We start from the raw sequence: 72089 nt of genomic DNA, 5'->3' as shown, positions 1-72089 counted from the left end.
TGGATTGATTAATCCCATTTAATAAGTCCCAAGGACAAATAATATATAGAACAGTGACATTGAACAGTGGAGTGGGAGGATTTAACTTTAAATTGCATCAAACAGAAAGCCCAAGAGAGGCTATGCCCTGGATCAGCTTATGGTGTCCCTGAGGGCCAAGAAGTAGAATGCTCAAGGGATAGGAACTGTAAAACAGAAAGCAGTGCCAGGAAAATCGAGCATCCATACAATGCTAGGGTGTGGGAGTACTAACATCCCCCTTAATAGAGAGACAAAGAAGAGGGAAGGAGGGTTGAACATGTGGAAAAATCATCAGGGAAAACATAGTGATTCTTTGCTCACAAAGAGCTAAATAATTGATGGTAAGGCATAAGTGAACTATTGATGAATCAAGAAGAAAAAAACTTATGGAATGTGTCAATGAGGTCAGTGACAGGGGATGAAGGGACTTTATAATCAGCTCAGATCCTCATGGACACTGACGGCAGGAGTAAGAGTTTAGGAATCACACAGAGTGCAATTACGTGTGATACTAACGGAAAGGGAAAAAGCAATCTTTTGGGGGTGATTCACACAGTGAGTAATTGACTCTGGGTTTAGATTGTAATTGCAGCAATGGCACCTCTGGACAAAATGATGAGGCTGTGGGGGCTGTAATCAGGCAGGTCTAGATCCAGTAACTTCCTGGGGGACCTAGTGGAGTTAAAAGGGAGAAACCATGTCTTGTCCTTCCTTATTTGCCCTCGTGAATCTGGAGCCTGTGAGCTGAACTCCTTGACACAGCTTCCCAAAGGCAGTGAAAGACAAGAATGGCAAAGATGAGGACCCCATAATGGGATCAGTCTGGGCAGTCCTAGCAGCAACTTAAGCAGACACAGGCGCCTCGTGTTTCCATAATCTCTGCTTCTAGATGACTGTGCTAGTAGTTCCCTTTGGCAAGCCACTTAGCCCTTGTTCTGACATCATTCTTCTAAATCTAAAGTGACCCTGCATCTCCCAACATCCTTCTCCAAGGTTAAACAGAGCCTCCATTCCTTCAGTAATCCTTTTCCAATTTGTCCAGCCTACAGAGCCCCCATTTCTCTGTGGCTTAGTCTGTGGGTCCAGTAAAGAGTGGTGATGCCATTGATCATAGTGTGAGTCTTATCACTCTTAAAGATCACATAAGCTTCTTGAAAGGCAAACCTGTATCCACAAGAATAGCCAGCACAGGCCAGAGGCATTAATTGCCTAGTGAATACATATTGATCAATTGATTATTTAACTCACTTAACACTTGCATTTCTTGGCTTAGGTCCCTGGTGGTTAGGGGAAAAAAATTCAGTGGAATTCAAACAGATTTAATTCTAATTAATAAGAAGTGGAGATAAGATAAATGAATTATCTGGAGCAATAAAAATAAACTTGAGAATTAAATGAGCAATTGCCTAAATTATACTGAGCTTTGCTGATAACCAAGAAAACATATCTCAAAACAACAGTGTACTATCTGTGTTATACATTGAATTTGAAAATGAAAATGATAACTTTGGTGTAAAAAGTTAGAAACTATGTACATTCTAACCTTTGGAGGGATACAAACTGAATCGTTGAATAATTCAATGTAATTGTTCCTCTCAGAAATCATACTTTTGCTGACCTGTCCTACCACCAAAGGTATATGTTGTCAAAAATTGTAAGTACTGAGATGTTTAGATAATATCTGTTATAAGAAAGCAATTATAAACTTCCATGTGACTCAGTATTATACAGTTTAGATAAATCCAGAGGCCACCTTCTTACTAGGCATCCTAATAAAAAAAGAGTGAAGGAAACTAAGAAGCCATCACCAGAATGGCATATGTGCACAACAGATGCGAAGCCCATGAGAATCGCATGCAGATGTTCTTCAGTGCGTGATGGTCCCTCCAAAATTTGAAAATATTCTAAGTTGAACACACATGCAACAAGTATCTCCATCAACATGATGTCTACTCAAGGCGCCTAACCAAAGCAAAAATCTTAGCTCAGAGTCTGGATTTTCTGTCTTTGCTATCTGGTGAACTGGAAATTGTCACTCACAGATGCTGGACATCACAAGAGCATACTGAATCACATATCATTAGCAAGGAAAGGGGTGAAAAATCTATGTAGAGTTTCTACTAAGCGTACATCAAATTTGCACCACTATAAAGTCATGGAATCATAGGTCAAGGCATCACAAATCAGGTCACCCATATGTATACAAATGATATCATTTATGTTGCAAATACGCACGAGTGAATGTATCTGCATGAATGTATCTGATCTGCTCATATAAATGCATAAGAAGAGACCTTGAAAGGCATTAACCAAAATGTCCCTAGCTAATAATCCATGTCTTCTCGAGGAATGTAATGGAGAGGGGGATGAAGAGTTACTCAGTGTGTTCAGCGTAAAACAGAGTTAAACATGAAGCAGAAGATCAAACACGGGGACTTCAGCTCACTCTCAGCTCTGCAGGTGCAATGGGCCTACACACACATTCAGAACTCGGGGAGCCATCAGCACAGGCACTCACAGAGGTCATTCAGAAAGGATGAATTTGCAACCTGTGGGGAACACCCTTGCCTTTCCTCCTTGACAAGGGATGTGTCTTCCCTCTCACATTTTAGCACTATTCTTCCAGCCTCTTTGTGCTTCTCAGTCTGCACTGATCTCTCCCTCTCAAAACTCCCCTTCCATGGCCTCATCAATCAATTGATAATTAATTATGAATGATTTTGTGACTCTGGAGGGGGTAATGTTCAAATGAGCTGGCAAGCATTTCTTCTGTTGTAATGTTTACATTTTACTTTGACTCTTTAACAAGTGGGAGAATGACAGAAGTCCATCCCTTCCTTTTTTGCTCCTCTTTGCAAGCATGCTTTTCTTAGCTCCTCTCTTTCTCCCTGTCCATGATCTACGAATGCTCCATTGACAATAAAAATCCAAAGTGCTAATCTAGGCATAGAGCATGGATCTTTCTCCCGCTCAGCTTGCTGCACCTCAGTTTCCATCAAAGTACAAAGGGAATACGTCGCTTTAATTATCATAAAGGCCTTTTTCTCTGATGTACCTCATGGCAACTGAGTAACTAAACACCTGCCCATGGCAAAATGACCTGGCCAAATTAGAGAGCCTAAAATCACATAGTCAAACTCAACTAGAGTTATGTAACCATATGAAAAACAAGCACTGTAATAACAGGAATCCCATTTCAAATGTTGGTTCTGTGTATTGGGTTCTGTGTTTAAAAGCTGGGGAAACAATTCTTAAGTATTAGTCAAGCAGTTTGCATCCATTACTTGGCTTCCACTCAAAGGAGGTCAGAATAACAATTGGTCCCAGGACAGAGTGGCCTCTGTTTAGTGTAACTGGTCCCCAGGGCTGCTGATTGTTCTGCTCTTAGAAGAGAAAGGAGCTGCTAAAAATTCCCAGAGTCCTCAGGGTCATCTCTGTTTTCCTACCCTCCCAGCTTTTACTCAGCTGTCTCCACTCTCCCAATTTCCCAACTCCTAGAATTTCATAATAGATGCACAATACATTTTTAATGAATTAAATTAACATTTTTAGCAACATCACAGAAATAAAAGCTTTGCCTCTGGCTGGATGTAAAATAGAGTTGCTACCTAAAATTAAAGAGAGAGGTGGGAGAGAAAAAAAGAAATGAGACAGAAAGAACAAAGGAATGAGAGAAAGATTTGAATTTATCAACCATATAGTGGTGGCAGAAGAAGGAATGCCAGGGTAGATATGGAAAAGTCATAAAGGCTTATATACACACAATCTTAAAAATCTGGCTGTAACATCAAAGAGTTGTAACATACAAAGAAGGATTTTAAATTAGGAAAGCACTATGACCAAAGAATGACTTTAGAAAGCTTACTTCGTAGAGATAACAGGCAGGTGGCCAAAGCCTTTCCAAAAGAGTTAAAAGGAGACAGAGGCAGTGACGTCTGTGGGACAGTGTGCGGTAAAGGCCCAGAAGCTGCAGCAATAGGTGATCAGAGCGGGGGTGGGTAGAATTGTGGGGTCTGGAGCTCAGAGGCAACAGTGACTCAGAGATGGACTTCTAATGTCGGGGTGGACGTCAGTGTGGTGTGTAGAGAAAGAAAATGCAAGGGTTTGTTTGGCTCTCAGAGAAACTCAGATCTATTTACGACACCACAATTCTGAGGGGCAGCTTCAGGAAAACATGGGGTGTGGGCAAGAAGCCATTGAAAACAGGTGCTCAGAGCTCCAGAAGAGACTCAAGAATGTTAGTTACTAGTTATGGTATGGGACTAAAGCACAAGGACACTGGGGAGTTAAATAAAAGGTATAGGTTGCAAACCCCTAAACTTTCAGTTTTACATTTGATGAAGAAAATACAGAATTGCATTTAACTTCTCATTTCCAAAACCCTTATCAAAGTATCATAGCTGTCCTGGGTTTTGGCTTCTAGGATGAGTTAGCTAACTTTTCAAGTGGCCATGCCCACCTCACACAGAAGCACTTTTCAGTTCTGCACAGTCACACCTTGTCACAGTTATTTTCTGGTATGCATGAAGTCCCTTTGCACGTTTCCCAGCTTCCTCTGGAGATGTTCTTATGCTCAATGTGGGGCTGGGGGTTTTGGAAGCTTCAGAGGCTACAATGGAAACCAGAAACAGTTAAGAAACCTGTGTATGTGAATCTGCTTCTATCATATTTAGATAGTTTTAGAAGCAATAGTCATTTCTTTAGCAGTTATACAGGTGCTGCCATTCTTAATTCAAAGGTTGTTCACCCTAGAAGTAGAAGCCTCAAATGTTTCAAATGTGGTAGATGTTTTAACATGACTTCAACACAGTCCTTAAGAAATAAATGATAATCTGTGTGAATCTATAATACTATAAATAAAAATATTAAGAAAATAAGACAACATAATATTTTGATGTGATTTTTTTGTTTCATATTATCAAAAGACACCCAGAAATAAAATGACCTAATCAAAATGTATCTTAGATAGAGCCAGGTATACAACACAAAACTCAATCAGGTGCAGTATCAAAACTGTTCTTGCTAACTTCTATCCTCATAAGCACTCCATCCATCTCTCTGCTTCTCCAGATGAGAACAGATACCTTTATGTCTGGCATGGCTAGTTTCAGTTCTCAACTTGACATACCTGGGAAAAGATAATCTCAACTAAGGAGTTGTCATTATCAGATTAGCCTGGACCAGTTTTACAAGTCAATTTGTTAACTGCTAATTTGATATAGGAGGCCCCATCACATGTGAGGTAATACCATCCCTGAGAAGGTGGACCTGGACTGTATAAGAAAGCTGAATTAGCAAGGCAGAAGAGATTATCCATTAAACAATGTTCCTCTATGATCTCTGTTTTATTTCCTACCTTCAAGTTCCTGTTTGAGTCCTTGACCTGACTTGACTCATTGATGTACTGGGATGTGGAAGTATAAGCCAAATAAACTTTTTTCATCCCTCAAGTTTCTCTGGGTCATGGTATTTATTATTGCAATAGAAACAAAGCTAGAACATTGTCTTACCTCCACCAGAAAGCAGAATGTATCTACATGTACCATTCTGGACAACTTTACCCTCAGGTAGCCAAGGAAGTAGAAAGGGTTTGATCGTAAGTTCCAAGTAGAGCCGACAATGTTTGGCTGGCAGGAAGAAAACCAGAAATGCTACAACAAAGGAAGAGAGAGCAAGAGTGGAATAGCTGGGGATTGAGACACATGATGCTTAGAAAAGAAAGAGAAAGCCAGTGAGACAAGCAGATGTCTGAGAGGATGATTCAGGAGAACACTCAGAAATAATCTGGGTTTAGTAATAGGACAGAAAGATAAGCTTGTGAGGATTCAAAGAGGAGGTGGCAGGCAAATGCTCAGAAAGTATGAAGCATTCAGCATTGCAAAAGGAAGGGGAAAGGAAGCCTGTGTGAGATGGCGTCCACTCTGAGCCACCGGGAGAACTCATCCAAGGGCTGTCTCTCCTCAGTGGCCTCTTTGCTACTTGGAGTCACCTGTCAATCACAGCGCTGAGGGAGCACAGTAGTATGAACAGGATCTTCCCAAGACACTCCTTCCATTATCCTCGCTAAACCTTCTTCCGCCGTGGGGATGCACGCAGATTGTTCACATTAGGAAGCAAATTGATTGTGAGCTGAGTTTTGTCTACCAACAATTTTTAATATGTAATCTTGTCATGAGTGAACGAAAGTCATTAATAATACAGTAAGCAAAATGTGCTACAGTTAACCTTAAATTATAACTTACAAAGAGCATTCTTGCAGTTTCTTCTTTGATTTATGAGCTCAGTTTATTCTATGCAAATTCATGCACAGTTTCTAATAAGAGGGAGGAGGAAAGATAAAGGAGCTTTGAATATTTTATAAGCTTTTTCCACTTACCTTAATTTAGAATTATGAGGTTGAATATGTAAGTAGAGAATAATTACCTATTACCAGTCTCCTACATAGTCTATCTATTTCAGCACTGAGCATCCTGAGTGATGCAAAACATAGCTGTTTTACTACCTGTACCCCTGTGAATATGATAATTAGGCCTCCTTCGGTGTTACTTGTTGCTGACACATGAGAAGATAGGCCCTGTAATGTAATCAGTCAGTCCTGCAGTGTTGTTTAATGTCCCTTTAAAGAATAATATACCCATTGTTCAATATTTCACTCATTGCATGGGGTTAAAGCAAACTTATTAACAAGTCTCATACACTGAAAATTTCCCTTGCCTTTCTTCTTCCATTGTATTTAAGTAAAGGGGATGCTATTGAAACAAGTAAGACTGATGATCTAGAAAAGGGGGTATTCATCACAGAAACAGTGTGAAAGCCCACATCTTCACACTCGGCCATGCCTTCTCACCTCCCAATAGCATGTCTCCACACCTTATCCCCAGTGAAGACATTATGGCTTTAGACCACATCAATACCAATGTAGAGCAGATAAGGAGAAACAGAATAAATACACATGTGTAGAAGACCTGCAGAAGAACAGCTCAAATGGATGAGTGGAGTAAAGGATGTCTTGGGTTACAAAGATCCTCTCAGGATCTGGCGGTCTCAACTGGGTGACAAGAAATATTTGGTGATAATTTGAAGCCTCCACAGGCAGGTGATGTCTTAGAAGGCAGTGATTCCTAAAGAAGGGCTTGGCAAACGTCCTTGAGTGCAAGCTCAGGAGCCATAGCCTAGACCAGGAGGCCATTAGCACTCCCTCCCCGCTTCCCCCATTTCTCTCATCTCTAATAATGGTAACTTTGTTTCTAAGAACCCAGGTAAAATATTGAAACTGACCACCTCATTTAGTTTAGGAAACAGGCTAGAACGGATGGGCAAGTGTGCAGTGCTACACACTCCGCCAGCTCCGGAGCTAAGAGACAAGCAGAATAAGGCTCTGGCCTCTGCCCACTCTTCACGGGACTCAGCCAGACTCCCCACTGCAAAAGACAGAGCGCCTTAGATCTGTTTTGTCTCTTTAGATTAAGAACAGAAACTCTTAAGCACCCAATGATGTGCTGAATTATCTGAAAAATAACATGGATTGAGAGTGAATTGTTCTTTGCATTTGTTAGGGCTCAAGGCAAATGTGGAGCTGTGGTCTCCTCACCCATCACAGTAAATGCTGATCAAACTTAACAGTGGAGCGGGCAGCTTCCAATAAAGGGAGGAAAAGGTTTTCCTCTCCTGGTAAATTGTATCATTGGGTTTCATGATAATTAGCACTTCATATTGTATTATAGTGATGGTGTCAGACCAACAGCCAAACAGAACTAATGAGTTAAATATCTGTCAGCAGGAGGCTTCAGGCCTGATTAAGGCCACTGCAGGTATATCAGCCTATTTCTCTCCTCTTATATTTTTCTATGATGGTCAGTATATTGAATTGTCAGAAACCATCAACTATTAACATAAACTACAAATGAATCAAGAAAATATAATCCACTCTCTACATCCTAAGAATACTTTAGAAATGCTAATAATTGATATACTAAGCAGGGAAGGCACACAAAAATGAAAATTTACAACTCCTTTCCTAGTGCCTGGCTTAAAAGAATAAAAGAACAAAACATGTCTCAAATCATACATTCTTGTCCAGCTGCTGAATCAAAACAACCGAAGAGCTTTGTGATATAAGTCTATTTTAGTGAGGTGGTCCTGGAGAATATGACCTCACAAAGATTTACCAGATATCAAATGTGTCACCCTGCTTCTTGGATGTGTTGTTTACATAAACTGTGTGTTGGTCCTATGATGGGCTTTAGTTATTCTAATTTCTGGTGAGGAAACTCAACATCCAATGGAACTCCCCAGCCAATATTTTAACAAGTAATAGTTATTAAATCCCTTCTCTCAGTATAATTGTATGCTGAGCACAGATTAAAGAAGAATAAAACAAAGGGTGGGGGGCAATCTGTCCCAGCCATAAAAGACATTTGAGCGAAGTTACAGTTATCAAGCCAAATGTGACGGGAAATAGATAAAAAACTAAAAACAGAAGAGGGAAATAACGATATGGCACAATGTAATATCAGAACTGTCACAATGCATTATATACTTGATTGTCAAATGAGTGGCAGAGAAAGAAACTGCTATTAGTTTAGAAAGGGAAGAGAAAATTTGGGGCTAAAGCGTTCCAAGAAGATGGAAGGCGAAATGGGGAGCTGACCTTGATCCTGAAGCATGCCTGCTGCCTAGACACCATGAGTACATCAAGAGGTCAAAACGGAGCATTTTAGATGGACCATGCAGGAAAGAAGTCTAAAGAAACCAGCTCTATTTGGTTGGCAAAGACAAGCAAATTATTCAGGTGGGAGATAGCAGATCATTTGGATAGATAATACATGGGGAAATAAAAGGAGTCAGGCAGCAGGGCATTGACATGAAGAGACAAGAATTTTGGATAGCGTTCTTCAACAAAAATTGAAATGTATCACTTGGTTAGGTATTTTTGGCACCTGCTTGCACAAAGTGATTAATTTGGTTACTAGCCTTGTATTCTGCCCGAGAGAGAGCATTTTATATTCCATGGAATACTTCAAAAGCAACACAGCATGTGTCATACAACACTTTACATACCTTCAGCTTCAAACCCAGTGTCTTTCAGCATTTTTGGACACACACACACACACTCACACACGCGTACATGCACAAACACACTGTGCTTACTTTCTTCCTTTTTATGTAGGGACTTCAAGCTCAATTTTGATAGACATACAAATACATACTATAAATAATATGGTACATTTGTAATAAAAATGTGCATTAGATATAAATTTTAGAAATAAAAGCAATAAAATCAGCAAAATTTACAATTTTATTTTGTTGGGTAGTTATAATTTTATGTGAATCTTTTTGAAGAAATTGAAATTATTTATAATAATAATATTTTCAGTGACCTTAGTGAGGCCATGTCTGCTTCACATTTCAGAAAGACTTGGTCTGGCATCTCATGATAGAATAATTTCTAAACCTCATTGGTATCCATACCTTCCATGACTGAACAAGGTGGGAAAGTTCCCTATAAAGATTACTGCCGAGGGATGATTGCATACTCTGCGCAGCTGTCTAGCTGCTCACTCATGGTTCAGTCTCCATATAACAATCATCTCTGGAAATTTTGCTAGCAAGTTTCTAGTTGTTTCAGCATCTGGCAGATTAGAATATGCTTCCTTGTATTTTCTACATTCAAATATGATATCTCTATCATCATTTTTTTTTGCTACAGTATCTCAGTGGCTTTGAAACTTCTCTTGTAGTTATCCACTCTCAAAACTGAGTTCAATTTTCCTGTTCATTGACATATTGTGGTTTGTCCCATATACTGACTTGTTTGAACATCTGGCCTCTAGTTGGTGTTGCTATTTTGAGAGGTCATGGAACCTTTGGGACATGGAACCAAGCTGGTGGGCTAGAATTCCTAAAGTGAGCTTTGATATCTATGGAATATAACTGCTTTGGGTCTCATCTTTGCCTCTAGGTTTATACCATACAAAGGAGTGACCCAGACATTCTTAAAAGTATAAATGTTCCAATCAGTACACTTTCCCCACCAAGACAGACTGTACAGTCTGAGATTTCCCCATCATTATGTTGTTTCTGTTGTATGGTTTGTTACAACAAAGATGAAAGTAATAAATGCATTGACAGAGGACAGACACGTCTTTATTTAGCTTTTATTTTACTTGGCAATGAGTTTGAGAGAGGGAAGTGTTGGCTCCACCATAACAAAGCAATGCCCACATTATTATTGGTTTCAGCCTGCAGTTTCCTTCTGAAATCCTTTTACATCTCCACATACAAAACCAAATGAAAATAAACCATCTACGCTGCCCTCAACAAACTCCCTTCACTAGAGAATCCTCATCCACAAAAAGTTTCAAGTCCCCTGTACACAGTGACCATGTGACAAAGCAATGAGTGGGATCCATGACAAATTGTTACTTTAGTATTAGATATTTACCAATTCACTAACTACTAGAAGTCTTGATATTTCTTATTATATCTCATGTCACCTTCTGGTGTAAAGCATTACTTTAGAAACAATAGTTGTGTCTGTGTTGGGGAATCCTTTACTAGCCTGGAGCCAAACCACCTGGGTTTTGAATGTGCCTGGACCTTACAGGCCTTATAGGGATAACAGGAAAAAAGCGGCTGCGGCTCAAAAGAATAACTGCTTTGTGTGTGTGTGTGTGTGTGTGTGTGTGTGTGTGTGTGTGTGTGTGTGTGTGTGAAACACACACACACACACACACAGAGAGAGAGAGAGAGAGAGAGAGAGAGAGAGAGAGAGAGAGAGAGAGAGAGAGAGAGAGAGAGAGAGAGAGTCTCACTGGATCAGGATCAACCCTGTGCATGCCAGTGTGCCATACACTCGCAGAGGCCATTTCTCCCAGAGATGTCTTTCCTGCCTGTTTCAGATGGAAATACCCTTCTGGAAGTGTCAGCTCTGTCAACTGAATTTTCATATCTCCCCATTAAATAATCAGGATGTGATTGGGATGTTACATTTATGAGGTAGTTTCAAAAACCTCTTTGAAGATAATTGTCAGTTACTGCAGTAAAAAAAAAAAAAATGTGCCCTTCATGCGACTTTCCTCCCAAAGTTCTCCAACTTCACAATCTGGTGAGCTCACAATTCTTATTTCTATCATTGCTTCCCATAAAAACTAAAGCAGAGGGTGATTTTAATGGGCTCAGTGGTGGGCAGAAAATAAGCACACAGTTTTAGGTGCTATTTAGCACTATAGGGTTAAAGACAATGAAGTTATTGGCCCACCCCTATACATACGCAGCCATTCTCGTTCTGAAATTTCCTCTAGGTCCGTTCAGTGCTTTCAGCTGTAATCTAGTCTCCTCTGCAAAGCAGAGCTGTCTCAGAAGTCACCATTCCTATCACACTGGTAAGCTAGAATTTCTCCACATACACAACTCTCGGTCACCCTCTCCTCAACTTTGAAAATGCTCCACCCGGCTTCTGTCTTTCACCCACTATGACAAAACACGTAGCATCACACATTCTCAAGACATTCTGTGTGTCTTATATCTTGATCCTTCAGAAAATCAAGTGCGTGTGGTCAATGAACCTAGGGAAAACTGCCTCCACATGTCCAGGGGAAAGAATTTCAATTCACTATAACATAAACCAATAATAAGACCCTCTCTCTCTCAAATTCTTTTGCCCTTGCATTTTGAATTTATTTATCCATCCACCCCACGGCATACAAATCTCCATGACAAAAATCCCCAGAGGTCCACGTAGACTTCTTAACCATCTCTGATGCACACAGATCCATCTCTTTAGTCTTTGTCTCGTCTCCCCAGCACTGCATATTCTACACCGCATTCATTGTAGGTATATACACAAATTCTCCCTCTATCTGATTTGTAGTTCTCTTGTTTAAAGTACACCAGTTATGATACATTGAAAACTCCTGCAACTATCTGTACCCAAAAGATCACAATAGCGTGAATTTCTAGGCATATTCTGTGATTAAATCAAACTTTTGATATCAGGAAGAGTAAGTTTGCTTTTCCATGTGAGAAAGTCATGATCCACTGTTATAAATCTTCCACATTCCCATCCTTCTATACTTCCATTCCGTATTAATATTTATATTTAGCAAGTAACTTTGTTCCAGCAGTAAAACATTGTAAATGTGACTCAAATAGGATGTGGAATAGAGTAGACGAAGCTTTACATTCTTACGACACATTCAGTATCATGTTAAAAACCCCAGGACAATTTTTTGAAGTTATACAACCTACATGGCAACAAAAAACATCCGAGCAGTTGCAAAAGGCCATCTAAGACTACCCAATGCTCACCATTTGACAGAAGGACACAGCACAGCCACTATGGGAAAGCAGATGAAACACACACACACACACACACACACACACACACACACACAAATCCAGCCGAGCTCACCAAACAATCTTAGCAGTCAAATAAAATGGTTGATACTTGAATAACTATCTTTGGAATGGTCTATTTTACAACAATGATAAAAATTCGGTTGCTCACCTTCCTGGACCTGGGGGGAGTTGGGAGGACCTTGGACTCAACATAGTGTAGAGAACCCTGATGGCTGTTTGGCCTCAAGAGGGAGGGAGTGGGGGTGTGGGTGGAGGGGAGGGGAGGGAAGGGGGAGGAGGAGGGGAGGAGATGGCAATTTTTAATAAAAAATAAATAAACTGGAAAAAAAATTTGCACTTCTTTTTAAGCTTACAGTTGGCATGATTTAAGTTATTCTATTTTCTTTTGGTTTTTCAAGACAGAGTTTCTCTGTAAAACTTTGGTGCCTATCCTGAAACTTGCTCTGGAGACCAGGCTGGCTTCAAACTCATAAAGATCCTACTGCCTCTGCCTCCTGAGTGTTGGAATTAAAGGCGTGTGCCACCACCACCCAGTTTAAATTATTAAAAGGTATCTCCGGCTATTATGGAGGGAATGTGATTACAGAAAGATGAGGATGGACGGAGAAATATTTCCTCATTGAAGAGCAACAACCATGATGCAAATTGAGAATGTCTAGTGGACGTTCTACTATAGTCATCATGGGTTCCGCAGTGTAAACCAGTTGTAATAAACATTTGCCAATATAGAACACAGACTTGGCAGTAAGTAAACTCTAAAGTAATACGTTTGTGATCATTGAAAATAAAAATAGTTAATTGACTAAAAATTAATACAAGGAGTGGGAAGAGTTTTAGAATAAAGTTTAATAATACAAAGCACTAAAATTTTAACAAAATTATTTTGACCAAGACTTGGAACATAGAAAATGTTCTTAATGAATTTGTTGGTCTAAGAAAGCCTCTGGCTATACTGTGGAAATGTAGAATAAATATTTCTAACTATGCATTATAAAATAAAGTATATATAAAACAGAATTTTGTTGATCAGCAAATTTTAAATACAGGTGGAGAGATATGTATGTTGGAATACCAAGCAAAACACTGACTCCCCACCTCTGCAGCTGAAAGAACATTGTGTGTTAGAATTCTGAATATGTTCTGAATATGTGTATGTTCTTTGTGTGCTGGGTATATTTGTGTGTGCTTTCTCTGTGTGTTGTGCATGGTTTTTATGTTGTGTATGTGTGTATACACATTGTGTATGTGTATGCTATACATGTTTCTGTGTATTATGTAAGTTTTGTGTACCTATGTTCTATATCTTTGTGTGTGTGACTATGTGTGTTATGTATGTGTGAATAACTGTGGATATCTGTTCCATTTATATTTTCATTTATGTGTGTGTATGTGTGCATGTGTGTGTCTATGTTTGTGTATCACTGAAATTACATGAACACAACACAACTTATTAAAACTTCAAAGACAATAGTAATACACAAGAGATATCCCCTTGCAGTAGAACACATGTATTCAGGAAACTAGTATCTCAGGCAGTATAACATACCCCAAATACAGAGCTACCACAAACGGAAATAAAGGCATGAGATTTTTCTTTTCTAACAACATACGGTCAATTTTACACCTAAGAATCACACAATTTTTTTCAAACATTTTGTTTTATTTTTGCTTTATAAATAATACCATTTAAAATTTCCACTTCCTACCCTCCTCCCATTTCCTTTCCACTCTCCCACTTACTCTCCCCCTCACCCTCCAGTCCTAAGAGAGTCCAGGGCCCTCCTGCCTCCATCCAGGCCTAGAAAGGTGTGCATCCAAACAGACTAGGATCCTAACATACAGTAGAATCACACAATTTTTAACTCAAGAATTTTTATAGTTTTAATGACACAAATCAGAGACCTGTTGAAAATTTAAATAACACCTGATTTCTCACTGTAAACTTGAAGGAAACAGAAAGGCCTGGTCATTTATAAAATAGGCAATTTTTTACATGAAAGTAATTAACAGGTGAACCCACAGCCAAGAAAGAAAAGATAAAACATTAGAAGAAAAAACTTGCAAGGAAATTATTCCCAGGCACCGAATCTATCTGCATGAGGACTATCTCTGGCTCAGTGTGAGGACCCAAGCAGCATGAGGCTGGCATCCCTTCAGAATCACAGTCAGCTAAGTATTCGGGAAAGTTGCAGCTCAAACACCGGGAAATTGAAATCAGCTGTGGGAGGAGGACTAACACAACAACATCAGCCTATGCTACAAATTAGACAAGTTCACTTGGCTTCAGAAACCCACTGGTCAGCACAGTGTGGTAGCCGTGAGAAGCCCCATGTTGTTTACCAGGACCTCAGGTAAACAACGCTTAGAGATGAATGACTTAAGACAAGGACCACAAAGACCATCAGGGTACCAAATATAAGATGTAGAACAAATATCGGGTGCATGGCTTTTGTTCTCCTGTTAATGTAGACTTTTATACAGTGATGAAAGTGACCACAGTTGCCATGGCTTGCTCCTAAATTTGTACTGTCATTCACTTGCCTAACATGCCACCAGACACTAACTATCCTGCTTGCCACTCCCTTCAGCTGAATCTCATCTGCTTGGTTTACACTGGCTTCTTACAGAAAATCATGTAATCTCATAAATTTTTGTATTTCTGGTTATTTTTTCTTAGAATACTCTTCCTCCATAACCTTCCTCCCCTCAGACATCCACAAAGATCTTTCTTTGTATATAACTTAATATCAAATTAACAAAAAGAGATCTTGTGTTCTGTGAAAGAAATTGTTTTTTTTCTCATTTTTTTATTAAAAATTTCCATTTCCTCTCCTCCTCCTCCCCCTTCCCTCCCCTCCCTTCCACCCATACCCCCACTCCACCCCTCTCCAAGCCAAAGAGCCATCAGGGTTCCCTTCACTATGTTAAGTCCAAGGTCCTCCCAGCTCCCCCTAAGTCCAGGAAGGTGAGCAACCAAACTGACAAGGCTCACAGTGAGCCCGTCCATGCTGTAGAGTTCATGCTCATCACCGTTGTCCTTGGTTTCTCAGTCCTCCTCCACCGTCAGCCACATTCAGAGAGTCCGGTTTGGTCCCCTGTTCCATCCGTCCCATTCCAACTGGACTTGGTGGTCTCCCATTAGATCTGTCCCACCGTCTCAATGGGTAAACGCACTCCTCACGGTCCTGACTTCCTTGATCATGATCTCCCTCCTTTTGCTCCTCATCAGGACCTTGGGAGCTCAATCCGGTGCTTCTATGTGGGGCTCTGTCATTTTCTCCATCCAATGCCAGGTGAAGGTTCTATGGTGATATGCAAGATATTCATGAGTATGGCAATAGGATCTGGACATTTCTGGCACCCTCTCCTCAGCTGCCCAAGGAACTAGCTGGGGGCGTCTTCCTGGACACCTGGGAACCCCTCTAGAGTCAAGTCTCTGCCAACCCTAGAATGGCTCCCTTAATTAAGATATATAATTCCTTGTTCCCATATCCACCCTTCCTATATCCCAACCATAAGTGAACTTTAAAACCTATAAGAAAAAGTCAAAGCAAGGCCCAACTTAGAGTTTCTTATCAGAAGGGCCTGCTCTAACTACGCTTTGGGAAAAAAAACCCTTGGCTTCATTTCTCACCTTTGTATTCTACTCTACATAATATATGAGTGCTTGTACCATTATATGTTATATATTCTCATATACTGTGTATGCATTGGCTAATCAATACAATACTGCAGTAATCTACATGGCTTTGTGTATCATATAACATACCATTAAATGTAATACACTTTATGGTATATATTGTTATATTTATTTATCACTTACCTTCCACCAATAAAATGCAAATTTCTTAGTGTAACAAAGGCGCATTTCTTCCTTTGCTCTCTTTTGGTCCTTATGACAATCTTTATAACTTGAAAATACTTAATAAACATTTTTTAATAAATTATTTTCATAGAATGAATTTGTTATGTATTAGAAACTTTTGTGATCCTACCATGCTCTTGCAAGGGAAGATAGAGAAAAGGTAATAATTCAAGACATGCTTTGATAATAATGATAATAATGATAATCGCCAACACACATACGCAGTGCTTCTTCGCTCCTCTCACTGACCTATTGTGCCTTCCATGTATCAACCCTAATCTTTTATATTGATTCTTTGGGAATTTCACATCATGCACCCCAATGCCACTAATCTTGCAGTCACTCTGTATCTGCCCTTCCATATAATAACCCCAAAAGATAGCTAAAAACAGAATAAAAATAAGATGAAAATTAGCAATAGAGCCGGGCGGTGGTGGCGCACGCCTTTAATCCCAGCACTCGGGAGGCAGAGGCAGGAGGATCTCTGAGTTCGAGGCCAGCCTGGTCTACAAGAGCTAGTTCCAGGACAGACTCTAGAAACTACAGGGAAACCCTGTCTCGAAAAACCAAAAAAAAAAAAAATAGCAATAGTAAGATACTTCATTCCTCCGTCTTTCATGTCTATGCATTGTCTGTTCATTCATCGCAGTGGCCTTAGAAACTGCTGTGTACCATAAACACACCCTTTGTCTGAATGTTATTGTGTAATGAGTTGTTGGTAAGGTTCAAAGTCTCTAGCTTTAATACACTGCATCAATACTGGACCCATAACGGCCATCCTCTCTGATATTCCTGGTGTTGCCCTAGTCATGGAGATCCTGTGGCTATGGTTCAACAGGATCAGTCTTTTCACACTCTCCAGCAGGTCATATATGGGGTAGATGTTGGGATCTGTTTACTCCAAACCCTGGATATATGCCTGACTGGAAGCAGAGTTTGGTCATTCCAGGCTGCTGGAAAACTCCTCTCAGGCAAGGGATGGAGCTAGCTCACCTATGCCCATGGAGACACATTTAATCTCCACTGATTTCTGTGATGTGATTTCTTCCAGTGTCCCCATTTTACAGATGAAGAAAGTGAGTCTTGGAGGAGCTACAAACTTTCCCATCTTCCCCAAACTGATGAGCCTTCATCAGATTCTGGCCCAGGGTACAGTGAATCATTTCATCACAACTTTTGTATCTCTCAATTAATTTTGGCTTAGCGTAACAAATCTGCTTTTCTTAAAAGACAAAGCATGTAAGTTCTGAAACATGAAGCTTTATGTCCACAGAGGACTTTACAGATGGCAGGTTTGGGATGACCTTGGGAGCCAGTTATGAGAGGTGGAAGCTCTGGCTGTGTTAGTACAGCCATGGGCAAACCATCCCAGGAAGTCCAGGAGACCTTGTTGATGATAGTGAAGAGCTGACTTATACTGATGGTTTCAAACCCTACTAAGGATTTTAGAGGAATGTAAGGGACCCTAAAGGAAAGATCAAGCAGAAGAAAAGTGGATGAGCATACAGTGGAAAGATCCATCTCCTGGTTGTTAAATCCCCATCTAAAACGATTGTCCAGTGACTAGGATAGACCCTTCTGGTGCTTGAGGGCAAGTGAAGCTATGTGAAATACAATCTGCAGTTTAATAAAATGCATCTGAATGAGAGAGCAAAGCATGAATGAATGAATGCAAAGACCTCTGCAGAAGGCAGCTGCACAGGGAAGCTATGTGTTACTCTACAGGCTTTGGAACATTGGAAAGGTAAGATTCCTTTCTGGAAAGGGGGATTTGGATGCATAATGTCAGGCTTGAGTCTTTATAGGGTAGCTGGATTTGTGGGGCAGTGACTTGAGAGAAGAAAGATTCTAAGTAGGAAAATAAGAAGAAGGAATGTACATTTGTGTTATTTTAGCATAGGTGGCAAAATGGGCTTGAAAGACAATAAGAAGATGGAGTTTAAAAATAAATAGTTTCTTTTAAGAAACTGTGTTCCTGAAAATACTAGATTCTTGGACCATTAAAAAGGAGCTGAAAACAAAAGGCATCATATCTTCCTATTGTATGTGTGTAGCTATATATGTTGGATACACAGGTACTTTGTTGCATGTTGCATACCTATGTTTGTTGAGGAAAAACCCTAAGCCTATCATAAAAGCAAAATAGAAGATGATTAGTTCACAAATGCCTGCAGTGATAAGTTGTGAACAGATTGTAAAGTCCTTGCAAAGACTAAAGTTAGAGGACATAAAAATAGCAGCCTGCAAAGATCCACCTGGGTCTGAAAGACTAAGGAAAACTAAGCTGCTATTTAAAATACTAGCTCAGAAGCAACAAAGGCTTCTTTTCCTAAATAAGTCTTACCTACCATAGTGATGCAAAGAAGTCTGCTTATGTTTTAATTCATTTTATCTCTGTTCTCTTTCCCTTGTAAATGAATATATTGCATGGTATAGATTGGTGTCTCAAATTCTCATTGCACAGATTCTATTCTCTGAGAACTCAGAATTCTGTAAGGTATGAAACATGAGAGATAACCTATAGATCTACTGCTCAGAAAGATGGCTTGTTTCTGCTCCGATGGTTTGGGCTCTCAGGTCCGAATAACAGAAATGATGTTCATGGCACCTGGACACAAACCTACAGAACATCTTGTTCTTTTGACTTCTCATTCTCAGCTCTTTCTCAGGATGATCTCATTTTGCTCTCTGAGCCATTAGTGCTATCACCCTGAATTCCGGTTAAAGGGCATCCCTTGCATGCCTTGGCATGCTTCCCAGATACGTGTTTCATCTGAAATATAGAGACCAAATTACCAATAAGGAAATTATGAGTGACTGCCCCTGCTCTGTCTCTGTCATCCTCCTCCACAGTTGAATACTCTTCATTGTTAGAGACTCGGTTTTTTTCCTGCAATTCAGCTTAAATTTTCCTTCACTTGGCTTCTTCGCATCACTCCTAATTATAGTCTAATAAAGCGCTTGGATTACTGTGAGCTATTTCCATCCCTTCCTGCTCCCACCTCAGTACTTCTTAAGCGGTTTCCAAGGTCCAGCACCAGATTGTGCAAAATGGTGAACAGTTCTTAAAAGTTTATTCCACAGGCTAAGATTCAGGGGTATGAGACCCCGTTCTCAAGAGCTTCTCTCACATCCAACCATGTGCCTTATCCTAGATTAAGAAAATGGATTGTAAAAGAATCTGAGATGAAGGGCTGTTGTAACAAAGTGGAAGTCGTGGATATCGGTCTGTAGACTATGCCTCCAAAACATATTCCAACACAGGAAATTCGTCGGAAAGCCGTAGCTTGTCGGCCTACACATCTAGTTGTTGAGGTTTCTGGCTCCAGATTGAGGAATTTAGTCAACAGTGCATCCTCAAGCCAGTCGTTACCCCACTGCAATTCACAGCTGTAATGAGATCTCTTCCCCTCAGGAACAAATTGCCCTTCTCCACTGGAATAAAATAACAAGGGAGAAGTGAGGGGCAATCATAGGTTGTTAATTGTGTGATCTTGGGGAAAATGCTGGTCCATGTATTTTTATTTTGAAGTTTCAAGAAAATATTTAATAACTCATTAAAATGTGATATGGTGAAGTGTGCTTGTGTCCTCAATCCATATTTTGTTAATATTCACTGGGGCAGCAGTTTTAAAAAGAAGAGCTAAAGACTAGAATATCAGTTGGGAGCTTCCTGAGATGAGAATTGATTTAGAATGGACTTCCAATGAGAGGCAGAACTTAGGTGCAGACTCTGATAGTGGATGGCCAAGTTGATAAACACTTAAATAAGGCTAAGAGTTTCTAAAAATAAAGGCTTTATTTGCACTGCCTGTGTTCTCTGTGTATCAAACATCAAGATGTGAGTTCCAACGTTAAAGACCCAAGGTCTTGTGGGTAACTCCAAATAGCTTGGCTGTGAAGTTATATTTTTACGTTTCTTATTTATACCTCAGCATCATAGTTGAGTCCCCTCCTCCCATCCCTCTGCCACTGCACCCGTCATGTTCTGCCACTCTACCTCCCTTATCCCACTCATCCATAAATCATGAAGACCTTAAGTAGCACTTTGTAGAATGGATAACTAGAGACAAATAAAGTTAGTTTTATTAATGACCTCAGGTTAGGGACAATGACATGAGCTTTCCAGTGTTGTGGGAATCAATCAGGACAGCCTGACTCTAGGGACATTTCAACTGGCTTGCAGACACCTCCAATGACAGGGGAGGAGAGGTGGTAGCCTTCCCATTGGATACTTCTGGCTTGCAAATCAAACATGATTTATCTACATTAGCATGCTTCTTCTTTGTCTTATTATCCCAGCCACAGCTTGTGACCCAGGCTGGCTCTCCTGCCTTTTAATAAACAGATTTAATAGGACTGATAGTTTGGCAATTTGTAGCTTAAATTAGATTTAATTTGGCCTGAATGCCACTGATTTCTCATATTGTTCAAAACAATCTTATCCAGGAAGGCATGTCACCCCAACACATTATCTTTAGTGCTGTTAGAAACACCCAACTGCCAGATCTACATACGAGGATGTTCTCCAGCAAGACTGCACTCTCGTCCTTGTTTCCTGTGACTTAAACCATAGGAATATGGATTGGGTGGAGTGTCGATCTCATAATGAAGATGAAGCAAATGGCAGCTCCGTTGCATCTTCTCTATTTCTGTCTTTTCAGAATAAAGAACTGAAGACACCGTTTCTACTCACAGAAAACATCAATGTTGCAGGATTTGACATAAAATAATTCTAAAATATGATATATACGTCAGAGCATTCTCAAAGAATGCATAATTTTACTGATTGGGCTGACTGAAGCCCAGATTACTATATTGTGCCAAGAAGCCATGAATGGTTCAGGACTATGGATCTGACCATCTGCCCCTAAACTAAATAGTCCCAGTCTTGCATTTAGAATGCTATAGCATCCACTGTCTTTTTTTTTTCCATAAAAAGCTATTATTCCACAGTGTTGGGGGTGGGAATTCTACCTTCCTTTACCTCTGAAGTTTTTATTTTAATTACAGTGTTCTGACTCTGGTTCCTTTGAACTTCCTATGCCCACGATGGGTCGTGAAAAGTTTAAGCCCCCATAAGGCTACTTCTCTTCCATCATATCAGGCCATAGTACAAATCAGCATCTTCTGCCATCAAGGATACTGAGACAGAGTCCCCAGTCAACCCATAATAATATCAGGGAGGAAGAAAATATGAATTAATAAGGACTCTGGTTATTTGTGAGTACTGTGTAGCTCAAACTACCTTGGAGAGATTCCACTCGCCATCATGAAATTTGAACAATATGATAGTTCACAAACCTGAACATAAAAAATAGTAAGTTATTTATCACCTGTTTATAATTCCAAGTAACCTGTCAGAGGCTCTTATCTATAGACCAAGTACATTAAAATGTGTCAAATGAATGGCGTCTGTAGTTGATGTTTAGAATTTATCTTTTGAGTCTCTATGTGTCATACATGGGTAATCCTTACAGGCAGTGCTTTCTGCAGTAAAAACAATGAACTATCTTTTCCACTGTGGAAACATGCCAATGCAATCAACCTGCCTCCGGGTAGCTGGCTGCTCACTCTGGGGAATGATGCCATGCCAGAGTTGGCCTCTGCTGTGAGCAGATTGGGTACTCAGCAGTGACTCCAGCCAGGTCAGCTTTGTGAGTTGAAGCACATGTCGCCGTGCCTATGTATTCTCTGCATCCCTGCCACTATGGCCATTTTACTGATGAACATATTAAACAATGACAGGAGTGGCTGGGGAAATAAGTCAGCTAGTATCTACAGAACAGATCTTTTTAAACACATAGTTACAACAATTCCACCTTTCTGGGATCATCCTCTGCTGATCATTTCTATAAGTCACAAATATTTCCCACTGGATACCCATTCAGATGCCTTTACATACTTGTCTTTTTCCCTTAACTGTGTTGTAATAACTTTCTATTCACACTCATTTCAGATCTGACACCATCATGATAAGTTATTTGTATTCTATAATTGGTGTATATCATGTAACTCTTGCCATAACTCTTTCTGGATACCACTCGACTTACAGGAGTTAAGCAGATTTGCATTAATTATGGTCTCTCGGAGTCATCCAAAATGGGGCTATCATGCCATACACTTACATTCTATAGTGGTGCCTGACTATCACACAGAATCATATGTAGGACACAAAGCCATGATTTCATTTGGAGCTAATGAGTAAGAGAAAATTTCCTAAGAGTCAATAAGTTGACAGGAAATAACATGTTAACAGTAGAACCCATGAATATCTGACTTCCTCATGTAACACACATGAGTCCAATGTCATGACTCGGTGGGGCAGAGTGCTAATTTATGTTGGGAAACCTGGGCTGAATAATAACTTGTTGATCTGAGGACAAGCATCAGACTCTCTGAAATCTCACATATAAGTCAAAATTTATACATCAGTGGGAGACTAATTAGAGAGCAAATATGATTTGATTCTAAAGTCTTAAGGAAAAAATTTGCAACGAAATCGACACAACAACCCTACCTCCCACCAAACTGGGATCTCAAGGTCAAAACAGGAGCACTGTTTATAGCAACTTAGACCTTTGGCAAATACACCAGCTTTTTTCTTAGCTCCAACTCTGAATTATTAACTGCCTGTGTCACTCAGTAAATGGCCAGAGAAGAACAATTATTGGTTGTCTTTAAATGCAACCGTGTCTACCACAGCGCCACCCCTTGGAGTGTTGAAGAGTTTGTTTTCCACTGTCTAGCATTAAGCATTTTACTGTGTATCCATAGAAGGGGTTACTTCCTAATTGCTGACTCTGATAATCCATACAGTCGACCCCTGTGAGCTTGTATGTAGAAATAAAATAATCAAAGAATTTGGATGAAGGGCAAGAAGTGTAATATAAGATTCAGACTATGAGTGTAAAACCATCATGCGAGTTCTTACTGCCTTTGACCTTGAAAGAATCCTGAAGAAGGCAGGATCTTTCATATCTGAACTAAGCATACACACCTAATCAAGGATTTAGAAGAGTAACATTTCCAGACCTCCCATAAGGTTCTCTTTAATAACGTATCCAAACCAAAAGCATACAGGAATTAAATTCAATCTTGCTGAACTCTCCTATTATAAAGCCACTCCAGCCTATCACCAGTTATTACTGCTGAACTTTTCTTCTTCTCATGAGTTCAGTAGAAAAGTTGCATGATCAGGCACACTCATGTTATCTAGGAAGGCAGCATCATTTCATAATGTAAACTTGGCTTCCGTGATGATCCTGAGAGACAAATCCCTTATCACACTTTGGGTTGAAGCCTGGTTTTACAGGAGGGCAACCAAATCCCCATCATAAAACTAGTCTGTGTGGGACATCAGGCAAAGGCAAGAAAGAAATGAACAGTCCTCAGATTCTGAATCTTTAGGCAGCAAAGAAAAATCCTTGTAAAATCTATACCCAGACCAAGCTGTGTGCCATTAGAGTCCTTTCTACAAGAGAGGGATGGAAGGGAAAGGCGGAGAGCACAAAGAAACGGAAGGAGAAAGCAAAAGGAAAAAATCACCCCCTGATTGTGTGGGATTGGAGACAGGTATTCTCCAGTCACCCAAGCGAGGGCAGGGTCACAGGTGAGTGTGATTGGTGATTGCTTATAAACGTACTATCCTTTATCAAAGAATGAATCCTGATGGAAGAATTATAGAATACAATGTACAGAGGGCTCAAAAATGGGACGATCTTTATCATCAACTACATAAATCAGTGCTATAAGAATTCTATGCCAACCTTGAAACTCAAATCAAATGGTTCAGTGACACTCTGAGAAGTAAAATCAGACTGTAAATTAGTCACCCTGGTTTCTATGGTACTTTAAGGCTGGCACGCACAGTAAAGAAATCTAGTGACCAGATTGACCCTTGACCTTTCCTTTGACTTGATAAACATCATTTCGCCCTCTCCCACACCTGTGCCCTGGACCTCCTCCTTACATGAAAGCAATGTCCTTCTGATCACAGCTCAGGCACACCAACCAACACTGAAGGAATTCACAGAGTCCCAGGAGAACATCCTAACTGTGCTGCAGCTCCAACTCTCAGCAGGTATCCCTGCACTACAAGGATTCTTACCCAGCATGGCCCTGGGTCATCCATAGAACTGCAGGATATCTTTTCCTTCATGTGTTTACTAAGAGAAAAGAAAACAAGGCAAAATATTAAACATTGCTGAAAATGTAAGACAGGGTTTAATTTTTAAAATTCAGATTTCTTATACTTTAGTTCATAGCATTAAACTATCTGAATGAGTTCTGCAGAATCCTTGGGCCTTTGGCATCCCTAACTGTGGGGAATGGCAGGGATTGAGGCAGAACTGCCTTCCTTTGTCATCCCAGCTACATGAATCACCATTGTTATTCTGAATACTAAGTGCTGTTTGTGGTGTCCTGAAGGAAGGGCTGAGGCAAGCCACTGAAAGTCAGGACTAGAGGAGAATGTGGGCCCATTGTCCAGAGGCTTATCTGAGACTAAGCAGGTGAACTAGCCCATCCTGGGATGATCCTGTGATTACCTAGGCCCCAGTAAATAACACTTCTTAGCCCCTCTTGTGTCTCTCTAAACGCTCTGTTCATTTGGGATAGACTCACAGATATCAAATGCTTATTTATTATCAAGTGAGAAGGTAGACATAGACAGCCCCCACCTCAGCGAAGGGCTGCTATAGTTCTTACACTGCTTGATGTTGCAAAAGGAAGTGAAAAAATTCATTTCTAGGAGCCAAGGCTTTGCTATCTCTACTTTGATTACCTCACAAAGGGGGATTTTTTTTTTTCTACTTCTAAGGAATGGGTGTTGAGAGCATCCCTGAAGGCCTTCCACTGAGTTTTATGCCCTAAGGCAGAGCTCTAGAAGGTTGCGTTATCTGAAGTGAGGAGAAGGTTGGAAGAGACCAAACACTGAAACTGATTAAAACAGAGGCTGCATCTTTGTTTCTTCCCCATCTCCTTCTGTCCCTTTGTGCCCTGTTTTTATAGAGTCTAGATACACAGCAGACCTACCAAGAGGAACCAGTAACTGCACAGAACAAATGGAATCATCCTGGTAACCCATCCCAGAGGACAGTGTGAATCCATATGTTCTGAGATTCTGAAACTGTCTCTTGATCTGACATAAAGAAAAGCAGGGAGCAAAGGAGAAAGTAGCAGCAGGGTGATGGCATTCCAGCAGCCCCAGTGGGCTGGGCTCATTGGGAGCACTTCTAGAAGAAAAGACACAATCAGGTCAGACCTTGGGGACTCTCAGGGAAGCTATCCCTGCCTGAAGCTGCTCTGCTGAGAGAGATCCACCTGCTCCGCTTATGGTCCAGCTCCATCTGGCTATCAGCACCAGGGCCCAGCTGCTCACTTAATCCTGGAGACCTACTCCAGACCATGGGGAATAAGTAGTGGACAGCCAAGATGCCATGAAGGTGGCACCTCACACACATGCCCTTCCAGATCCAGATTGCTAATCTAATCTGCTGCCAGGTTCAATGCTTTCCTTCTCTGAATGTGCCAAAAACAAAAAGCTGGAATGAATCTGTCGATAGATTTATTGGTACTCCAAAAGGTGATCAAATCTTTTATTTGGAAAATACTTTGATAGCCTTATGAATATGATATGTGTGTCTCTCTATGTGAGAGAGAAAGAGACAGAAGACGGTGACAAAAGGGAGGAATAAACATACTCAAGTACGGAATCCATTTCATAAGCAGTTTCAGAAACACCCAGATTCTCATGAGTTGAAAGTCTAGTAGAGTGGGAGATCCTAACACTACTAGAAGCTGAGCTGGCATATGATTCAGGGTGATGGACACCCCCTCCCAATCCTTTCCTGTTTCCTGGGCTTGCACTACAATGGTCTGTGTGTAAGTACATTAAAAGTAGGAAAAGCCAAATAAATAAAATGAATTATTATCTAGTAATAATCACCACTACCATCATCACCATCACCACCACTATCATTATCATCATGTAATCCAGAGGATGACAGGCAATACTAGTGATAAATAGCCACCATTATAATTACCTAGAAGATACAGTCAAAACGCATAACCCTTATTTCCCACACACATCATTGCCTATGTATTTTCTGTGATGAATCCAAGTTGACTTGAAGTGCATTGTTGTTATTTAACTGGAAAGCATGATTGGCATGAAATCTACAAATAAGGAAGCTCCCTCAATATATACTAAACTACCTCCACCCTGAGGGGATGGCAAGGATGTAAAGAAGATTTTACATGCCTTCGCAGTAGAACACTTAATTCTATCTCAAGCTTATCCTTAGAGTCCACTCTCTTTTTATAGGGTTGTAGTAACCTGGCTCTCCTCTCAGTAAAGCATCCAAAGTCCAGGAATTGACTGGAGCTAACAAAATATGCAAGATAATAAAAGCAGAAAGTGTCTTTCCTGTTCTCTTAGGGTTCCAATCCCACCTGATCTAATGTGGACAGATTCGCTGGTTACTTCTGCTTCTGTGTATCTGAGCTCTTCTGCATCAGTCCAGCACAACTACTGACTTTCTGCTCTGTGCTCATCACTTCCACTCAGGCTATCCATCTCTAACTTCCCTCCTTCCCATTATCCTCTACATTATCTCCTTTATCTTTCTTCTAAAGGCCAAGGTAGACACTCACAAAAGCAGCCTTGGATATTTCCCTTTCTGTCTCACCTGATACAATTGCTATTTTTTAAAAAATAAAATGGCAGTTCAAAACTTTTTTCACTTTCTCATTTCTGAATAAACACTTGCATTATGCCCACTGATATTGGGCACCTCAAGGGGAATAGAAGGAGCAAGAGACCAATGCCAGTCTCTGGACATCATGATTTCCATGAATGAAAATCAGGAAAAGGTGACTATTTGCACTCTCTGCTTGGTGCCCTTCCATCTTTCTGCCCTTTCTCAGGACCCTTAGACAGGCTCAAACCTTCCGGGCCTCAGAAACCAATGAGAAAATCTATTAAAGATAGTGTTTATAGGGTTATGCCTTTCTATTTCTTCCATACAACCTTTCTCAACTTTTCAAGTGAGAAAATATTTTTACTTGCACCCTATTTGATCTGGAAAAAACAAAAACAAAATAAACAAATGAATAAATACCGCAAAGTCTACATCTTAAAACTTCTCTTGACAAACATCTGGGATTTGCTATTATCATTCGTTTTAGAGTTGAGCTGATTTCAAAGAAAGATTCTAATAGAGTGCTTGGGATTGTGCATCCATTCATATCCCTTTTAAAGTAATATTTTCACATTTCATCAACCCCTGCTGACCACAAAATAATGCTTTTTTCTTTAATTATGCATATACTGGCATTCCTATTTGTAGGAGCAATTTGTTTTCTTGGTGTTTTGTATTTATTCCTTTGTTTTTTATTTCTAATTTTTGTTTTCTCTTCCATCTTGCTTAGGATATTCTTTTGAATTCAACAGAGAAATGACCAGTTTGAATACTGAATGAAAAGCCATGTGAATTCTTAAGCAGTTAGCATCTTCCCCTATTTATTTCATCTTCTTTCAACTTTCAGAATTCAGGGTGCTGCTTTAGCTTTCTGTCTGTAATTCTATAGATACAATCTTGCTGTGTGTGTTTGTGTGGTTCTTTGTAAATACGAAATTATTGGTCCTGATATTTCCAGTAATACACCAAGTATACATTTGCCTTGCTCTGTAATTATCATAATTGAGATCAAGTCAATATATCTCTAGCTGATGACTGTCTCTTCTCATATTACCACCCATCCCCTCTTTTATGGAGACTTAATTCCTGGATTTTGCAGTGTGGGTTTCTGAGATTTCTTGTTTCTGGAATGTATTTAGCTCTTCAGCCTCTGATGTCCCTCTCCTTAGTGCTTAGAAAACAGGGGATTTTTTTGGTATCTTTTGCAGGGCATGTATATGGGTGTCAAAACAAACAACAAACTGGAAGCATTTGTGTTTAAGTAGGTAATACAAGGCTTTTGGAGAGTGTAGAGACTGGCTGGCGAATGATGAGGTGTTTTTGTCATGACCTGACCATGACAGAAGTTCTAGTCCCGTCTGGCTAAGGGAGGAGCAGAACCAAAGGCAGTTAGGCAGCCTTCCAATAAGGCATGTATGAAGTTACTTTTGAAGCTCATCTATCTGGATCTGTATGGTCAGAAATGTGAGGATGCCTTACCACAGCTGGATGGGGTCTTTTCTGGTATGTTCCTCTGAATTACCAAGGCTCAAAAGTAAAGACACTCCTCCTGACCCCAACATACTCACAATAGGTAGAACCACAGACAAAGGTATGGCACAGGACATCACTTGAGGTCTAATGAACGGGGCAGAGGCCACAGGATTTCTAGGATGAGAGATAACTCTGATAGCACATGATTCACTCCACTGTGACTCTTTAGCTGTGACTGGAAGTTGCTCTCTGCCTGCCAGTTCCCAAATAACCACTCTGAGGCTTAATATTAATTATAAATTGTTGGGTCTATTAGCTCGGGCTTATTGTTAACTATCTCTTACTACTTAAATTAATCCATTTCTATTATTCTATTTTTCCCACAAGACTCATGGCTTGGTATGCACATCTTGCCTCCCCAGTGACTGCTGGCATCTCTCAGACTCTGCCTTCCTTTTCCCTTTATCTTTGCTTGAATTTCCCAATTCAAGCTATTGGCCAAATCAGCTTATCAACCAATGGTAATAGAACATAGAACATATTCACAGCATACAGAAGAGAATACTTTATCACTTTAGTGTAATCAGTGATCTTCATAAATGTCTCCAGTGCTACTATAAATGGGGATCAGTGCTAATGAGTCCCCCTATGTCCATGGTTCTTCATTAAATCAATCATCTGGATTTCTAATAGTGTATTTGTCACTGTGTTTACATATATAGTTTCTGTGTGTATGTGCATGTGTGTGTGTGTTTTGGAGAACAGAGGCCAACTAGATGTTGTGAGTTCTGTCATTCTAGAATGTGGGTTCCTGGGATTTAGTTCCAGGCATCAAGCTGGTTAGCAAGTACCTTTAACCACTGAGCTGTCAACATCTTTGAAATATTTTTATAATGTTTATTTCTTAAAATAGGCAAAGCAGTCTTTCTTATTTTGTTATTCAGTTATATAATGAACACACAAACACAAATTTACACAGAGAAAGAGAGAAAGAGAGAAGGAGGGGGATATCTATGAATGTCTACTGTAACCTTTCCTATATTCTACACACTTTGGCTTTTGTCCCTACCCCACCTATCATTTTTTCTAGCCACCTGTGTCTACCTGGTGGCTTCTTTATGTCTATATAGCCACTACATGTCTGGGTGCTTACCCATAACATTGTTTCTATCAAAGAGGACACTTTAGCATGTATATGATGGCATCTCTAGCTCTGGTCACTTTTTGTATTCAACATGCTTAGGCTATATTTCAACCCAATTTGGGAGTGAAGTGGGCTTTCCTTTCTCATCCCCGTGATCTGGGAACACTATCACAGGCATTTCTTCTTATAATTTTGATTTACTCTTATATACAATCAGAGAGTTAAAATTGTGAATCTATGTTTGCAAAATGAAGTTAGTAAATCTGTGATTATGGAATAAATAGAGAGATGAATGAATGAATGAATGAATGAGGCATAAAACACTATGACATGGATGTGATACACTGAGCTGCTAAAGGCAGAGAAAATGGGAAACTGCATAAGGCTTTCCATTTATTGGCAGTAGAAACCACAACAGGTCCAAGATGAAGAAACTACCCTCAATCCATTGATAAAAGCAGAAATGAAGTGAGGTCTACTAGTTCTATCCTGAGTACACTGACATCAGGGGGATCCATCTCTTGGAGAGGATACCCTGGAGGCCAGAAATCAGGTTACAGGCCTTCCCTGTGGGCTTTCAGAAATATACCAGTTAAAGGATTCGTAACAGTGTAAATCATAGACTCCTGGCCCATGGGAGCCTTGTTCTGTGTAATCATGAAGGTCAATATCCCAGAGGTTGTATCCAACAGAATAGGAAATTCAAAATATAACACTAAAACTAGAAAGAAAAAATAACCTTTAAAACCCTATATTTCCACTTCATTTTTTCCTATAATTATCAATAACCCTCCATTAGACTTCAAAGACAAAAATAACTCTTAAAGCCCTAATCAGAGGTGCCAAACCAGTGTTTTTCACCCTGGAATCATTTGGGGAAGATGATTCCTAGGCCCTCTTTGTCAACATCCTTCAGCCATTCAGACATGGGGTCTCCACTCTTCCATTATGTTTTGTCCTGGATATATACCCCTGGAGTGTCACATTCTTACAATGCTTGCCAAGGTACCAGGAAGCCAGAAGGACAGCAAGCCAAGGCAACCCAGGAAAGAGAGATGAACAAGAGGCATAAAGAAAGCATGCCATGGACAAGGTTACTAGGAGCCAGGGAAGAGAAGTCCAAAGGACAGTACTATTGAGGAAGAATCCAGCTTTTTATAGCTCATGAACATAAACAGCACTGCCCACTGTCTGCTTGCAGTGTAGCCAGGACTGACTCTTGGCCACTTCTGAGTAATCCCATCTGCATGTTGGAGTAGAAGATACCTTATTAGCACATCTTAAGCAAAAACAACATCCTTTACCCTTGTACTTTCCATACATAAAATAGCTGTTTTCTCTTCATCTTAAATGCAGTTTTTTTTTCCTGCCAAGCACAACATGATGAATCTTGTTCAATATGTATGTTCATGAGCTGGAGGTAGAATACTACAAAAGTCTCTCATTTCCATCCCATCCTCAACACCATAAAAAGGAAAGAGATATGGGATAACTGGCTTCAAAGCTTTGGAAATTATTTGACAGTAGGTGGCTAAAAGCTAATACACATGCAAGTAGAGATAGCAGTGGACACTGGTTTTCCTACATGTGTCTATTTAAGAGAAGAGTAGATGCATGGTCAGTCCCTATGCCTGTACTGTTCAGTTCCCCCTGGATGTTACAGCCCATTTGCCAGATAAGTGAGGAAGAAATGAACACAAGGATACAGGACCCCTTCCTGGGCTGTAAAAATACCACTTTTTCTTCTGTGAAACACCACTTCTGATGAGAAAAGCGTGAAGTTCAGAGGACCAGCTCCACTCCTAACAGAAGAGATAGGATACCTAATGCAAGGCAGAACATAAGACGGACAGAGCCTCAGGTTCAGGAAGTTATAAAAGTAGTTGAAGAGCATAAGGGTGAAGGCAAAGATGCTTCCTTGGAACGGGATATGAGCTGGAGCAAAGGTTCCTTTGAGATTTCTAATATCTCTGCTCTGGTCTGCATTGACTGTATAGCACTTTGCATTCCTGCCAGAAAGAAGCATGTGATATGAAAAGCATAAAGCATGGTAGGTACCACTCAGGGATTTTTAGAGCAAAGACTCTCTTCAGAACACTAGGATTAACTGGCAAGACTTGGGCTTCCATAATAAAATCAACAGTCAATAGAATACCTTCCATTCACTAAGGTACTCATGATGACACAGAAAAGCAGCACCCAACTATGTCTCCTTGAATCTGAATTACTGTGGTGTGGTGGTTTGAATGAGAAAGACCACCCATAGACTCATATATTTTAATTCTTAGTTCCCAGCTAGTGGAATTATTTGGAAAGGATTTGTGTGTATGGCCATGTTGAAGGAGGTGGATTGGGGGATGGACTTTGAGGTTTTAGAAACCCATGCTGCTCTGAGTTAGCAAACTCTCTGTCTTGTGTTTGTGTTTAAAGATGTTAGCTCTTAGCTACTGCTGATCTTACTTACCATGCATCTCTCTCTGCTGCCTTGCTCCCTGCCATGATGGTCATGGACAAACCATCTGAAACCAATAAACACGTTCTTCCATAAGTTGCCTTGGTAATGGTGTCTGTTTGCAGTAATAGGACAGTAACTAAACAACTTCTATAGAAACTCTAATACCTAAAAGACTCTAATGTAAGTACTTTCCTTTGCAGAGTACAGCTACATCTCAGTTACTGCCCTTTAGTCAGAATGGCTCCAGAGTAGGCTCTCATTCTTTGTCCTACCTCTTGTAGCCTCATGGGCATACTGGAACTAATGGAAATAGCTAAATCAGTAGCTGAGGACTATAAAGCCAGTTTTAATCTGGCTTTTTTTCCACAGATTTATTCAGCACTCCTAGACCAATGAACAGATAAAATATCTACTTTGTTGGAGTAGGACTGGCATTAAGACATAGCAAGAAGGCAAAAGGTCTTTGAACATAGGAAGAATGCCTCTTCTCTGCGATTTCTCTCTGTGAACAGAGAGCTACCTCTTTCAGACTCTGTTGCAAGAATAAATTCATTCTTTGCTCACTGATTCATATTCATCTTTAATTTATAGAGGTAGGTCCTGTGGTTATAGAAGAAGATAAAAGGAGTGTGGGCAACCAAGAATGGCTGTTTTGGTTATTTGTAACCTACATGAATTTCTCTATCAGCCAATGACAGAGACTGGTACAGAAAGACCTGAGGCTTGTCACCAGAAATGTCTGCTCAATGGTCTTTGTCACTTTTTCTACCTCAATGACTCAGTGGGATTCCAGAATAATACAGAAGATCTATAAGTAGTCATTCTTTGTGGGGCTAGAAAGGTGGCTTAGTACATGAGAGCACACACTGCTTGTGGTGGTTTGAAAGAAAATGCCCCCAAAGGGAGTGCCATTACCTATTAGGAGGTATGCCTTGTTGGAAGAAGTGTGTCACTTTGGGGATGGGCTTTGAGGTCTCTTTTGCTCAAGCTTCCCTTAGTGTGACTGTCAGTTGACTTCCTATTGCCTGCAAGATGTAGGACTTTCAGCTATTCCTCCAGTACCACATCTGTCTGAATGCTGCCCTGTCATGATGAAAATGGACTGAACCTGAGAAACTGTAACGTACATAAGACACGAAGTTCAGTCTTCAGCACTGAGAAAAAGAGATCTCATAGTGTAATGGCATGAGAAGAAGTAAAAAGGAAACTTTGAATTCACAAAAAAGGTAAGATGCCCTAGATCAGTGATGCTCCAACTCAGTTAACCTAGGTCAACTCATCTTCCTTTATTGAAACTTGATGGAAGGGCCCTCACTCTTCATATCTGGTAAGTTAGAAGCTCCAAGCACAGTCCTAGGAGGTACAGCAGGCCCGCAGTTAATTATGATGTATACCAGGGTAAGATGCCTAGACTAAGGGCTGTGAAGTGAGAACTTTCACAACCAGCCCCATTCAAACTGCCATCCTGATGAAGTGAAAAAGAAAAAAAGCAGTTAAGATCATTGTTTCCCAGTGAAACAATGGTAAAGGGAGGGAGGAATTCTGTACTCGGTATTGCGGTAGGTTTTCCAAGGGGTGGGAACATGAGTATATTCTGTCAAGACCCAACTTTTCACGGTTTGATCACACCTCATTTGCATTTTTAATAGCCCCCATTAGACAGCCTCTGAGCTAATTAGGCAGGCGTCTATAATAGAAGACTTCTGTTTCCTGTTTTCAGAACTCAGAAACTAATGGCTGGAGCACTGCTAAAACAATTAAGTAATAAGAAAAATACTGTGTAAGACTGGCAAGAGCACAGCTGCTGTAAATCATGGCAAATGACTTGCAGCTCAAAATGCTTAATTGGGGAAGAAGAGTAGCCTGGTACATATTGGGATGGAAGGGAAAGCAGGGAACAAAGGACACCAGAATGGGGAAATTATCTACCCTCTGACAAGCACGGATGGTATGGGTTGGAAATCCAGGGTTTCTAAGTGTTGACAACTTTCCTCAACCCTCAAGAGACACATCTACATTTAATGGCAAATGAAAACTGCAGCAAGCCAATCAAATCCAGACTACAAAAGACTCAGTCTTATTGGAAGGAGAATGTAGGCTAGCCACTGGGGAAGAACCCTCACCAACTGAGATTTCAAAGGAAGGCAAAGGAAGCATGGTGTCTGTGGGCAATGAAAAGAGGAAATTATAAATACCTAGTATAGGCTTATGATCACTTATATAACTGAGGGCCAAAATAGTTTATATTCCACTTCCTTTGTGTATCCATATTAATCCCTATTTATTATAAGGACTGTTGGTGATGGTGAACCTGTTATTTTTGACATCAGGTTATGGAATATCCAGACCTAAGCATGACTGAAACAGCTTAACAGTTAACTAAAACAGTGATTGATGTACTTCTGTGAGTGTACTTTTTAAGAAAACCATTGTCAGCATAAGAGATGAATAGCTGGAGTCTCCTAGGCAAAGGCGAGATTGTTTTTATCATTATATAAAACTTTAGCCACGGGGAAAAGAGGTTTGTGTGGAGAGTGAGAAGCAGGATGAAAAAATTTATGATAGCAGAAAGTAAGAAGAGAATATTTTCAGATTCTCTTCCTCTTTTCTGAAACACTTGGATAGCTTTCTCTTCTTCTTGACACAACACTGAACGATATATGGGGCTTGATTAACTAGAATGCACTCTGATACAAATGTGTTTTATTTGCTAGTATTCTTTTAAACAGGTTCATAGTCCACACTACCCATTTGTATTAAGTATATATGACTCTAATGCATACAGATTACCTTATAATTTCACATAATTTGGGGCCACACTGTGCACAATCGTGATCATAGAAGAACTAAGTAATCTAGAATGAACTCCAATAAACATTTATTCTTTCATATGTTATCATATATTTATAACTCACAAGCCACCTCCTCAGCTCTGCTCTAGAACTTGGAAACATAAGCCAGAATGACACATTTCTGAATCTCAATGAAAGTGACAGAAAAATAAAGAGCCATTGGATGAAAATAAGGCAAATTATTGACATTGATGGTATGTACCTGAGGCATTACACGATCATAGCAAAGACAGCAGTTTCTTAGAGGAAAGTAAAACAAGGTAAATCTTTAGAAGAACCTGAAAACAGGAAGGAAAAAAAATTAGCCCATGTAGTAAGGAGAGATCTGATTGTTGGTTCCTAGCCACTTAGCCCTGAAATAATCACACAGAAACTATATTATGTAAATCACCACTTGGCCCATTAGCTCTAGATTCTTATTGGCTAACTCTTACATATTAATTTAATGCATTTCTATTAATCTGTATCTGGCCATGTGGCTGTGGCATACTGGCTAAAGTTCTGGTGTCAGTCTCCAGCAGGGCTACATAGCTTCTCCCTGACTCCACCCTTCTTTCTCCCTGCATTTAGCTTGGTTTTTGCCGCCTACCTAAGTTCTGCCCTGCTATAGGTCCAAAGCAGTTTCTTTATTCATTAATGGTAATCACAGCATACAGAGGGAAATCCCACATCACCACCCCTTTTCCATTTACATAAAAAGGAAGGTTTTAACTTTAACATAGTAAAATTACATATAACAAAACAGGTATAAAGAAAGAATTATAGTTACAATATTTATATCTACTTTATCTTTTATCATAACTGAGGAAAACAATACCTAACTATAAATTCTTCAACTCTATCAAAGACTCCAGAAGGATATAATATTATACTGCCTACGTACACAGGAGGTTCATTGTAAGCAACTTCCAAAATTCTAGAATTGACAGAGATATCTCACTGCCTGGACAGTCACCCAAAGTTCTTCTGTACTGTTGGGGCTACAATCTTCAGCCTACAACCCCATAGTATCCAGCAGAATTTTCCATGAATCAGGAAATATGAAAATATATTCTGCCTTGCAATGTCAAAGTCCATCAGTTGCTTTCTTCTGTGCCCTGCAGAATGTCTAGCAGACTCTTTCATGAAACAGGAACCCCAAAGGATTGTCTCAACTTTAGATAAGTTCAGCAGTTATTTCTCTGTGAGTCCTGTTTGTCCAGTTCATCAAATAGTCCAGAAAAGAGCAGTTTCTTGCCCAAATGGCTAGCAAACTCTGTAAGGAGCCTCTTCAATGCCCATCTTCCTCCTGAAGTTATTGATGCTGCCAGGAGCAGATTAGTCTCATGTCATGAAAAGTCCTAACTGCTTAAAACATTTAAATGCCATATTCTGAGGGTCTCTGAAAGATTTGAAGAATACCTATTTAACTGAAATATTTAACTATCTATCTAGAAAACCTAACTAACATGACAATTTGACTATTATAGATGACTATCCATTAACCTATATTTTTAATTTTACATTACATTACATTTTTAAATGAGCTGCACAAACACAATACCTTAATCAAGAGTTACATATAACAAAATATACCTTAAATTTGTATCAATAGAGCAAGATACATACCAATGCAAAGTTTCCATCTCTATAGTATATTCCCGTTTAAATGTAAAGAAACATTTACAAACAATATTTGGGAATATGGGCACAATTTTTCTCCAAACTGCTTCCTGCTATTTATTGGCCAAAGTAATTGTTTGAGGGGTGTTTGAGGTAACCTTTCAGAGGGTCTTGGTCCATCAAACCATATCAGTCTGGAATGAATCCACAGTTTCTCATCCTCTGTGGAAACAAAAGAAGTACCTCTTTTCCAAAACAACATATCCTTAGACCCAAATTCTGTAATCAAAATACCTTTAAAATATATATGTAGGTTTAGCTTAGCACCTCATGCAATGAAATGTCTCTCTGTACTTAGCTACTTTATAGTAAAAAAATTCAAGAAAACATAATAATATTCATAATCCAAACTGTGTATTTTCCATCTATATGTGGCTTTTTTATTCAATACTTTTTAATATTTATCTTTACTTCTTTAATTTATGACTGTCTGTACTCTGTCTTTTTAAAGACTTTGTTTTATTTTTTAATGATTTATTTCTTTTCCAACTTTCTATACTCTTTTTCTTCTCTCTCCCAAGTCTACATACATCCAAATGCTCCTGAAAGAGCCAGAGGTGGCACTGCCATCATGGCCCTGAAAGTCACAGCCATGCTATTTTGTTTCTCCTACCACTGAATGAGGTAGACCTCTCTTAAAGAAACTATGGCACATACCCAGCAAAATGTTGGCTACCAAGAAGCCATGCTTAACTCTATTTTTTGTGTCTAAAATTATTTTTTAACATTTCTTAGGTTTTAAGTAGATTTTAGTTAGCCACATTGGGGCCAATTTGTTGTAAGAAGCTGCTTGTTTGTCCCAGCAGCCCAAGACCAAAATAATCACACAGAAACTGTGTTATGTAAATCACTGCTTGGCCCATTACCTCTAGTTTCTTATTGGCTAACTCTTACATATTAATTTAACCCATTTCTATAAATCTGTGTCTGGCCATGTGGCTGTGGCTTACCGGTTTAAGTTCTGACATCTGTCTCTGGCAGGGCTACATGGCTTCTCCCTGACTCTGCCCCTCTTTCTCCCAGCATTCAGCTTAGTTTTCCTTGCCTACATAAGTTCTGTCTTGCTTAGGTCCAAAGCAGTTTATTTATTAATGGCAATCACAGCATACAGAGGGAAATCCCATATCAATCCCAAACAACATTGATGTTTTACAGAGTATTCTCAGTTTTATTTAGTTGATTTATTTAGTTGATATAATGTATAAAGAAATATAGGTTATGAATTATAGGCTCAATGTCCTTTATTTATGGCTAGAATCCACTTATGAGTGAGTACATACCATATTCATCTTTTTGAGTCTGTTTTATCTCACTCAGTAAAGTGCTTTCTATTTCCATCCATTTGCATGCAAAATTCAAAATGTCATTTTTTTCTGCTGAGTAAAACTCTAAAGTGTATATGTGCCACACCTTCTTTATTCATTCTTCTATTGAGGGGTATCTTGGTTGTTTCCAGGTTCTGGATATTACAAATAGTGCTGCTATAAACATAGCTGAACAAATGGTTTTGTAGTATGATTGGCCATCTCTTGGGTATATTCTGAAAAGTAGAATTGCTGGGTCCTGAGGTAGGTTGTCTTCCAGTTTCCCAAGTTATCCTCCTATATATTGGAAGTAGACAAGATTGCCAGACAAAAGTTGGGAGCACGGGAGTGGGGGTGGGATAGGGGTAAGGGAAGATGAGGAGAGAGAAGGGAGAAGGGGAGGATTGAGGAGAGCTTGGGAGAATGGGATAATTGAGATGGGAGCAGGGAAGAAGTTATCCTAACCAAGGGAGCCATTTTAGGGTTGGCTAGAGTCTTGGCTCTAGAGGGGTTTCCAGGTGTCCAAGGAGATGTCCCCAACTAGTTTTGTGAGCAGCAGAGGAGAGGGTGCCTGAACTGGCCTTATCCTATAGCCACACTGATGATTATCTTGCATATCACCATAGAACCTTCATCCGGCAATGGATGGAGATAGAGACAGAGACCCACATTGGAGCACTGGACTGAGCCCCCAAGGTTCAAATGAGGAGCAGAAGGAAGGATAACATGAGCAAGGAAGTCAGGACTGCGAGGGGTGCTTCCACCCACTGAGACAATGGGACTGATCTAATAGGAGCTCACCAAGGCCAGCTGGACTGGGACTGATGGAGATGATCAAACTGGACTCTCTGAATGTGGCTGACAATGAGGGCTGACTGAGAAGCCAAGGACAATAGCACTGAGTTTTGATTCTACTGCATGGACTGGCCTTGTTGGAGCCTAGTCTGTTTGGAATAAATACCAGAGAATAGAAGAGTCTTAGTATTTTGGCAAAGGGTGGTTGAACATGCATCTCAAACCTGCTTGGTATCTCTATCCATCATGAGCTGTAACTTCCAGAGAAAGATTCCCTTCAGTTTTTGGTGGGATCTGGACTCATACATCAGCCTACTTGCTGTTTCAAACACTACTACTACCCCAACTGCTACCTCCTCACCTTCCCAGCATCTTTGTGGTTCCAGTGTCTCTAGATACTGCAAACCTTGGCTTCCCCCAATCCACTGATACCCTGACATTCAACCTGTAAGGATCCAAACTTTATTTTTTTGCTAAAGCAGGAAAAGACAAACATAAATAACAAATATGTCTGCCCCTTGCTTAGAAATCTTAATGTTCATAAGCCAGGCAGGAACAGCCACTTAAAGATTCAGCGACTGTCTTAGTACACAGGCCTCCCTCCTAGTTAATTCTTTTACACTAACAACTGCTTTGGGCACCATAAATTATATACCTGCTTTGACTAAAAGGAGCTACATGATGAGTGTTAGGGCTTATCAAAATCGAGTAAACATCGAAGCACTGTCAGCATGATAGACAGAAAGGCAAGCTGTAATCCCAAGGACTCCCTGGTGAAGCATAGGTGGAAGCTTAGCTTAAGCCCTGAAGGAATGACAGGAAAAATAAGGTGAAAAACCTATTAGCTTCCTCCATATAATCCTCAACTTATTGGCTGACACTTTTCAAGTCTTCTACACAGTCAGTCACCAGGTAGTAACCAGGAGGTAGCAGTCCAGTGTTTCCCTGGAGCAGCTGTTAGATACATCTTCCTGGAAGAGGTACTTAATTTTTCCTAGCCTGAAATTGTGTCATGTCCAACCTCTGCCTTTCTTTACTACCCTGTCAGAAAGAACCCACCGATTCCCATGATTTTGTGATAGGAGAGCATCAGTATATGGGGAGAAAGTGTTCTTGTCACTGGATTCTATCAGTGATTAGATGCCTTCTTTGTGCTTACCACTTGTTGGGTGTGGGACATATAAGAAAAGAGAAACGGTTGTCTATGGTCTCTGGGATTTAAAATCTAGTCTGAGAAAAGAGAGATAAAACTCTGCGGTTAGGTGGTTTGCTACGGATGCAACTGGGAGATTTTGTTGTTGTTGTTTTGTTTGTTCATTTGTTTTATGGTGTAGCAACTGTTGATTACTTGGTTGGTTGGCTTTTGCTAAAGCACTTGCCTCCCTTTTTTAGCAAGACTAGCATTATTATTTTTGATTTTATCTAGCTTTGGAGATGGTGAGCCCTAGATGTTAATCTCACTACTCCCTTCCCCTCCACAGCCTCTGAATCCATTACAGCCAACAACTGGTTGGCAGAAAACTATACAGGGAAGTAGGACTTACGTCCTCCATGGCATCTAGTAACCAAGACTGAGAATGATGAATTTACAACTGAAGTTTCTAAAGACAGATTTAAAGAATCCTAAAAAAGTGCCAAAATAAAGTTCTCCACTTGACAACAACAAAAATTATGCTCAAAAACTGTCATGGCCTCAGAGACCACGCCCCCTAACTGGATTTCCCATCTAACCTGGTCTAAAGGAGTTAATGAGGCACTACTGACATGTTACCTTCTGGCACATGATTTGGATTCTAAGGATCTTAAACATCCCAGAAAACTTGGTCAACTTCCAAAAAATTGGATAATTCTGTGTAGAAAAGAAAGCCCTTCGTAACTATTTTGGCTGCCATTTCTGCTCTGCTCTTTTCCCCCACATGCCATGATCCCCCCTCCAATCAAATTCAATTAAATTTAACTTAACAGAGATTGATAATGATTATCATCACCCTAGGGAAGGTAGCAAGTGTCTATACCCCCATAGTGTCTTTTGTTTCCTCTAAGTCATTTTCACACAGTAATGATCACTGTGTGCCCCAGCAGGTGCTAAGTGCTAGGGGTTGCTGGAAATGAAGCTCTGTGTACCCACTGACTTGCTGGAGCTCTTTCTTGTTTTCGATAGTCATTGGATCAAACCACAGGGAAAGCAGGGTCCTGTTCTCAATGAAAAGAGAGCTGTCACTGCCCATCTTGAAGCTCCTATCATCATTCCATCACAATCCATGACTGGTGTAATCCTCCAGGCTGCTTCTCTCCCCAGGATTTTGGAACTGTTTTTTTCTCAATGGCCTTGATGTCTTTCTAATCCTACCTGTTTCCTCACAACTTCCCCAGATTTCTTTATGATGCATTTTTTGCTCTTGGCTGGGTTTCCAACTCCTCCCAATGTAGCAACATCTGAAAATTTAATTAGCAAGTGATTGTCTCTGTCTTCCACATAATTAATGAAGATATTAAAATAAAACTGGATTAAGAATGCATTGCACAATAATTTGCAAATCATTGCCACAGTTCCAGGATAAGCTCTAACAAGAGAGGAGGGAGTGACTTGAAAGGGGCAAGGATGGCTGAGGTATCCTGGTCTTCACTCTGAGCTGGGAGTTGTATGAGAAGCATATAGCTCAAGCTGTGTGTCAGGAATCATGATGCTGACTGAGAGTCTGTCATCAATTAGTAGAAAGTCCCTCAGTGTTTGTTAACGAATGCCAAGGAGGCCTTAAGTCACCAAGAAGTTAGATGGGAAGGTGGGACCTATAACCAATGCAATGAACTACTAGAAAGAGCACAGTGGAGAAGTGAGAAGCACACATGTCTTTTGTTTAATATTGTATTGACAGATCAAGCCTTTCTTAGTAGTTGTGTCACACGGTATTAACTCACATCATCTAATTCCAGTTCTTTCTAGATACCTATTTTGGTCTAAATTAAAATGCCCAATATAGCCAAAAGTGGTGAATTACAAGCAAAAGTAGGTGACTTCATTTAGAATTTCAACACCAAGAGGAAAACCCTGTATACTATATCTCAGAATAGTCTCCAAATTTCTCACTGCCTCTGCTTTCATCTTCTCCTAATCTAGGTCTTATTCTTGTTCCCATGGTTTCAGAAGGCACCCATCCCCATAAATCTTTTGCCTTCTCCTGTTTTCACTTTGATGTCCATAACTTTCCATGCCCCTGTCTGGGTGGTGGTAGCGCATACCTTTAATCCCAGCACTCGGGAGGTAAAGACAGGTGAAACTCTGTGAGTTTGAGACCAGTCTGGTCTACAAGAGCTAGTTCCAGGACAGGCTCTAAAACTACAGAGAAACCCTGTCTCAAAAAAACAAAATTTTCCATGTCGCCTTCTACTCCTCCGACAGCTTTGCTTTCCATAGGATTGCTAAATCTAATGGACTTTCCACAATAACCAAATAAGACACTGCAATTGTTTCAAGAGACACACAAGGCCCATTCTTGAGTCCAGAGACAACTGGATGCAGAGATATTCTACTTTTCATCTTGTAGCTGCCCCTTCTTCCCTACATACGGTCTATACGTTCAGCAGGATATAAATCTTGTGACTGGATTAAGTAAACAGATAGTGGATAAACACAAAATGGGTTATAAAAGTTAGCAGTATAATTAAGTAGCCTTGGCTTCACATAAAATATCAAATCATAGCTACACTGGTAGAACCGTTTCAAATGAACCTGATTTAATTCCGAGGACCTTTAGATACATTCAATACACCTTCCTAATCATGCATGCCATTAATCCTTTAGAGGCTGCTATTTCAAATTCTGGAATAAGTTTGATAGCAGACACATTGATTTGAGATTTAGAACCCTGATGTTTCTTGTCTTCAGTGTATTATAAGATGAAACCTGTTTTGTTTTTTTTTTGGGGGGGGGAATCTTTTGCTTTTTTTGTTTTGTTTTGTTTTTATACTTTTCTTTGTTTTAAGAAAGAAAGAGAGACAGTCAGGAAGGAAGGAAAGAAAGAAGGAAGGAGAAGAAGGGAGGAAGGTGGGAGAAAGGAAAGGCAATAGAAATAAAAGACAAAGTAGTGAATTACACAGGAAAATACCTTGAAACAGGAATAATTTATAAAACAAAACAACCTTAATATGACAGCAGTCAATTTAGCCTGATATAAAAGAGGGTCTGTGTTTTCTTTCATTTATATTTTTATGATATGTAATGTCTTTATAATTTCACCATTCCACATCAAAGCCACCAACCGCTGAGAGCCTAAATAAGCAGCACGTGAAGAAAATGAATGAATTGCTAAATGTCCCATTACATCCACAGAGAATACCCCTCTATTTGGATTCGGGAATCTTAAATTGAGACGACAAATGAATGGTTTTTCACTCCAATGGAGGCAGAGTTTTGGCAACTTTATTATGTTGGGCATTTGAGTTGGAATAAGGCAAAATACACTGAGAAGTGAAGTTTTAAAAATAATAAGTGTTGCTGGTGTCTGAGTTCTGGCAAGGAATGTCAGGTCCTCTGTGAAACAGAGTGACGGGGACAGTAGGGAGCATCACACATGCATAAAAGCTTCAGGGAGATGGAGTGAGGGCCTGTCACTGGTGTGATTTCACCAGCACAAAGAAGCTATTTGGAGAATCTTAACAAGTTCCAACGTGTTTGGCCCAACACATTAGGGGCTGACATCAAAAATTGAAAGGCAAAGAATGTGTCTCAAGCTGGTTAAAGGAAATCACAATGGTCAGCAGCTCTTAGTGCACTTAACCACAAATGCCCTGGGACCAGGAGGAAAGGAGACAATCTCAGAGAGACTCCGGCACCACCCACCGAGCCTCAGAACAAGACAGCATTTTAGGAAAGACAATACAGCTGCCACAGAAAACACCACCTTTGCAGACCCCATTATCCCATAAAGCAGATGCATTTTCAAGCTAATTTTCCAGACTCCAGGTTTTGGACCTTTTTTCTCTTACCCTCTGCAGAATTCCATGCACACTTCTCAGCATGGCATTTCATCCCATCCTTGATCGCAGAGAAGAAATGGGTGCAGTGAGATTCTGGGGTAGCTTCTAGGTCAGGAATTGCATTTCTTTTCTAGTCGAGATTTTTGGCTTACTAGACAAGAACTAAGGGATCCAGAAATCACATAGTCAAAGTGGAGCAAGGGTACTTGACTTGAACTGCTGAGGTCAAGGTGAATCAAAAACAGACAAGTAAGGTGTTTCTTCTCTGAAATATGTTGCGTGAACATGTGAGGGTATGCCAGAACACATGTGCTCTGTACTGTGTATGCACATGAAAAAAAATAATTAGGAGACTCACCTTTCACCCTATATGCATTTACCTGGGAAAATGCTCTCTGTACAGAAGCAGTGCGTTGTTCAATTGTGATATAGTATATGTAGTTATCATTTTAATTACATCAATTAATTAATTTGTATATGAGAAGCATGTATTTACCAGAGTATGAATGGAGGTCAGGAGACAACTTGAAACAGTGGATTCTCTTGACCCACCTTATGCATCAGAGGGACCAAACTCAAGTGCACAAACTTGATGGCAAGTGTCAATTTAAGGAGGTAATTTTAAAGACCCAGGATAAGCAACTCAAAACATAAATTTTGAAGCTTGAAATTTGTTCTTTTTGAAGGGCTTAGTTTGGGTTTGGGTTTATTTGTGTGCATGTATGTGCCATGTCTATGAATCCATAAGTGCATGTATGTGCAGATGCCTGAAAGGGCCAGAACAGGGTCTTGGAAAGACTTCATCTGAAGTTACACATGGTTGTGAGCCACCAAACATGGGTGCTAGGAACTAGAATCTCGTCCTTTGCAAGAGTACCATGTCCTCTTAACCACTGAACCATAGCTCCAACCTTGAGATTATTGTTTTAAAGACAAAGTAAGCAATAATAGGCTACTTTGTCTATGACCTAAGATTTCTAGTTTCAAGAACAAATCGATTGCATTCATAACTTATAAATCCACAAATAGTCTCAAATAATAAGGCTACCAATAAAACTTACAAAGTTGTAACAAAATTATCATCAACAGCTTTATCAACACCAATGGCTGATGTTCCACAAACAATTTAATGGAAAAAATAAAAGAATTACCAATCCCTATTATAAGTGAAAATAACTTTGCAAATATTATATATTGTATGGTTTTCAGTACTAAAATTCAAATTCATATCTAACCCCAAAACCTGTGCTCTTAATGTAAAAACAAATCATTAAGTGTTTTACTTTTATCTAGGATGACAGAAGAGAAAAGCTAACTACAAGAGTCTAAGCAGTAGGAATGTTTTCAGTAAGTGTTTGCATTATTAAGGGAAAGATGAGAACCACACAGGAAAGAGATAACCACACAGCATGGTGTGTGTGTGAGCCAGGATAAATATACGTCTCAGCAGGATTTGGAGAAGGGAAAAATCACTTCTGGTTAGAGGTTAATCAGCAAGTCTAGCCAGATAGGACTTTGTGTTACTGGCTTTTGAAAGAAAGGAGGCAGACAGAAGGCTGAGAGGAGGATTTGGGGTGGGTATATAACATTATCAAAAGCTTGTGCTTCAATTATTGGGGCACAAAGAACAATGCAAAGACAAAGCCACATTTTCTGGTTTGAATAAATCTTATAAAATTGATGCTTTGTCCAGTGCTCTGATGCGGGTCTCTGCTCTATTTTCATCAGTTGCTAGACGAAGGTTCAACGATGATATTTAAGATATTCATCAATCTGGCTACAGGGCAAGGCCAATTTGGGAACCTTCTCCTCTATTGCTTAGGGTCTTAGCTTGGGTCAACCTTGTAGATTCCTGGGAATTTCTCTAGAGCCAGTTTTCTTGCTAACCCCATAATGCCTCCCTCTCCAAGATATTTCTTTCCTTGCTCTTATCTTTGTCCTTCCTCCATCTCGACTATCCCATTCCCAAAGTCCGGCTGAAGAGTGGGAGGAATGAGAATATGAGCAAAGAGGTCAAGACTATGATGGGTACACCCACTGAATCAATCTACCTAAGGTAATGGGAGCTCACCAACACCAGCCAGACTGGGAAGCAACAAGCATAGGTCCAAACTTGTCCATCCCTCTGAATGTGGTTGACAGTTGCATGGCTGGGGCAGACTGAGGGGCCACTGGCAGTGGCACCAGGATTTATCCCTACAGCTTGTACTGGCTTTTTGTGAACCTATTCTCTTTGGATGAATACCTTGATCAGCCTGGATATAGTAGGGGTGGCCTTGGACCTTCCCCAGAGCAATGTACCTTACCCTCTCTGAGGAGTGGATGGAGGTGGGGTACAGGGTATCTGGAGGGAATGGGAAAAGCGGGGGAAGTCGGAACTTGAATTTGTATGTATGATGAAAAAAGATAGTTTGTTTCCTTTTTGAAAAATAATAAATAAATAAATAAATAAATAAATAAATAAATAAATTGATGCTTTGCAAAATATACTTAAAGTTTAATCTATTTCCTTGTAAGGGGGAGAAGTTCATTGATGACAAATTTGTGTAATTAATAACTAATTAATTGCTGTATGTGGAGTGTATGTATGTGTGTGCTGTAGTGTATGCACATGTGCATAGTGGTGTGCACATATGTGTGTGCAGGTACACATGCATAAAGGATGCTACAGATTAACATCATTGTCTTCCTGGATAGCTCCTCCACTTCTTTTTTGAGACAGTATCTATTGGCTAAAGGGCCAATGTCTGTGAGAGATCCTCCTGTCTACACACACACACACACACACACACACACACACACACACACACAAACACACATACACACAGCCATTGGGGTGACAAGTACAAACTACTACACCAAGATTTTATGCGAGTGCTAGGGATTCAAACTCAAGTCAGGAACAGATGTTTCAGATGAAGCCAACTTTCCCATTTCTGTTTAATTTGTTTTTGGAAAAAGCAGTGCTTCTAGATAAGAATATTAGGTCAGATTAGCAATTCAGGGCATATAATTGGTGGGCCACATCTTTGAGAGCCAACCAAGACCTTTTATTTCAAGTGCATATTAAGTGGTTCACACCATCACCTACTAAATCAAAATTTCTGCAAAATGAACCTGGGAATCTGCATGCCTAAATGCTTTTAAATTATTGGTATGATATTTGTGTGGTATAGATAGCATAAGCCAGTAGATTTGAAACATTCCACGTATTGAAATTTTCCAAAACATTTATCCCAAGACCAGCCATGTCTACACAGAAGCACACATTGCCCTTTATGTTAATTTCTCCAGTATTCCATGTAGTAACAAATCTGAATCTTAGTCACCAGATTTAGTGTCCTTTTCCTTAAATTCTGTACAAATACTGTCACCCACATGCTTGTGTGTAACCAACTTTTCAGTCCCAAGTCTTTAAGATCCACCCTTGTTATGAGAGCAAGTGACTCATCCCCTTTTATTGTGTGACATTACATACTATGATTAATCTGTGTCAGTTCTTGTGTAGTTTGTAATTTGGAAGTGTTACAGCTAAAACCAGTGTGAACATAATTATGTAACTCATGTATAGAAAGATGCCTTTGTTCCTTTTCCATATGCAGAAGTAAGGCTCCCTGGCCATGTGTAGGGATTTGCTTATCTCTAAAACAGGGGACCAGACAATGGTCTTAAGTGGTTATACAGATAAATAGCTCTCTCAACAATATGTGGAAGTGTCTTCGGCTCAATATTCTTGTTTTATATTACCATGCTTTTGAGTTTCATCTATTCAAGGCCAGCAAATTCTATGGTTAATGCTTTTTTGTTCTCAAAGTATAAGTTTCAGTATTGTTATGATAATTCACTCAAAATGTCTAATTTATCTTATCATCCCATATTTCACATATGAATTGTTTTAGAAGCACATTCCTTAATTTCAAAATATTTGCATATTTTCTATATAGCTTATTCTTAATGATTTTAATTTAATGCTATTGTCCAGAAAATATACTTTATAAAATTTCAGTTTCTTGACAAGATGCATTTTACCAGAAAAATAAATGGCCATTCTTTACCTGAATATCCATGTATAATAGAAAATGATGTGTATTCTGTAGCTATTAAGTCCAGAATAAAGTTTGTTAATGTTAACTACTAAGTGGATATGCTAACACCCGTCTGTGATTGTATTTCTATGCATTTACATTTCTTTTAGAGTCCTCCTATCTATTTACATTTAAATTGCTTCTTATAGACAATATACATTTTGGGCTTGCATACAATCTATTGATTTGGTTTTCCATTTTGGGTACTACTCATTTTGGTGTTTATTTATTTCTCTGTGATTTGGTGGTCTTTTATTTTGTTTAATTTATTAATTTTAGTATTCTGTTCTATAGGCATTTCAAAGTACTTATTTTTATCATTCCTGTATTTCTTGTTGCTCTGCACATTAAATTTTGCATCCTTCATTTATCAGCTTTCCCTTAGTCTTCCTACATTAGCAGCTCTCACTGTGTTCAAACTGTAGACTTTGCAAGCATATTGTTGTCCATTGTGATCTTCTATTTCTACTATTTCTACTTCACCTTGCAATATCATCTTTGCTTTGTTTTATTCATCCTTAAAGCTTTAAAAAACAATTTATAAAATTATGTACATTAATCCTTGTATTAATCATGTTACCACCTTTCATCTGTTCTTGAGGAATTAAATTTCCTCCACGGAACCTACTTTGATTCATTGTAATGAATTTTATTTTTTTAACAGTAAATTTGGCAATACATTTTCTCAAACTTAGTTCAAAGGCAACATCTTCATTTGCCCTTATTTTCATTATTTATTTATTCATTTATTTATTTATTGGTTTTTCTAGACAGGGTTTCTTTGTGTAGCTTTGGAACCTGTCCTGGAACTTGCTCTGTAGACTAGGTTGACCTCAAAGTCACAGAGATTTTGCTGCCTCTGCTTCCCAATTGCTGGGATTAAAGGCATGCAGCACCACTGCCTGTCTATTGCTTTTATTTTTGAAATTATATTATAATAATTTCTCCTTTTTCTTTCTACCCTGCAAACCCTCCTGTATATTCCTTATTGAAATGTCTTTCAAATCCATGGCCACTTTTTTATGTCTTGTAATATACATATATGTAAATATATATTCATAAATACAAATAGTTTAAGATCAGTCTGTATACTCTTACTGTATCTGTGTTTTCAGGGATAATCAGTTGGTAGTGTATAGTCAGTTTGTGTGCTTTTTCTGGGGAAGGCTATTCTACTACTCTCAGCATTCCTCAGTGGCTCTAGTGCTTTGTGTTGGTTTAAGGATTCTTTTTATTCACTTTGGCATGTCTATTGTTGTTGTCTATTTTAGCTCATGTTTAGGTAAATGTATCGATGAGACATTATAAGTGTAGCTTCTGATACTTTAAAAATTATTTTTATGTTACTTATATGAGCGTTTTGCTTACATTTGGATTGGTGCATTGGGAACATGTCTGATATAACATAGGCCAGGAGAGGACGGTGGACACCCTACAACTGGAGTGCAGACAGCTTTGAGCCACCATACAGGTGCTGTGAACTGAATCCAGAGCAGCAAATGTCTTTATTCACTGAGGCATTTTGCAGTCTCTGATTCCAACATTTTAAGGATCATTTCACTATGTACAGACTCTTGGTTGGCAGATTCTCTTTCTTTTTTCCCATTTCATCGTCTTCTAGTCTTCATTTTAGGATGAAAAATAGCCCATCTTTCATACTGATTCACTGTATTTAATGTGCTAATTTCTTATTATCAACAGTGAATTTGCCTCTTCTATCACTTGCCTTTAGTTCTCAGCAGTTTGCCTACCCTGTCTAATGGTATAAGAAGGTGTCATGTACTATAGTGTGGTTGTAGTATAGTTTATTATAATGTACTATAGTGTAGTATGCTGTAGTGTAGTTTAGTACAATGTACTATAGTATAGTGTGCTGTAGCATAGTGTAGTAATGTACTATAGTGTAGTGTGGTATAGTATGCTATAGTATAGTGTAGTAATGTCCTGTAGTGGACTTATAGTGTACTATAGTGTAGTGTAGTTATTAGTGTAATGCATTGTACTGTAGTGTAGTGTAGTAATGTACTGTAGTGTAGTGTGCTATAGTGTAGTATAGTAATGTCCTGTAGTGTACTTATAGTGTACTATAGTGTAGTATAGTAATGTAGTGTAGTGCATTGTACTATAGTGTAGTGTACTAATGTACTGTAGTATAGTTGTCGTGTAGTGTGGTATAGTGTGATATAGTGTAGTGTAGTAATGTACTGTAGTGTACTTATAGTGTTCTATAGTGTAGTGTGGTAATGTAGTGTAGTGTAGTATACTATAGTGTAGTGTAGTAATGTACTATAGGTATAGTGTGCTATAGTGTAGTGTAATAATGTACTTTAGTGTAGTGCATTGTACTATAATGTAGTGTAGTAATGTGCTGTAGTATAGTATAGTGTGCTATAGTGTAGTTTAGTAATGTACTATAGTGTAGTATACTATAGTGCAGTGTAGTAGTGTGCTGTAGTGTAGTATAGTATAGTGTAATGTGCTATAGTGTAGTGCAGTATAGTGTAGTAGTGTACTGTAGTGTAGTGTAGTGTGCTGTAGTGTAGTAGTATGCTGAAGTGTACTGCAGTATAGTGTATTGAACTGCAGTATAGTGTAGTGTGCTGTAATGTAGTAGTATGCTGAAGTGTACTGTAGTATAGTGTATTGTACTGTAGTGTAGTGTGCTGTAGTGTAGTAGTATGCTGAACTGTACTGTAGTGTAGTATAGTGTGCTGTAGTGTAGTATATACTGTAGTGTATATATACAGTTAACAGTTTTTCATAAATATAAGCTGTGTCCTCAAAATACGTTATCAGAATGTGAGGTATTATATAACAATATCGATAATTTACTATGAAAAATCAGAAAAGTAGAAGAGTATATGGCCCCCAAAAAGTGCATTGGAAATCACAGTATTTAAGCAGAACCTCAATTGGTTAGTTTATGTTTTCTCTTAAAAATTGAATGAAATTGCTTCATTTTAAATTATCATATCTAAACTCAAGAATAATTTTATGAAACCAAAAATTAAAGATCATAGGAAAATACAACGGTGAGAAGTCTACCTTAGGGGATATTTCTAAGAAATTTAAATTTGTGGTCTCTGACCTCTAACCTTTAATACAGCAATGACCTCACCAACATACAGCAGGTGACAACCTTTTGCTAGGCAAATGGAGAGCATTAGAGTACATTCTAACCATTAAGCAAATGTAGAGCTTCTTATCTTTCTAATGCAACATAGCCTGGATGTCAGGTTACATTAAGATGCCTTGGGTTACGATGACATAAAGAGTTCAACATAATGAAACATGACACTAAGAAATATGGGCATCGATCTGCACCGCTAATTTAAACACGCACTGGGTTTTGCCTTGATCTGTTTTTATGTCCTCAACCAGGAAATGACACGTGGATAATAGGTATTGTCTGATTTGTCATTCCCAGGACAGGGTGCACTGCACAGTTTTCCCATTATTGACACCTCCTTGGTATTGACAAAGGGGTTATCATAGTCTCTTTTGCGTAGACTCTTGTCAAATACTCATAACTTACACAAATGAGAATGGTATCATTTTAAAACAGTCTTGTGAAAACAAAAATAGATTCCAACCAGACCATCCTACACTCCAGTCTGTATTAGAGATAAAATTTAAACCTATTTTTTTCACACAGCTAATGAACTATGGGTGAGACACTATGCTGGAGCATGGGTACAGAAAGGTCTAAGACCCAGATTTATCTTGCCTAGAATCATAGTTTCTGTGTTAGCATGTACAAGCCTAAAAGTTCTGCATTTTGGACATAGCAGTTAAACATGTAGCATAGACTAAATTGATCTGAATTGCTTGCATCTCATCCACTCTGCTTTATCTTGCCTAGAATCATAGTTTCTGTGTTAGCATGTACAAGCCTAAAAGTTCTGCATTTTGGACATAGCAGTTAAACATGTAGCATAGACTAAATTGATCTGAATTGCTTGCATCTCATCCACTCTGCTATATGAGAACTAGAATGAATTATTAGACCTTAGAAACTTTCAAGCACTTTCTTATGCATGAAATGGGAAGCTAAAGGATTACTTAGCCCAGGGAAACAATAAATAATCAAATGTTTTCTTTTTTCTCATTTTTTTATTAAAGATTTCCATCTCTTCCCCTCCTCCTCCCCCTTACCTCCCCTCCCTTCCACCCATACCCCCACTCCCTCTCTCTCCAGGTCAAAGAGCCATCAGGGTTCCCTTCACTATGTATGTTAAGTCCAAGGTCCTCCCAACTCCCCCTAAGTCCAGGAAGGTGAGCAACCAACCTGACAAGGCTCACAGTGATCCCGTCCATGCTGAAAAGTCCAAGCCCATCGCCATTGTCCTTGGTTTCTCAGTCCTCCTCCTCCACCATCAGCCACATTCAGAGAGTCTGGTTTTAAAGCAATCATCACTCAAGTTATGTTAGATACTCAATTCTGCATTTAGTATAAGTATGTGTTTCACATTTATTTGTGTTGGATACAGTCCCAAAATTATGACTGAATAAAGAGTTGACCTATAGCTAGTGAAACCTCAAAGTTGTTAAATATTACTCTTTATTAAAGGGTATTTCCACAATCCAGAAGAGACTAGGACACAGCAGGAAAAAAAAGGTTCCAACTATAGATAATAATGATAAACTAAAAGCCACTTGAATCTCCATTAGAAAGAATGAACACATGTAACAACATATTAAGTGATTAGGGGTTATTTGAGACTTTCAATGAGTTATTAAAATAGCTCTCTCTATATATATGTAAATATATATATATATATAAATTTATCAATAATTTTTATAGTGTTGGTGCCTTGCTAATCATGGATAACAACTATATGTTCAATTCAAGGTCACAAACATATTTTTCTGTGATTTCTTCAAAACACACAGTTTTTCATTTTCATTCTAGTAAACAAACAACATAACACCAATATTTGAAATGCAAATACTGACCAAAAAAACTTTTCCTACTCAAAATTCATTTAAATTTGCTCCAAATCAATGAGAAATAGACCAGTAAACTAGTCCACAAAAGATCTGAACAAGTCCTTCACCGAAATGAATATCAAAACACCATTTTGTTACAATCAGAAATTTAAGAAAGTATCAACATCAAGAGTTATCAGAGAAATAGATATTGAAGCTTTTGTAGTATAAGATTACATACCTGAAAAGATGCTGAAAACTTTAACTCCTGTCAATTTCAAAGTTTGACAAGTATTTGAAGGAACTGTAGTACTCTTTTGTTAATGGACAGTACTGCAAACCCTGCAACTACATCAGAAATCAGTTTGTGATCTCTTCTAAAGCCTAGCTTATGAATCAGCAATGCCATGGATACATACTCAATAAAAGTGAATAGTGATATCTACTTAAGATTTATGTAAGACGACTCATCGTAGATTTATTCATGTGATGCAAAGTAGAAAAAATCAAAATATCTGTTAATTATAAGCAAAATGTTTTTTTCTTTGTTTTGGTTTTTAACCTGGGGGCTGGAGATATGACTAAGAGGTTAAGCACAGGTGTGGCTCTTGCAGAGGACCAGAGTTCAGCTCCCAGCATCACAGTCACAGTAAGTCCAGCTCCAGTGCAAACAACAAACTCTTCTGGCCTCACTTTTACTCACGTTGCACATATTCATATGCAGATACACAATTATTGAAAGTCAAAAATAAATCATTAAAAAGCATAACATATTTGCATTATAGAACACTTCTTATCTATAAGTAAAGTAAGTGAAATGCCCACCCAACACTACAGTTGCCAGGTATAGACATTAGCTGGAACAAAAGAAGTGAGACACTGGGCATGGTGGCTTACACTTTTAATACCAACACTCAGAAGGCAAAGATAAGCGATCTTTGTGAAGATCAAGGCCAGCCTGGTCTACAGAGTGAGTTCCAGGGCAGTCAAGGAGTCAAGGAGTACACAGAAGAATGCTGTCTCAAAAAAAAGGAGAGAGAAGTCAGACAATACAAAATATGTTCCACCAAGAAGAGACCAACACTTCTGTGATACTCATTTCCTTTGTTTTAAAAACTTTTCTAGTCTCTAAGGTGTAAAACAGAAAGAAGTGACTATTTTCCAACAGAATTTCAGAAATCTTATGTGACTTAGCCAGGTCCTCTGAAAATCTGTAATCAAGGCTCAATACGCAAAGTATCTACTTCGAACCTAGTTCAAGATGTTGCTAAGTTCCTTTCATTTTTCTCCTCGTCATACACCCATGTGGTATGAGGGCCACACACTGAGCACATACTTTGCCACTGAGCCATACCCCCACATCCAAATTAATTTGTCTTACAGCTATAAGATCAAGGTCCTCGGCCCCTTGCTCGTGGTTGGATAAAGGACATGACATTTCACTCCACAAGGCTGTCTGGAACTGTGTCTCCTAGCCTTCTGAAAACATGTAATATGCTTTATCAAAGCCATGAGGAAAAAAGATGGGAGCATGCAAACACTGTGGAGAGCTGTAGCATGAAGGATAGTCATGGCACACATCCAAACAATGAGGATGTGATATGCAGCGGTATATGACATCAAATGCTGCCCATGGATCAAAAGGAGAAACATCACCTTCCTTGAGATTTGACACAGACACCATTGCTGGCTTCATTAAAAGCAGTCTCAAGAGTGATGAGAACAAGTCTGGCTAAAGACAAGTCAATACACCCTGGAAAGACACAGTGAAGAGATTATAGACCACTCTCCTTTCTTGCTGTAAGACAGTTTTTGTTACAGAAACATGGAGTGCGTTTGCTGCCCCAGAATCCCACCAAGGTTTCCACAACAGTAAGAGCGTTGGCTTAGAGATAAAACTCACACGGTAAGCATGAAAGTGGACTGATTTAATGAGTAAATTTAATTAGATATGCATTATAAATAAAGTTAACCTTTACTAAAAATAATTTTAAATTAATAATTAGAAGGGAGGGTTGTGCAGTGAAGAAATATGTCATGCTAAAACTGACAGAATTTTCAGAAAAAAAATGACTGATATGTAATTATAAAGAAATTTTAAGGCAGATCTGTCGTGGGTTGACATATTAAAATGACAGTAAATCTTTACAACATGGAGGTTTTGAACAGTGAAGTAAAAATATTTATCTGATAGGCATTGTGTAATGCTCTGTAAAATAAGTAAAAATACATTAGATTTTAAGAAACATTTAAAGGTATTTAAATTTAGCATATTCAGGTAAAATCAGAAAGGAACTATCAGAAAATTTCAAACATTCAACACCATTAATAACATATTGAATGAGGATGATGGCAGAATATTAAACCAAATAGAAGCAAAACAATAAAAAGAACAGTTCCAATTCCTTTAATGATTGCCAAATAAATTGTCAGTTAAGAAGGAAATCACAATAGAAATTATAAGATGTTTAAAATAGTATTTAACTATGAAAGTATTAATTAAAAATAATGATTAAAGTGGGATGAATTAAGTTTTGATTCAAAAGACTTGTTAACCAATGGAAAAAAACATAAAGAAAGTAAAAAGAAATAACATTGATAAGATCGGAAATTAATGAAACAATCAGCTGCTGTTTTATAAAGTTTATAATTAAACTAAAAAACCAAAGAAGCAACGGCGGAGATCAACAACTTTTTAAAAATTGTTTCTTTAGAAGAAAATTAAAGAGATAAGTGAAATAGCTTGAACAAATAAAAAATAAATATTTAAATAGACAAAAATAATTAAAAGACAACATTGCTAATTAATAAAGTAGTCAATCAACAGACATATGAAATTAGAGTAACAATAGACCATTTAAAAATATTTGAAATAATAAGAGGCACATAAACTAAAATTCAAATGCTATTTGTCCACAAAAGAATAATACTTGAAAGTGTTATAACAATGAAGACAATGTATAAAATACAGAAAGTGCCCAGCAACCAAGGAAATATAGGCTGTTACACAAGTTGTTTTGAAGAATGAAAAAGAGTAAAGAGGGCATCTTTTTAAAATCCTAATGTAGGTTTCATACCAGAATTAACTAGGGCACTTCAGAAAAAGCTAAATTGTATATTAACTTATTTATTAGTATAGGTATGAAGCACCAAAAGAAGCTACCAAAAATTTGAATTTGATATGCATTAAAACTATTATATCATTAGCCTTTAACATTTATTCAGGGTACAAGATTATCTCCAAATTTTAAATATGAATTTATTTAGCTATTTATTTGTATTTTTTTCAGGACAGGGTATCTCTATGTAAAAACCTTGGTTGTCTTAGAACTCATTCTGTTGACTGGGCTGGGCTTAAAATCATATAGACCTCTCTGCCTCTGTCTTTTGAGTGTTGGGATTAAGGGTGTGTGCCATCAATGCCTAATAATATGTGAATTTATTAATAAATTAGTAGTTTAATAAAAGAATGAGTGTTCAATCTATATAGAAAAATATATGGGTTTATTAATTTTGAAAAATACCTAATTGTGTTAATAAGGGCTATTCTTAACTTGATAAATCAAAGGCAAATCACATGCAAGCAATTTGTTATGAAAGTTTTGAATCATATTCATGAATGCTAGAGAAAACTGATGGAGCATGTTTTCTTGTTTTTACTCAGCATTGTTGATCAGGCCAACTTATTATGGTAAGAAAAGATGGAAGGACTCCGAAGTACAATGGCAAAGTAAAAGTCACTTCTTTTTCACTAGATGAAAGATGATCAAAGACTAGAGATTCAGCTAGTATGGTAGTCTTGCCTGCAATTCCATCACTCAGGAGGGAGAAGGAGATTGGCAAATTTAGGATCATCCTTAGTTATACAGTGAGATCTAATCCAGCCTGTGTTACATGAGACCATGTTCTAAAACAATTGGCAATAGTAGTAAGTTCTATTGCCATCACCAAAATCACTAAGAACTGTAAGAAAGCAGCCAGAAGCATCAGCCCTTCACTGTCCTCACTGGAACAGGACCTCAGCATCATCAGCTGTGGAGTGTCTCCACTCCTTGCACTGGTATGGGAGAACAGCAGAGAGATGATTTTTCCTGGGCTGAGATGTAATCAGGGGGTAGACAGAATGATTGGAGAAGCAGCGGGAGCTGCCCCTCTGTGCAGACAGGAGCAGAAGTGCAACATGAGAACCCAAGGCTAGGCAGCACTGATAGGATTATCTTGAAAAGATACCACATATATCTCAGACCATGGAGCATGTGTTGAACAGTCTTTCCCAGGGCATGAATAAATTCAGTGGCTAGGTGTAGATGGAGCGGCGGGCTGTGTCCCACCACCCGGCTAGCTTTACCCAAAATAATTACATGGAAACTGTATTCTTTTAAACACTGCCTGGCCCATTAGTTTCAGCCTCTTATTGGTTAATTCTCACATCTTCCTTTAACCCATATTTAGTAATCTGTGTAGCACCACGAGGTGGTCGCTTATCAGGAGAGATCTTAACCTGCATCCATCTCGTAGAGGAGAGGCATGGCGACTGCATATGGCGACTGCCTGAAGCATCTCTCCAACTCTGCTTCCTTTCTCCCACAATTCTGTTCTGTCTACTCCGCCTACATAATTTTCTGTCCTCTTAAAGGGCCAAGGCAGTTTTTTATTAATCAATGAAAGTAACATATAGACACTCCTCCATCATTTCCCCTTTTTCTGTTTAAGCAAAAAAGAAAGGCTTTAACTTTAACATAGTAAAATTACATATAACAAAACAGTTATCAAGCAAGAATTACAGTTACAATATTTAAATCTATTTTATCTTTTATCATGACTAAGGAAAATTATAACTATTGAACCATTTTTCAACTCTATCAAAGACTCCAGAAGGATATAATACTACCTAAGTAAACAAGAAATATGCAACTTTCAAACTCTAGAAATGACAGAGACAACTCGCTGCCTGGACAGTCACCCAAAGTTCCTCTGTACTGTTGGGGCATCCATCTTTGGCCTTCAGGCCCATAGTGTCCAGCAGACATTTCCATTAAGCAGGAAATTTCAAAGATATTTCAGTCACTTTCTGCTGTGTCCTGCAGAATATCTCATAGACTCTTTCATGAATCAGGAACCCCGAAAGACCATCTCACCCTTAGGCAAGTTCAGCAGTCCTCTCTCTCCAGGTTCTTTGTGTCCAGTTTATGCAACAGTCCAGGCAAGAGCAGTTTCTTGCTTGGAATAGACCTTTCTTTCCTCCTATTTTCTAATATTTTCAGCATTACTTATAAAACTTCTAATTCATACACTTTCCTTCTAGTTCATACTTTGTCTTTTCCCCTTTCCCTGTTCCCTTATCATTTTATCATTCTGTTACTAAAACTCTTAGCTTTAAAAACTATAAAATTACAATTTCCCAACTACTACCCTAGTATTGCTGTTTCTAACCTTATGAGGGACAGAGTGAAAAAGTCAAGTCTCTTCTCTTGCGTTTGACTCAAAGACTGCTGTCAGACCTTGTTATGTTACCGTGGCTAGTTTCCCCACACAGAGGAGTGGAGAACACAAATTTGGTGTACCCAGCTCATCAAAAAGACTCACATAACCTAATGAGAAAGCAAAAAAGTGGGAAAATAGAGACAGTAAACCTGTACAAGACAACAAAATGCCACAAACAATGTGAAAACAAGCCACTGTGGCATCACCCAAGCTCACAACACTTCAGTGTTGGAGAATAAAGAAAATGGGATAGCTGAAATGCCAGAGAAATATTTCTTCAGCAAATCAGAAAATTATTCTAATATTTAGATTGAAATACAGAAAACCCCAAAATAGTCAAATCAATACAAGCAGAGAGAGCATAGTGGAGGTATCACAGTAGTTAATTTTAAGTTCTACAACATGGTGGTTATAGTAATAAAAAACAGCCTGGTACTAGCACAGAAACAAACATACACCCTCCTAATTTTTGGAAAAAGGTATCCAAGTCATACATTGGAAAAATGATTCTTTTAACAAACAGTTCTAGTAAAACCAGATATCTACATGTATAAGAATGAAATTAGATCAATACCTCTCATCTTATACCAAAAAAAACACCCCAACTAGACTGTTTCAAAACTCAACATAGGACCTGAAATTTTCAAGCTGCAAGAGGAAAAAGTGAGAAACAATTTGTAAAATAGGTGAAAGGAAGGACCTTGGGGAAAAGATTCCATTGAGACAGGATATTAACCTCAAGAACTGACAAACTGGATTAGATGAAATAAAAATACAAAGGAAATTATTAAAGGAAACAAAATCAAGAGACAGTATGCAGAGTGGAAGAACACTTGACAAGGGTAGAACAAGGGGTTGGTGTCTAGACTTTTTATAAAGAAATGGAAACATTAATACCAGTAAACTCAAATAAAACATGTGTTCCAACCAACAATTGAGTGGTTACGCTTAATAGACAATTGCTCACAGAAAAAAAATCATCGTTGATCAGCAAAGATTTAAAGGAGTTTTCAAGACCATAAAGATCAGGGAGATGTGATGTGGGAGCTCCCTCTGTGTGTTGCTTGTATTGGTTAATGAATAAAGAAACTGCCTTGGCCTGATAGGGCAGAACTTAGGTAGGTGAGGAAGATGAAACTGAATTCTGGGAGGAAAAAAGCAGAGTAAGAGAGAGATGCCATGGATCTGCCAGAGATAGATGCTAAGAATTTTACCCAGTAAGCCATTGACACTTGGCAATACACAGATTAATTGAAATTGGCTAAATTAAGAAGTAAAAATTAGTCAATAAGAAACTAGAGCTAATGAGCCAAGCATTGATTTAATTAATATAGTTTCTGTGTGGTTATTTCAGGGCTAAGCTAGTCAGGTGGCCAGGACAAACAAGCAGCCCCTCCTTGCAACAGCTGTAAAGTGGTCAAACTATCAAGAGATTCCATTTTATCTCAATCAGAAGAACTAACATGGAGACAGTAAATGCCAACAAAAATATGGAGAAAGTGCTACTGTTATCCACTTTATTCACACTGTAGGAATGTAAACTACAGTAGCAATTATAAAAATTAATAAAATGTTTTTTACAATAAAATAGAACATTTGAAACATCTAAAGGATTCCTAGGAATAGTGATTTACAAACTATCACAGGCATTTACACATTTATGCTCCCTAGTCACAACAGCTAAAATAGCAGAACTGATCTAAATGCTCACCAGAAATTTAAGTAGATTCAAAATATGGTTATATAAACAATGGAATTTATGAATGTACAAAGAAAACAAAAACCATAATATTATCAGGCAAATGGATAAAATTAGAAATCATTATAATATGTAAAATAAGCCACACTCAGAATGACAATTTCCAAGTTTTCTCTCATGTGCAGAACTTAGGGTTTACCTTTTATGTGTATGTGCATACATATATGTATTATGTTGAGTGAGTGTAGGGAGCATTTCATCATGAAAGTGGAAAGGAGACCATGAGAGAGAGAGGAGAAAGAAAAAGCAAGATGGAGGAAAGACGAGAATGAGAAAGGATAATGACATGTGACATGGAAACAGAAGGCCAGTAATTGGAGTTGAAGAGAGATACCTGTGAAAAAGGGTCGGGCAGGTAGGAGACAGAAGCAGGAGAGGCCATTAAGTGTCTCTGAAAGTGACATAATGAAACCCATTACTTGATATGCTGAGTTTAATGTAATAAAAGTATTAGCTTAAGAACTAAAAATAGAAAGGCAAAATTGATGCTATACCTATAGCTAAGTATCCACAGTTGGTTGTTCTCAGCCCTCCGAACAATTGTAAGTCTGCAGAAACCACTATTCACTATAGTGAGAAGATCAGAGGCTCCACAAATCCATGGATATAAACATAAATTCATAGAAGGAAGTTTCTCCACATAACTGTCCAGAAAAACCACTTAAACAGGTTCTGGGGGCTATAATTTCTCTAGTCATAGGATTCAAACAGGCTAATAGAACTGGGCACAAATTCTCACCTGTATAGTAAGGCATTAATCCAACCAAAAGAGTGGTTGGTTCTCCCTGTAAAAAGTCTTGCCAGCATTTCACCAATAAACATCTTTTTTTTCCAGTTTATTTATTTTTTTATTAAAAATTGCCATCTCCTCCCCTCCTCCTCCCCCTTCCCTCCCCTCCCCTCCACCCACACCCCCACTCCCTCCCTCTTGAGGCCAAACAGCCATCAGGGTTCTCTACACTATGTTGAGACCAAGGTCCTCCCAACTCCCCCCAGGTCCAGGAAGGTGAGCAACCGAACTGACAAGGCTCACACAGAGCCCGTCCATGTCGTAGGACCACCAAGTCCAGTTGGAATGGAACTGATGGAACAAGGGACCAAACCGGGCTCTCTGAATGTGGCTGACGGTGGAGGAGGACTGAGAAACCAAGGACAACGGCAATGAATGTGAACTCTACAGCATGGACGGGCTCACTGTGAGCATTAACCTTCACCTGGCGATGGATGGAGATAGAGACAGAGCCCCACATTGGAGCACCGGACTGAGCTCCCAAAGTTCTGATGAGGAGCGAATGGAGAGAGATCATGAGAAAGTCAGAACCATGAGGGACGCGTTCACCCACTGAGACGGCAGGACAGAACTAATGGGAGACCACCAAGTCCACTTGGAATGGGACTGATGGAACATGCGACCAAATCGGACTCTCTGAGGGTGGCTGATGGTGGAGGCTGACCGAGGAGCCAAGGACAATGGCGATGGGCTTGGTCTCTACCAATAAACATCTTGGTCAGTATTATAGCATTTAAGGTCCAGTGCTGTACCACTGATGCTCTTTATCCTTCAGTAGCCTGCTCCTTCTAGCACTGTGAAAGCTCATCAGTGAGGAAAGAGCTTTCTTGTCAGTTTAAAATTTATTTTTTTTCTATGTCCTGCAACCAGAACATATGTGTTTTCAGCACTAGGTTCTTGCCATCTATTTACGATGTGCAACCAAGAGCAAAAGCAATGGCTTATGTTATTTTGGGTGCCTCTGGGGTCTCAATGACAATAATAAGGGGGTAATATATGTCTGAAACTGACCTATGTCTTCTGGGAAGAGCATTGCTCACTAGGTGGGATACCATTGTTCAAACTCTTTTTTAGCATTATATTTTCAATTGTATTATCAGTTTTCCTCCAGCCTCAAGGAATAAAACAGAAAAAGGGGTGGAAAGAAAGTAAGAAACAGATGAATATGGACATGTGCTATGAAATGCTGTCCTCTGGACATTATATGGCTATTGTACACATGAACTCATTGAAGCTGCACAAGATCTGCATAAAATCAAGCCAGTTAAAAATCACAGCACAAAAGAAATGGTTCTAGATGGCCCTCCCTGAGCTGCAGAGCTAATGGCAATTGGTGGGAACTGAGGGAAGGTGAATCCATTTTTTTTTTTTGGTTGGGTAGCTATTGATAGATTGTCCATGCCCAGGAGACAATCCCATACCACATGCATATGGATAGCATTAATTGGGCAGAATGGGTTATGAAAAAGAAAAAGAATATGAAGTTGGGGAGAGTTGGAGGCAGGGGAATTGGGTGGAGAGAGTAGGGTGGATTTAATCAAGTTACAGTGAATACATTTTTGATTTTTTTCAAAGAATTTCCAAAGATGTATATACATGAGTGTGTATGTGTGTGTGATAAGTTTCCAACTTATACATTATTTTAGCAGACTGAATGTATTCTTGTTGATTACCTATCTAAATTGCCTGATATTTTATGATTTATTATTTATTTACTCTTCTATTGCTATAAAGAGACACAAAGGTAAATCTTATAAGAAAATGCATTTAGCCGGGCTGTGGTGGCGCACGCCTTTAATCCTAGCACTCGGGAGGCAGAGGCAGGCGGATCTCTGAGTTCGAGGCCAGCCTGGTCTACAAGAGCTAGTTCCAGGACAGGCTCTAGAAACTACAAGGAAACCCTGTCTCGAAAAACCAAAAAAAAAAAAAAGAAAAGAAAAAAAAGAAAATGCATTTAATCGGGTGTCGCACACAGTTTCAGAGAATGAGTCCATTATCATCATGATAAGGATCAGACAAACATGGAATTGGAGTAACAGCTGAGAATTTTACATCTTGATCTGCAAGCAACAGAGAGAAAGCAAGAGACACTGGGTCTGGTTCAAGTTTTTGAAACTTCAAAGCCCATTTCCATTGATAGATCTTATTCAACAAGGCTAATCCTTCCCACACCATTCCACTAACTGGAGAGTAAGCATTCTAACTTATTAGCCTGTGGCTATTCTTTTTTATTGATTTTTATTGAGCTCTACATTTTTCTCTGTTCCCCTCCCTGCCTTTCCCCTCTCCCCTTCAACCTTCCCCCAAGATCCTTATGATCCCAATTTACTCAGGAGATCTTCTCTTTTGCTATTCAAACCACCAGTTACCTATTCAAATTTATTGGTATAGGTAGTTATGAAATGTGATAATAAAGATAATGTATTTCAAACAATTACATCTCCTTTCCCTTTCTTTTTCCTTCTGTTATTCTTTTAGAGAGAATTGGCTGGTGATAGCTCATTTCTTCCTGAATTCAATGACATAGAGTTTCTCCCAAAAACAATTTTGCCATAGGTGGGAGCAGATCCCATTTATCAAGTAAGGAGTTTATTTCCACCACCATTGTTCTGGTTAAAATTAAAAACTGGCGCCGGGCGGTGGTGGCGCACGCCTTTAATCCCAGCACTCGGGAGGCAGAGGCAGGCAGATCTCTGTGAGTTCGAGACCAGCCTGGTCTACAAGAGCTAGTTCCAGGACAGGTTCCAAAGCCACGGAGAAACCCTGTCTCGAAAAACCAAAAAAAAAAAAAAAATTAAAATTAAAAACTGGCTTCTAATTTATTCAGTGCTTTTCTTAATTTATTGAGTTGATCTTTAGATATTTTACTCTAACTATTCATGTGAAGAACTACATTGATAAATATTCTGTAGCTGAACTATTTCCATGTCATAAGACAAGATTTTTGTGGATGTTTGCTCAGTTGTTGTACCAGCAGCTGATAGATTTATACAGTGCTGAATTTGATTTCCTAATATTATACATGTACATTTTAGATCTTATACATTTTCTTTCTCATGTCATCTTTATCCTGTAGTAAATTTATACTGGCCACCTAAAATGAGTTAGGATCTCTATTATTTTGTCTATTCTTTCTTAATTTTTATGTAATAGGTTGAAATATTTGGTAATATATTTCCAATGTCTGTGATTGCTTCATAATTAAATGGAATGTTAGTTATTTAATATATAGTACCATGTTTCTTGTTGAATTTTAGTAAGTCATATTTAAGTATATAAAAGACTTCATTTTGTAAAATTTCCATGCCAATTTTCCAACAGATTAGAATAATGTGCTCACATTACACATATATAAAACACAGTACATATGCTCTTATCTGGATTATATTTTGTGTGTGTATTTGCCAATATTCTCTGCAACAGAAATATTTCTCTCAGTGAAACAATTTTAGGTTGGTGAATTCTCTTTTGTATGGCTTCTATTACATCAGTTTCTAAGCCAACCTCTAGTTTTTCTACTTGTTTTACATTTTTTTAATTTCTAGAGCAAGAATATGAATGTCATTTCCTATTTTGAAGTATGCATATCATGTTATAGATTTCATACTTCCTCCGATGCTAGTTGCTATGACAAATTATCTGCATAACCACCTGTGGTGGGAAGGATTTATTTGAGTTCATGGTTCAAAGTGTATTTGTGCACTGTAATAGAGAAGGCACATTGTCTGGGCCTCTGTTGTTCCTGGCTTTGGGAGCTTGTAACATGACTGATCCTCATCATATTATATCAGGAAGCAGAGAATAAAGGAGAAGGAGAACAGGCTGTAATCCTCATGTGCCCCCTACCCAGAGTAGACAAAGTCAGTCAACTAGGCTCCATGTCCCAAATGTCCCCTGTCCTTCCCAAACAGCACCAGTCCCTGACAGTCAACTGTTCATATTCATGAATGAAAAGTGTACTTCACACTCAAACTATAGTACCACTTAAAAGAAATTTTATTTCTATCCAAGAGATATTCTCATTGGTTTCTACGACTGAATATTTTTAAAGTTTTTTTTTTACTTTTTTATTCTTTTTACTTTTTTTTCTTTCTTTTTTTTTCTATTAAAGATTTCCATCTCCTCCCCCTTCCCTCCCCTCCCTTCCACCCATACCCCCACTCCACCCCTCTCCAAGACAAAGAGCCATCAGGGTTCCCTTCACTATATTAAGTCCAAGGTCCTCCCAGCTCCCCCTAAGTCCAGGAAGGTGAGCAACCAAACTGAAAAGGCTCACAGTGAGCCCATCCATGCTGTGGAGTTCATGTTCATTGCCGTTGTCCTTGAAGTTTTTTTATTATAAAATTTCAGACATGATTTATTTAAACATGGTTGTTGGTTTCTTAATAGCGCAACTTGTTGAAGATTTTACCTTTTGGTTCCCAGTGTCATTATACAAGAAAGGTGAGTTCTATAGCACTGGTTCACAGTTCTTTGCTGAAAACCAGTTTGAAACTTTTTTATGTGCAGGAGTATTTTGCCACCATGGATGTCTGCATACCATGTGTGTGGCCTCGGGGCAGGTAAGGGCACAGATTCCTTGAAACTGAAGGCTCAAATGGCTGTGAGCCTCCACATGGATGCTGGAAAGTAAACTGAGATCATCAGGAAAAGCAGCAGGTACTTTTAACAGCCATGCCATTTCTCCAGCCCTGGCTTGAAACTTTCATATATTACACATTTATAAAACTTCCGCGTGTGTTTAAGTGAACAAATGAGTGGTTCAAAAACGTAGATGCTCCAATAACAGATGACTATTTTGTGTGTATTTTTGATGATCATATCCTCATAGATTTGTAGAGAAGAATTATTTCCAAAATTTTATTTTCAAACACAATGCAACAAAATTGAGACTGAATTCATAGTGACCATTTAACTGTATTTTACTTCATCACACCCCATAGCTGCCCAGCTTCCATTCACCCCAAAAATCCACTTATACTCAGATGGTACTGAGCAACAGCTTGCCTGGTTCCTCCTAGTTGTATTGTCAGTTCTAATTTCTAATTTCACTTCAAATTACATGTCAGATTTTTCTTTATGCTTCTTCAAATTATTTTTAATGTTTTGTGTTAGAAATATGCCTCTTTGAAACTTTCCAATCTATAGAGCCATTAATGTGTTGTTGCATGTAAAACGTTGAAATTTAGTGGTAATATAAATTCACTCGAAGCTCACAATGTTATAATCTGGACTTGCCCTATGGTCAGGGCATAAAATGATCATATATTATGTGTCTATTTGTTAAATTTCTTTTTTATCACTTATCAAAACGTTGACTACATCACCAATATATCACAGTATCTTATTTATCAGAATTTATCACTAAATCCTTAAATGTATTAATGAAATTATTCTAACTATTGTTTTTGAATAGTTTTAGCTATTTTAGCATTTTTTTCTATGCATTTTATGATTACACAGTCAAATTTTCTAAAAACACAGGGGTTTTGGTAAATATTTGGTGCAATTGATGTATTTAAAATATCTAACCTTCCAGCCCATGCTCAAAGCATTTTTCCATTTAATTATGGTCCATCAACACTATTATACTTCATTATTATTTTATTACATTTCATTCAAAACCTGTACAGGTTTTGTTAGATTGACTTGTGAAGATTTCCTTCCAGCACTCAGGAGGCTGAAGTAGGGGGATACTGTGAGTTTCAGGTCAGCATGGGCTGTTGTATAAGATCCCCCACTCAAACAAAACTAACAACAGTAAAATACTTTATTTCATTTATTACCTTAAATAATACTTATTTTTTATTTCAGAGTCCATTCTTACATTACTGATACATAAAATTTTTATTTATGTTAGCATGCAGACCAATATATTTGTATTGTGTATAGTTGTCAATATTTAAGTTCTTCAATGTTTTGTAGATTCTTCTTGAGATTTTCTACATTGACAATCATGTCATGTTAATCACAACAATTTCATTCCTCTTTTGCACTTAGTATTCATTCTTACTCTCTGCCCCTCTTCTCTTTCAGTTCCTTGCTCCTATATCTCCACTCCCAATGTGTCTGTGTACATGGGTGTCTGTCTGTCTGTGTCTGTGTGCTTACAGTGGATAAAATTCCCAATGTGATATTGAATAAGGCAGCTAAATGGAATAGCCACTGACTCCAAGTCTTAAAGATAAATCATTTTGCTTCCTCCATTAAGATAAAGTGAGCTCTGGGATTATTGTAATGTCACTTCATACAAGTAAAGATCTGCTGTTCCACCCCTGTGCATGTGGGACTTCTATCAGGTGGATAGTTAGATACTCGTTTTCTGCAGAAATTGCACTGTCAACGTGCTGCTTTTTTTCCTCATATTTTTATTAAAAATTTCCATCTCCTCCCCCTTCCCTCCCCTTCCTTCCACCCATACCCCCACTCCCTCCCTCTCCAGGCCAAAGAGCCATCAGGGTTCCCTTCACTATGTTAAGTCCAAGGTCCTCCCAACTCCCCCAAGTCCAGGAAGGTGAGCAACCAAATTGACAAGGCTCACAGTGAGCCCGTCCATGCTGTAGAGTTCAAGCTCATCGCCGTTGTCCTTGGTTTCTCAGTCCTCCTCCACCATCGGCCACATTCAGAGAGTCCGGTTTGGTCCCCTGTTCCATCAGTCCCATTCCAACTGGACTTGGTGGTCTCCCATTAGATCTGTCCCACCGTCTCAATGGGTGAATGCACCCCTCACGGTCCTGACTTCCTTGCTCATGATCTCCCTCCTTTTGCTCCTCATCAGGACCTTGGGCTTTCTTAGACTTTCAAAGTGGTAGATGACACTGATTAGTTTGGAAATAATGAGCCAGTTTTATTTCTGCATATAAAAACAGTAGTAATGATGATGCTTTATTTGTGCCAATATTCTGCAAAATTGGTTAGGTTATATGTTCCTATGCATTGTGGTCCCCATGTTAGCTCGATCTCAAAGATTTCACAGTTTTGATCTCTACTTGGATTCTCTGTAGCACTGAGATATGCTTCTGTACAGCCCAATACTTCCTCCTAAAATGTTAATGTGTCATCTTCCTCACTAGTTATTCCTAATAGTAGGTTCCCAAGTTACATAGCAAATTTAACCCTAGATCTGCTCCTTAGAAGGCATATGATGTTTGTCTCATGTTCAGACATGCATAGTGGGGTTTAGGTTGAAATACTATAAAGACAATGTCACCCAAAGGGATCACTAATGAACAAATTCACAAATTGTGGCATAATTCTTGAACTAAATAGTATGACAGGGAAATGAACCAGATAATAAACAGATGATCATGTAAAGATATATGACTCAAAGAAGACATCTCATAATCATGTTACCTTGAAAAAGTTATAACGTCTAATGCATAATGATTGCTCTTGTATAAATTTTAAAATAAATGTATAGCTATTAATTGTATGATTTATGAACATATACTTACTGATGTGTACTCATGAAAGGCACCTAAACACAGAGTAAGGAGAAGCACAGCGTGTTGGACACACTTCGGATTTAGGGAAAGTGACAGGGGCAAGGAGTAGAGATGTGGGTCCTGAATGGAAGCAAATGATACTTGTACCTCGTATGTAGTTTTCCTGTATTTTTGTATTTAAACCACAAAAAGAAAATTATATATTACTAAGAGATATTGCTGCTGCGTTTTGTGCTTTTAAACTTCCAGAGAATAATCACAAGAAAGAAATAATTCCTTCTCTGAAACAAAACGAAGAAGTAACATGTTATGTTTTTAGTTTACAGCATCTGCTCTACCAATACTGACTCAGTCTCCAACAGAAGGACGTGGTTCTGCGGAGCCTCATCCGTGTTACTCTTTCCTTTACCTTCCTTTGCTATGAGGTTCTGAGATGTGGCGGGTCTGCCTTCCACACAGCACACAAACACAGAGCAAGTATTAACACACCAAGCTCCAGCATTAAAGTGCTTTATGGAGCCCTAGGCCTGAAACACTTTGCATCTCCAATTCTTTTTCTGTCCGGGGGAAGATAACAAGACATGTTCTGATAGCTTTGTTGTAGGAATCCAATGTGACAAAGAAATGTTTGGGCAAACAAAAGATCTACATCAGTGATTCTCAAAAGCAATCAATTTGCTCCATCCTTCTCTCTCCGCACGTGCCGGAAACATTCGGGAAGGTCTGGAGAGTGGAGACGTTTTCCTGTTGTCAAACTGTGAGGCAGCATCACTTGTGTCAAGGCCATGTCTGCCGTGAGACATCCTGTGGTGCTGAGGGCAGCTTTGTATCAAGCACCATCTGCATTAGAAGGTCTGCTTGGGCAAATGTGAGACATTACTAGTCTGTAATTGAACAGATCGTCTTTGAATAAAGCTCAGGCTACTCATCTTTGACAAAACATGTAATTAAAAAACAATCAAATGAGGGAAATACTGATTCCCAAACTACTCACATTAGATGACCAATTTCTCCTATCACTTTAACCTAATACCTGATGAGAAGGAATTTAAGGGAAGATGGGCCTATCCTCTTTGAGGAGATACAATCCATCATGGTAGGGAAGTTATGGCAGGTGACTCCATGACAGCTGGCTTACATCTCAGGAGACCAAGAAACAGAGAGAGGGAGAGATGAGGCTGTGCACTGGTCTAGAGTGTAATGTTTAAGACCTTCCTTCTCAGAAACATACTCCTTCCAACTACCCTTCACTTCTACAAGTTGCACAACTTCTTTTTAAAGTATTAATTTTTATTTTATGTATGTGCGTGTTCTACCTGCATGAATGTACATGAACTGCATACATGCTGAGTGCCCACAGAGACCAGAAGAGGTCCATGGATTGCCTGGAGCTGCGCTTAAGCACAGCTATGAGCCCCTGTTGGGAATTCAACCCAGGTCCTCCGCAAGAGAGAGCAACATGTGGTCTTAACTATTATGAAACCTCTCAAGTCCCTCCACAGCATCTTAAAACACTGTCACTAACCAAGGACCGCATGCTCCAGCATACAAGCCCATGCAGAACATTTCTCATTCAAATTATAACATTCACCAATGGTGGGGGCTCCTTTTCTGTGACAAAGGCCAGTTCTCTGGTGAAGAACACTCACCAGTCTTGTATTCCATTTTCTAGTGAACGTAACTCACTTTTGCCAACAAAATAAATCATAGTTCTATTTTCCTTCAGAGAGTTCTTTGAGGTTATAATCAAGCCAATGGCATCCCAACTGTAGCTCTAAGATGTACATCTGAAGTTGTCTTCAGACAGTTCACTATCTCGTGGGGTCTACTGACTCTCAGATTGTTAAGTGAGCAGTTTGCCTCTATTTGTTTCAGCCTAGGTCACTTGGCAACTATTTTAAGAGCACTGGTTTTTATTAAACTTCAGGAAACACTCTGAAAGAAAACAGAAGTATGCCTCATCTTGTTGGAGAAAGTGAGTTGTGTTCATTGGGGGACAAAAAGCAGTTTGACTTCTTCGGATAAGTGACTTTTTCTACAGTAAATGGCCATTACACACATTGAATTAGTTTGGATGTCTAGTATAGATAGGGATTAAAGAAAAAATGCCACACTGAGCTTTTATTTCTAATAGTATCCTTGCAGCTGTGTACCTAAGCTCTGGCAAAACCAGAGCAGTGGTCAAGTCCAGGAGGAGCCTACCCATATTGAATAAACTAGGTCATGCCATGGTGAATCCAGGCACTTTGATTCACCACACCACACCAGCCACCATGCCTATCTGCTAAATGACCTCCTTGGTTTGGCTACTTCAGGAGGCAAGGAAGAGGCTAGCAAACCTCTGAGTGACCCAATACAAATAGTAAAAATGAACAAGAAGACAAGAAAGTTAACAGAAGCCTCAATATAGTCCATTTCTGTTTTCAAAATTAGAGGCCCTTGGTTTGCTTTCTGAGACTTGGTAAATGTGTAAGCTTAATTGTGTACATTCATGTATCCATGTGTGGTCACTTTTTTAATTCACACGTGTTATAGGAGTACAACTGCTTAAACCTACTGGTTTTACAAATAGCAAGATTCTTCCAAATTTCTCCCAAGTGTTTGTTCCTGGGAAAATTGAGCTCTAAGGAAATATTTTCCATTATGGCCACAGGAAGTTTCAGAAGAACCATGTGATGTGCACATCTCTGAAAGAGGACAATTGCACTGCAGCATTTGGTGACAGCTGAGTACGCTCTGCTTTTGAAACACCAATCATCCCACTTTGGACTTAGACAAGAGGGAGATAATTTCAGCAATTTCTTTGCAAAAAAGTTTTAAAATTATGTTGTGTTTTGCACAACAGCTTTCCTTAATAAACTTGAAGATGTTTGACAAAGACCGTACCTGATCCTACGAGGTGTCAAAGCTATAGAAAAATCTCTGAGAAAAGCGAGCATGTGCTCTTATACGTGAGGCACAAAAGACAAAACCACACTTGATGTGGAAGAAATAAAAAAAGACATTAACCAACAAAAGGAACAACTAGAGACATTGCCAGAGAAATTCCCTGGCTTTTCTCACCTCTGTCATGCTAAAATAGACCCAGGGAAAATCTCCAATGCTATTGGGTTCTCCAGAAGCCCTTTCGCTACTGAACCCCAACATCAGTTGGACCCTTCAAGCACAGTCTCTTAAGATGTGTGTGAAAGTGACAAGAACTGGAATCAACCTTTTGAGGGTTGGCTCCTCCCCAGTTACTAATGTTCTTTCAAAAATTTAATATGTCTGCACAATTTTGAAAATGTTTTCTAATTAAGAAAGGGCTTGCATGAATTTGTATCTAAATATTGAAACATGAAGAAAAAAAAACCTGTGGTTCATCCTACCTCTGCCAAGATGCAAGGAAAATTTCTTTGCTATTCTATTTGGGAAGATTGGTAGGAAGTTCTAAATTAATTATCAATATTGTTTATCCTCATGGATTTTGGATGTACTAATTGAGGTGCTGGGCATGAGGCATCACCATGCACATGTGGAAGTCAAAGAGCAACTTGCAGAAGCCAGGTTTCTCCCTGCACTACATGGATTTAGGAGATTAAACTCCAGTACTCAGGCCTGGCAGCAAGTTCTTTTACGTGGTGAGCATTTTCCCCAGCCGTCATTTTAGTCTTTTATGAAAACACCTTTGTGTAGTTTGGATAGGAAGTATCCCCTAAATTTTGCTTGTTGAATCCTTGATTTCTGAGTGGTAAAACCAATTATCACAGAGCAGTAGACAATAGAAACCAGGCAGTGGTGGCGCACACCTTTAATCCCAGCGCTTGAGAGACAGAGGCCGGTAAATCTCCGTGAGTTCGAGGCCAGACTGGTCTACAGATCGAGTTCTGGGATAATCAAGGCTACATGGAAAAACCATGTCTCAAAAAACAAAAGCACACAGATCAGTAGACCATAGATGATTTCATGGTCTAATAGCATCATGAGAGGTGGAAGGTGCTGGAAGT

Source organism: Arvicola amphibius, chromosome 5 (assembly GCF_903992535.2).
Source record: "Arvicola amphibius chromosome 5, mArvAmp1.2, whole genome shotgun sequence".
Taxonomy (NCBI): domain Eukaryota; kingdom Metazoa; phylum Chordata; class Mammalia; order Rodentia; family Cricetidae; genus Arvicola; species Arvicola amphibius.
This window is presented reverse-complemented; position numbering follows the sequence as displayed.